Below are 72,089 nucleotides of genomic sequence, written 5' to 3'. Positions count from 1 at the left end.
ATGTAGAATATCAATACCTACTTAGTGTGTATGTTTCCGAGGAAGTTTCTAAGGTACAGATTTAGTTTTGGAACAGTTATAAAAAAAGGTATTTTTTGTTAACTGTGACAATTTTCAAATTAAAACTTAAATAAAAAAATGATAATGGAATAGTTTTTTATTTGGTGTGTAATTTGAGTTATAGAATAAAGAAAAAAGTAACATAAATAATATTAGCCTTTTTAAATATTTTAAATACGTCTAAAATACTCATTTAGTAAAGTATTCCTTGTAACATTGAAACCAACATCAGGGTTTACAGTAATTTCAGGTATATCTCCCATAGCAATTAAGTAATCCAAATTCTCCTGATTTATCACCCCTTGTTCTGGTGGTGGCTCAGGCTCATTCATATTACGTGCTAAGTTATTCAAAACAGCTGTTGCCACTATGACAGCCAGAGTTGTTTGCAACTTTAAACGAATCCCAAGTGCTAGAATGGGAAAGCGTCTTTTCCATACTCCAATGGGAAAGCGTCTTTTCCATACTCCAAATAAACGCTCTATTGAGTTTCGGGTCCTTATGTGAGACTCATTATACAATTGTTCCTCTCTGTTTCTTGGTTCATGGATGGGTGTTAGGAAATTATTTGTAAGCATGTATCCACTGTCTCCTAGAAGAAATTATTTTAAAAATTAGTACTAGGTAGTAGAATGGCAGTGAGCTGTAGAATAAAAAGGAACAAGAAATTCAATCATTGTTAAACTGACTTCCATTTTAATGGGTGTCATTAAATCAACAAAAAATAATATGAATAGAGAACAACCTAAAAGCACACAATTGGGAAAATCAATATTTTCCATTCTTGCATGTATTCTGCTATTCCTATACACAAAATGGTACTATCATGGGTTGACTGACCCAGGCCATCTAGCCACAATATCTCGAATTTTTAGCTTGGCATCACCTACAACTTGGGTGTTTATGGAAAAATAGCTTTTTCTATTACGATATATCTTTGCATCTTCACCACCTAAAACCATTTCATAGCTTTCACATTTTCACCAGACCTATAATACAGTTTTATTATAAACTTACCTGGAGACTGGATACGTATATGTGTTCCGTCAATACAACCTGCAACCCTAGGAAAGGAAGCTATCTGAAAAAAATTTCATTGGATAGATAATAACTCGTCTTCTCCTACAGGCATAGATATATGTTGCTGGCTTAAAGCAGCAATTGCAAATGTGACTCTTTTAACTATGCGGCATGCTGTTGATGGATGGGTTCCCATGAAGTCAGCTATTGCAGCTAAGTGTGCACCAGTAGCATAATATCGAAGTGCCATTAGCACTTGATTCATGGGATTACCTGAATTATTTCTGAAATAACAAGTTAAATTTAATGTCTATTTTATTTTTCATACCTTGTAGCACTCGCTTAGGTCATGAAAAAATCTTAAACTAAATAACTTACATATCATTTGGATATTCCAAGTCTCCGTCCAGGGTTTCCACCAGACTCAAAACTGTTGGCTTTGTAAGGCGAAATCTCTGGAAAAAGGTTTTATTATCCAACTCTTGATAATAATTTTCCCTTATGCTATATCGCCTAGGAAATCCATTTTCTATAAAATCTAAAATTTCCAGATCATCTTCCATCATGCATCAATCAGGCTCGAAATACCTACCTAGTCGAAACTCAAAACTCAACCGCCAAATTTTCAAAAGTTAAACACAAATTGGGGTTAGAATAAAGTTAAGTGTAAAGATTCCCAGGCTTAAATAATGCCTAGATTAAAACTACAGTTATGGCGGGTGCAATGGAATTTTTGATTTAAGTTTGGTTTTGTCTTAAGTAAACTTAAAATTAGGTTGGTGCAATCGGGCCTAAGAGAATTAAAATTTCGCATAAACACCAGAAAGCAGAGTGACAAAGAGTACATAGAAAACTATCACTATGACATTAGAGGTTTTCGGAATTAATAATCCTAGATTAGATAGATCCCGTCAGCTGATTACAGATTACTTCTTAACTTGAGATCAGCTGTGTGACGTTTACGAACGCTTGGATCCAACTTGGATCAATCATCAGATAAACTAACTTTTAAATTGTGGCTTCTAAAAAGTGTTAAAAGCTTTGTCCGGTCTTGTTTAAGCAAGTTCAGCCAAGTGGTTTTCTTTCAATTCATTTTTTTCGGTTTTCTTCAAAAAGTAAACATGGATTAAATGTTACTGCTTTTTATTCAAGACCAAATTTTTAACGATGAAGATGATGACGACGATCAAATGGTTTTGCTAACTGAGGGCCTTTTAGTTTCAAAGGAGAAAAGGCTTCGGATTTCTAATTATTATGAGGAAACCATACCAAAATACATGGACGACGCCGACGGCAGGGCACTCACGTATAACAATTGATTTTTTACTGTTGATATCTCATTATTTTAGATTTCAAAGCTCATTTCCGCATAAAAAGGTCAATTGTAGAAGTTTTATTGTGTAGTTTGGAGCCTCATTTTACTAGGCAACCTGGGAGGCCCCAGTTACCATTAAAGAAACAATTGTTACTTTCTATCTGGTATTTAAGTAACCAGGATGTTTTTAGGTGAGTTGAAGTTTTTAATTTTTAAGTACTAATGAAAAGTAGTTCGGAAAAAAATAATCGGATATCTAAATGGAATCTTATGGAGCAAATCAATAACAAAGCGAAGAAAATTCAATATATATGAAACCATGATAAAGAGCAACCTCCTGTATGGAGCAGAAACATGGAGAATAACTGAGAGATACAAGAAGAGGATAGAGGCCGTATAAATGGATGTCATTCGAAGATCAATGGGAATTTCAAGACAACAACGAATGAGAAATAATACCATAAAACAACAAATGGGTATAGAAGGTACGATAACAGGATATAGAGAAAAAGCAGCTGATCTGGTACGGACATGTAGAGCGAATGAAGGACACTAGATGGCCCAAGAAAATAATCAATTGGCAACCAAAGGGCAGAAGAAAACAGGGAAGGCCAAAACTGGAATGGCAAAAAAGCGTACACAAAGCGATGAGTGAAAGAAACCGGTCAACAGAGGATTGTACGAATAGAACAGGCTGGAAATTGGGTATCGGACAACGTAGAAAAACGTTCTAAACCGACTAATATATATATGAAAAGTAGTTATTTTAGTACTGAACCATTGTTTTTCAATTCTTTGACAACAAAGCAACAAAGTTTTTAAAGCAAAATAAAAACACTAAATCACCACAATACACCAAAACACTTTTACTTTTACACTGGACGCGCGTTTCGCTAACCATGTTAGCATCATCAGCAGATGATTATAAACTGCAGATAATTGCAGTTTATAATCATCTGCTGATGATGCTAACATGGTTAGCGAAACGTGCGTCCAGTGTAAAAGTAAAAGCGTTTTGGTGTATTGTGGTGATTTAGTGTTTTTATTTTGCTGTTTAACACCAAAGGTTCCAACCCTCAACTGTAAAGTTTTTAAAATTGATTTTGTAGGTCTATTTCTGATCGTTTCGATGTATCAAAAAGCACAGCATATGAATGTATTGGCAGATTCTTAAATGCAGTAATGGCTATAGCTAATGAATTTATCAAGTGGCCTAGTCATGCAGAAGCCCAAAGAACTAGTTTATATTTCAGGGAGCAGAATGGGTTTCCTGACATAATTGGCTGCATTGACGGCAGTCATATTCCCATTGCAAAACATAAAAATAAGCCTGACTCATACATAAACAGAAAGGGCTACCACTCTATAATTTTACAAGGAATATGTAATGAAAAATATGAATTTATAGATGTTTCTTGTGGTGGGTTAATAAAATATGTCTATATACATCTTTTCTTAAATAAACCTAATTTTATTTATCAAAATAAGATGTTTTAATTATCCAGACTATTGTAGGTTTAAAACATTAAAAAAACAACTGTTCGTTTGAAACCAATTATGTAATTATTTCTCTAGGTTGGCCAGGGAGTATGCATGACGCCAGAGTCTTGAGGAAGTCAGACTTTGGGATAAAAATGACAGAAAATCCTGCAGCATTATTTTATGGAAATTTCCATCTACTAGGGGATTCAGCTTATCCTCTTAATAATTATATTTTAACACCATTTAGGGATAATGGGCACCTAAGTGCAAGGCAAAAAAATTTTAATAAAAAGTTATCCTCTATCAGAATAATCATGGAACATGTTTATGGTATGTTAAAACCAAGGTTTAGAATTGTAAAGTATGTTAACAGGTACTTAACAGTGGACATACCCAAGCTTACTTTGGTGGGCTGTATACTTCATGTTTGTATGAAGCAGAATGACAATGTAGAATTGGAAGATAATTTAGAACCGACAGTCATTGAAGAAGACAATTATTATGAGGAAGAACAGGATCATGTAAGAGAAGCAGAAATAAATTACATTTCTACTATTTTGTAATTAATTTTTTTTTGTTGTACTAAATTACTATAATGTATATTATTATATCTTGCATTTTTAAAATACACTTGGTCATTTTCTTGGCAATTTAATGTTCACAAATAATGGTGTGTGCTTTGTTGAATTTCTGTTTAAAAGTGACTGTTTATAAAAGTAAAGGTTGTACACCATATTACTGTGAATAATGTTTTTGATAAAAATACAGGTGCACTTATTAATATGTTTTATTTTACAGCAACATTGCAAATACTTCTTAATATAAAAATATATATATACTGTTAAATAATATGCTGTTATTTATTCTTCACTCAGAATCCCAAATAGACACAGACGCCCCCACAGCGTATAATTTTTTTATATAAATAATTAGTATTTTTTAGTTTGACTTATTAACATAATCTCTGAAAATATCCAGAAACTGCTGTTGTTTTTCCATTCTCTCTCCATGGCGAGACTCCGTCTCTGCTCTCAATTCTTTAAACTATAGAGGTTGTCCTACAAGTTTTCTAGAATTTTCAAGTTTTACCTTTTTTTAGGGGTTTCAGATATATTTCCTTCTTCACTATCTGAAGTATCCTGACTACCAGGACTTTTAATAAATCTCAAGGTATTTGATGCAATACTCATTGGGCTATTTTCTGGTTCTCGACCAAATATTTCATTCATACTTGTAAAATATGGCCAAGTGATTTTCCCTCGACCAGTTTTACTTTTATTGTCAAGAATGGATTTATAACTCTTTTTTAGATTTTTTATTTTGCTCTCCACTTGTTGTCCACATCTAACCAACGTGATGTAGCTAAAAACAATATGAGTATTTATTATAAATTCTCTATTTCATTAGTAATTTTTACCGTTAAAATCAGTTGTATCAGATAGAATTGATGAATTTTCATAAAGAGATCCTTCTGCTGAGATTTCCATTTCAATAAAATCTGGTACATCATCTGTTTCCTCATTTAACACTGATACTGAAAATCATAGTCAAATTGTAATATACCTGCATATATGATTCTGGAAAAAAAGTATTGAACTTCACAGAATTAAGTAAAACTGGAAATGGTACAATACTCAAGTGTTTACAGTAGTAGAAAAAAATTGAATAAGACTTTACCTGTGCTGTTACTTTGTTTGTTACCAAAAAAGCTACAACTAGCTTTTAGTGCTAGATTACTGTCCTGAGTGCGTTGACCTTTGTCTCTTTGACCAATGCTGCTAGTTTTTGGATCATCGGCTTCCCCATTTAATAGAAGCTGATAGGCTAAGAGCCTATTCTTCCTTTCAATCTCTTTTTGCAAGTAGATATTAGCCAACTGATAATCTAAAAAAGATTTGGATAATTACCTACCACCTAAAATACATAGAACTACCAAAAACACATTATTTTTAAACCCTTTGTTAAGAAAAGTTTTATGCTTACCTCCATTTATTATTTTTTCATAATCTTCTAGCTATATTGTATTCCTCTCCATCTTCATCCTGAAGAGATATTTTCATTTTTTTCTGCTTTATTGCTAACCGAAATTACTCTATTATCTTTGTCGAAAACAATGTCGGTACTAATACGAGTACTAATCCTAATATAGGAAAGAACCAGAAAGAACTATAGAAAACAATCAAAGATAGCCGCTAAAAATAACAAAATTTTCGAGGTTAGATTAAACAGCTGTTTTAGGATTTTTCTTTTACCCACCTAAAGTGGTAGGGTAGGAATAATAATAATAATAATAATAATCTTTATTTCTCTACTACTCTTTTTCCATTTCTACTACTCTTCTTAGAGTAGTAGAAATGGGCTACCATCCTGCAATCACACGCCGATGGTAGTTGCAACACACGGTTTCAAAGTAGAAACCTGCCAAAAAAAAAAAATCTTTATTTCTCAAGTCATACAAAAAATTTTACATTCCTTATATTAACTAATATAGTAGCAACCTAATTAATACAAATACATATTTACAAACTGCCAGACATAATTTGTTTAATAAATACACCGTTTCAGTTCTGCAGTGACTGCATATTTTCAATTCTAGGACAGCATAAATAAAGTAGTTAATTAATATTAAAAAAAGCAACGGTGTATATTTTCATTTGTTGTTACAGATTTTTAAATTTACGTCATTTAAAAAATAATAAATATATTCGTCATAAAGAATATTTATATTTAAAATCAATACAAAATAATCAAATTCCAACTCAAGAAATAAACTGAAAGACCCCAGAAGTCCGAAAACTTGTAGAGATTTGTTCTATCAAAGTAGCTGTGTGAAATAGTTAAATGTTTGAATTAAATAAATATATGTGCTTGAATCATAAATAAAAAATCTAATACTAGTTAATAGGTCAAATTAAAAACTACATATGAATTTACAAGTCAAATAAATTAAAAAAAAAACGATTGCATTGCATACAACTAAAATGAGATAACAATTTGAGATATTAATAAATAATATAATCTTTCAACACAAAATAATCAACTTAATATCGTCCCATTGCTGCCAAAAGTCACGAACTTACTTTTTATTACTTCCGAGAAAAATGCGTCTAAAGATGAATTGCATTGCATAAAGATGTTATAGTTAGTAACTATTCTGTATTAAAATAAAACATAAATAGACAGAAATCGTAGTTAATGACTTTTGCAATCGATTCTCCGCTTCAAAACATAGTTAGTGATTGAATTTGGTTGTTCGGAAAAATGTTAGTTAGTGACTTTTGGCAGCAGTAGGACGATATTATACCATATATACATAAAATATAAATAAAACTGTTCTTTAGTACCAATGTACTTTTTATAGTACAAGTGTTAGAATAATAGAAAAAAAAACATAAAAAAATGTAGTCTTTAGTACAAGTGTACTTTTTATAGTACAAGTGTTAGAATAATAGAAAAAAAACATAAAAAAATGGAGAGAAAAAAAAAAAATACACGAGGTGTTAAAATCTCAGGCAGCGGGCATTTCAATAATTTCACGTTCAATTAATCTATGTGCCATATTTCGAGGATTTGTCATTATCCAATATTTCAGTCGTTTTTTAAAAATATGGAAAGTGAGAGAGGTCTTAAGAAACTGGGGCAGTTGTCTATATATATAAGGCGCTAGATACCAATAAGACCTCTGGATATGTGCTTTGGAGACTTTTATAATTGAAGTTTGCATATATTGCTTGTATCTATTGTTATATTCATGATCAATAGAGTAAAGAATTTCTTTATTTTTGTATTGATGATTTAAATTTTTTTCTAGATAAATCTGTCTTATATCAGGGAGATTACTCATTTTGTAGAGTTCATCACTAGGATAAAGATAGCTTTTGTTAAACATTATTTTTAAGAATAGCTTTTGTACTCTTTCCATGGGTTTTATATAGGATGAATATGCACCGCCCCAGCCAGCAATACCATACTGTATATGAGACTCAACAAGGGCATGATATATTACTTTTATTTGGTCAATAGTTAAGATTTTTCGTATCTGTCTAAATTTATATAAAATTTGTCTCAATTTTTTAACGAGGTAATTTATGTGGCAGTCCCATTTCAAATAGCGATCAATATTAACTCCCAAATATGTTATGCGTTTCGTTTATTTGTAGTTGTGAATCTTCTAGATTGAGAGTCAAATTTCTAAAATAAGGGATATTGCTGTTAGTGAAGCTAAAAGGTATGTATTTTGTCTTATCAAAATTTATAGTCAAACCATTTTTTGATATTTTGTATATCATTTTCTGCTACTTGCTTACACTCTCCCTCATATAAAATAGCGGTATCGTCTGCGAATGACGATATAAGGCCATTACTTTTTAGTTCTAATAGTCCGTTAATGTATATAGTAAACAGTACTGGACCAAGCACTGTTCCCTGTAGTATTCCAAACGTAACAGTTTTTTCATCACTACAATTTCCCTCAATGATGACTTTTTGTGTTTTTTCGATCAAATAAGATTTTATGAGACTCAACGCTATACCACGAATACCAAAGTCCTCAAGACAATGCATTAATATGCGATGATCAACCGTGTCGAATGCTTAAAGGAAGGGATCACATCATATGATTAAAATCCGATCCCTTTTTATGCATTCCGAACGATTATATCTGAAATTGTCTCCGAAAACCCCTATTATATCATATTCGGTAGAATATTTAGGTATAGAATGGACATAGCAGAAGAAATAGATCCACAGATGCCCTTTGCGACATTTAGAGACCACTTCGAAAACGGCTTGCACCCTTCATACGATGAGACATATTATTTAATGAGTACATCCGGCATGTCACACGATCACTTAAAATCGCCTGTATTTAAGTTGAGCGAACTAAGAGCGTTTGCACAAACACCGGCAAAGCCGGAGCCGTTGCCGGAGCGTCGGCACCGTGTCGGTGATGTCTTTCATACGTTCCGGCAATTATCGGCACCGGTACAGTTTATAATTCAGTAGATATTTTTTCACCGCAAAGGAAAGATGTTTGTTACTAAATCAAATAGAAGATATCTCTTTGGTTTATTGTACCTTAGGAGGAAATATAAAAAAAAAGAATCCCAGACGATTTTGGATACATCCCTTGTTGACTGTTAAAAATGCTTTTTATTCGACATAATATGTTTTATTATATTACATACTCAACACCTGGTAGTAACAATCTTAAAGATAACACTATCTTAAACATAGCGCATTTTTTTTTAAATCATTGCAAGGTTCATCTGCGGGTGGAAAGTGCTGATTATTTTGATAGAGATTACCTTGTTGATGCGTATTAGGTTGAGTAAGTAGAAAGGGGTTATGTGGAAGTAGTACTGAAGGGGATGATGAAGAAAGAGTATTAGAAGTATTAGAATGTAGGAAGGAATGCTGTTGGTGTGATGCTGAAGATGAAGCTGAAGTTGGACCTGAGAAATACGTCGTTAATGGAGGCTGTGATGTTTTGCGTTTTTGAATTTCTTGCATTAACTTTAGTACACCCATCCGAAACTCCAACTTTTCACCATCTGCCATTTTTCGTACCGCAGGAGTAATAGAAACAAAAAATGCTTCATCCTCATCAGGTGGATTTTCTAATACTTGCAATAGTCGTCTATCAATATCCTCTCGGTGTCGTGATCTTTTAGGGGCATTGCATCTTTCCCTCGATGGTTCCTTACTTCTTCCTGCAACATTGTTACTGGCTGGTACTTCGATTTGATCATTTCTTATTTCTGCTTCTTCGGATTCACTTTCATGTGATTGCTGAACGACTTGAGATTAATCTAAACTTAACTGTGTCTCGTCAGATTGTACCACTTTTAGTAAGAATGTTAAATTATCGTGATATATATATTTTCTTTTGTTCTGGCATCACCACTTCTTTTCTTCAAAGATTTCCTAAAAGAGTCGCGTAGATTCTGCCATTTTCCTGTAATTCTTTCACCTGAAATAAAAAAAAATATATTACGGCAACACCACACAACAGCGAGATTATTATAAATAAACACGAATTTTTAAATACTATAATCATATTTTTCATTTTTAATCATATTTTTCCTATTTTAGGTATCTCGCATCTAGAACAACCTTTACAGAACTCCATTATAACTATCGCTTAGGAATAAGTACAATATGTAAAATTGTGCGTTTGGTATGCAAGTTTTTATGGAATCTATTAATAGATGAGTTTCTTCCACATACAACAGAAGATAAATGGCGAAAAATAGCAGACTGATTTAACAAAACCGCTCAATTTCCCAACTGTTTAGGTGCAATTGATGGGAAACAAATTAGAGTCAACAATTTTCCTCGTAGTGGCTCAATGAACCTCAATTACAAAGGTTACTTTTCTATTGTTCTCATGGCAATTGTAGATGCTGACTATAAATTTACGTATGTCGATATAGGAGCCTATGGTAAAGATTGGGACTCATCTGTTTTCCAGCACACGACTTTTTTTAAAATGATGGTTAATAGACAGTTACAAATTCCACAGCCCTCTCCCTTACATTCGGCCGGTATTAAAAATTTTCCATTTGTATTTGTGGCAGATGAAGCATTTGGACTACCAGAATACGTAATGCGCCCTTATGCAGGGCATAATCTACCAGAAAAAAAGAGAATTTTTAATTATCGCTTAACACTCGCAAGAAGATACGTCGAATGCGCTTTTGGAATATTAGCTAACAAGTGGAGAATTCTTCACAGAGCCTTGAATGTAAGGAAAGAGTTTGCTAAAGATATTGTCAAAGCATGCATAATTCTTCATAATTTGGTGCGAATAAAGGATGCACAAATATTGAAAATGTACATCACTCAGCAGAAACTACAAACCTTTAATAAAACGTTGTGCAATCGACCTAAAAGGATTGCAACTGCATTGAGGGATGATTTAGCAGACTATTTTATGGCAGAGGGAGCATTACCTTGACAAATAAATAAATTTTATTTATTAGAATATTTTTATAACTATATAGAGTTCTACGGGTTGTCCCCAAAAAATGTATACTACATTAAAAGTTGTTTTTGTAATGGAACACGTTCTATATTATTTGATTTTTGGATTCTAGAAAAAAAATATCTGGGAAAATCTTTCTGTAGAATATATAACCTTAAGAGTATTTTAAAAAGACATGAATTATCTAATGAATATCGGAATATTATATATTATCCCTAACCAAGGTTCAATATTAATTTTGTCTTATTCTGTATAGTTTCTTGATAGCATAGCCTTTTGGGTTGCATAGCCTGTACAGCCTTTTGTTATAGCTTTTTCGGTTTAATCTGATTTAAAGTACAATAGTTATTTTAACATAAACTATTTCTTGCCGTATAACTGCTATTTTATAAAATCTTCAGCTTTCAAAAAATATTTTTGTTTTAAATATTACACATTAATACTGCAAGAACCCATCACTTTTTATTTATAGTTATTTTAACTATATATTAGGCTATACCGGGTAAATTCCAATTTAGGCAGCTTTCATTGAAATTTAAATATTGTTCTTTATTTTTAGAAAATGTTAAATATGTCAAAAACCTTAGATACTGTGCTTTTCTCTCATTTGTCTTTTTTTTTGGGGACACCCTGTAGAACTCTATATTTAAAAAAAAATTCTCTAACTTAATCTACATATATGCTCAGAAAATTTCAATTCAATACAAACTGTCGTTCTACTTGGAGCCTCCGAGTCGTTTTAGATGCGCTACCCTGTATTTGTTAAATAATGTATTTTTTAACTAGTGTAATATATGTATTTCTCTTACCGATTTGTTGTTGACCTTTGATGTCCTTTTCTAAAAAATCTACTTCCAAGAAGGCATACACTTCCTTCCAAGCGGTTTGTTTCTAAACCCTATCTTTAAAGGAATCTAGTGTTTTATCCCACAAACAAGGTTTACTTTCTACTAGTTCGATTAAAGTAATAATATACTTAAATACCCGTTAACTCATTTTTAAAACAATCAAATAAAATTCCAATCGTATTAAATAAAATAGCTGTTTGAACATACAATATTCACCATTAAGTGCTAATTGTCAAAGTCAAATAATAACAAACAAAAACGCATCGGCCGAATCTATGCACCACCGACACATCGGACTAAAATATATTTATTGTATTAAATGGGGGTTAAATACATTTTTAAATACAATTTGCCTTAATACACAACTTTAGTTACTGAAATAAAACCCAAAAATAATTAAATTAAATAAATTAAATTTTAGTGACTAGGTGCTGACACTATTGCAGTAGCTAACTAGCCGCTTTAACTAAAATTTTACGAAAGCATAAAAACTGTTAACTCAGTTAGTTTCTATTTGACAAGTAGGTGACAAAATCATTTATTTGATATGGAAACTGTCCGCCATATTGAATTTTATGTTTTCTGTCATTTGTGCACCATCTTAGCATTTTTCGACAAAAGAGGTTGTGAACAAATTTGTAGAGAATTAAATTCTACACCTAAGATTTGTTCTCCCCCCGCCCCCCCCCTATTTCCACACAACCGACAAGTGTCTCTTCTGCCGCGCTACAATGTGTCTCTTCTGCCGCGCTTTCACGGTCATGAGCTATGCATCGTAAAAAAACATTTTTATACAGAATTTGTCGAGAATTAAGTCCTCTACAAACTTTTTGGTAGAAAAATGCTAAGAGCTAAGAGCTCAAATTGCAAAAACTTTGGAATAAAGATGGCGGACTTTTCCCATACGAAATAGATGGGATGGCTGTGATTTTATCATCTACTTGTCAAATAGAAACTAACTGCGCCAAAAGTTCCGATTCTTTTTTTGTTGAAAAAATTTAAAGTAATTGGGCTAAACACTGAAATCGATAAATCGGAGATCGGTCCGGCATCCGTTTTGTCGAGATCCAAGACCAATGCATTTGCCGGCTCATGATGCCGGGCCTACTGATTTACCGGATCGGGGTATATGTAAAAGAGCTAACTTATTTATATTGCAATCGGCGACGACACCGGCAGCGGCACCGTCCCGGTAAAATGTTTTGTTGTATTATATTTTATTTGCCGGCAAATTCTGCCGGACAAAATAATTTACCGGATCGGAGTACATGTGAAGGAGCTAATTTATTTATATTGCAATCGTGCCAGCTCCGCCACCGGCACCGATTTTGCAGGCGTGTGTGAAAGCGCTCTAAGGGAAAGTTAACGAAATGACGTCTCAAACGTCAATAGCGGACGAACCTAGGCAATATAGAAACGAAGGCAACAGTACAACAGCGGCCCAAGATACCAAGATAACTATCGTCCCGTGGACAGAACTAGAGGAGGAGGTAGGGGAGGTTTTTCTAGGAATAACCAATCATTTCGCGGCTCATTCGACTATGGTAATCAGTCGAGAAGCAGAAATTTTGAAAGAAATTCAGGCAGGGCACCTGACATGCGATATCCCAACGGAAACAGGAGTAACAGTAAAGAAACAGAGAAAAACAACAGAGACAAATTACGTCACGGGGAGGGGATACTAGAAATGATCTACCAAATACAAGGTGCAGCGATGGTAGACCACGTTGCAACTCCTGTAACAGATGTGGACATTACACATGTAACGAAAACCAAGGATCGGAAAGAAGAGTTTCATTTTCAAGATCAGCTTCCTCAAACGAGCTCAGGCGAGATGGTCCTATACAGGGTTCTACAAATTCGAGACACGAGCATTGGTATCTCGGTAACCGTAATAGATACGAACATGGTTAACTTAGGGCAAATTTGCGCTTTGGGATGTTCACCAAGATACCATCAAAAAAGTTTTAAAAATTTCAAGGATTGCTGAGTTTTTTGGAAAAAACGGATTTTTTTGGAAATTAATTTTATTTTTTCCTATCGTTACTTTTAAGAAAATCAAAAAACTTATTGCACATTCTCATAGCCATTTTATTAGGGCTATCTGATAGTATTTCTAGATTTTCAAATTAGTTGATAATTTGTGAGATACAGAGGCCAACTTAATTTATTTCAATACAGACCTGCATTTTTTATTTCCGGTTTTGAAAGAACTCGGTCTCCTGAGTACAATGATATGCCACACTTTATACTTTTTTTTGTTTTGGGTTAACAACAACAAAACTATTTAATTATTATCTAAAATAATTTCAAGTCCGACTCTGATTTTTTAAATTATTTAATCTGATTATCTTCATCGCAAAAATATTGATCAGCCCTAATTAACATTGAATAAGGAAAATTGAGCCAATTGGTAATGCCTTAAATAAACTAATGTCTTAGTGCTCACACACACACACAATTCTGTTGTGAAATCTTTTGTTGATGATTATGTCTCCCCAGTCTTTGCAGTTCTGGGGAGATTTCCAGGTGTACAGTCGTCTTTTGGGTAGTTTAAACCACGTTTTGGCTATGGTGAGATTGTTTTCTTGACAGAACTGAACAAATCGTGTGCCCGGTCGTTCCTTGCACCTAATCCATAAGAGCCTACTATGTCGTTTGTTGCTTCTTTCCTTACCTTGGCGTTCCAGTCGCCAAGATATATATATTAATGTAGTTGTTTTTTGTATGTTCTTTAACTAGTTCCATGTTGTTATAAAATGCCTCCAAATCGACGTCTGGAATTTCAGCTGTTGGTGACGTTGGCACTTGTATTAGACTTATGTCGAAGGATCAACAGTATCTGGTTGTTTACTGGTAAACAAATTTTTATATATTGTCTCATATTTTTTGAAATTAAAATGCCCACACCATTCCGAGCATGTTCGCCTCCTGAATAAAAGAAGCGGTTACCATTTGTGGTGTCGACATGTTCTTCTTCCTTCCATCTGACCTCACTCATTCCCAACATATCTCACTTCATCTTCTCCATTTTATGTTCAGCATTTGCCAGTTTGCCTGCTCTAAATAATGTTTTCACATCCATTCTTAAGTTTCCACCCGGGGATTATTAGCACCCCTTGACAATAGAACGCCTGCCGGGGACTAGGGGCCAAATTGTCATTTTGTGCTGTCATATTTATTTTCCTGGGAAAATCGCAGTGGTTTCCCGTTGCCTTCTCTATCCTTATGCCGTTGATTACTGTTAGTAATTCCTCCGCCTTTCAGCTCGATTTCTCAACCTCAGGATAAGAGTGCCCTTTCCTCCACTTGTTCATCCGCCCGTAGCCGTTGACAAGATGGAGGTGGATTCTTTCCGGCGATCGTTCATTCGTCAGAGCCTCGTCGGTTATCTAGCAGTGTGTACCGGGTAACGTTAGTTACCGCACGAGCAGGTGAGGTTGACATTTGGGCTGGCATTATAAACTTTCGCCCCTTACAATACTATATACTAATATTAAAAATTTAACCTAGAATAATCCAAAATAGTCAGTTCTTTTTTCTTTAATCCAACACAACTAATCTTGAATCTTGTTCAACTTGTCACTGGTGTTTATCGCAGAATGATATATGATATTTTAGATCTAAACGAAGTAGATATGTTTTCATTAGAAATCCTACATAAACTCACTTTTTTCTCAATTGAAGTGGTGCAGCTCCACTTTTTTTCGAAAATGGGATTTTTAATGAATTACCCTTTAAAAAAGTTGTCCGATCGTTTCCTGCAACAATCAATCCTCTCAATAAAACAGTACATAAATGTTTACATTAGTTAGAGCTGCTTTTCTATGGCAGCTCTAACAGAAGCAGCAAGAACCGCGCAGCCTTTTTTCGATTTCCCACAAATTTATTAAAATGGAGCTGCCTGGTTATTGCAGCCACCCCTTCAATTGGCTCCATTATCTCCGACCACATTTCGGGCTGGTTTTTTTATATTTGTGAATATTTTCCAAAAAAAAATTCAAACGTATCACTGAAATTCGCATGTTTTTCGTAAAGTCGCACTTTTTACATTCACTTTTTAGGTCGGTTGAGATGTTCCTTCTAATGACACAGTTTTCAGTGGGATATTCACCGTATACTTTGATTACCAGGGCTTCAAGATGTTGGAAAGTTTCTTCAGTTACAGTTGTATATGCGGTTTTTATCTTGGTGAAACATTGCGGAAAGCAGCACATCCAAAATGTCTGGTTCGGATCCGTATTGTCGTCTCTAAAAGACGTACCTACATGTACATTCTCGTCCATATGATCTTTGTACAGATTGTACAGTCCATTGTTTAAAGTTTCGTTTTGACGTACTGTACGTACAAACTTTCCAAAAAAAATTCAAACGTATCACTGAAATTCGCATGTTTTTCGTAAAGTCGCACTTTTTACATTCACTTTTTAGGTAGGTTAAAATGTTTCTTCTAATGACACAGTTTTCAGTGGGGTACTCACCGTATACTTTGTTGCCAGGGCTTCAAGATGCTGGAAAATTTCTTCAGTTACAGTTGTATATGCAGTTTATATCTTGGTGAAACATTGCGGAAAGCAGCACATCCAAAATGTCTGGTTCGGATCCGTGTTGTCGTCTCTAAAAGACGTACCTGCATGTAACATTCTCGTACATGTGATCTTTGTACAAATATTTGTCCATTGTTTAAAGTTTCGTTTTGTAGTACTATACGCACAAACTCAACAACTAGCTGAATGCAACTGATAGATATTCAACATCTTTTCCTTCTTACCTGTTACTTACATTGCTGACAAAAAGCGTACATTATATTGGCACCAATGAGGTGAGGGCTCAGTGGGTCTTAATTATAGGGGTAAAAAAGCCCATAGCCAATAATGTTTATACCTTAGTTTATTATAAGCCTAATTATTGGCCTCAAAGGCCAAAATAAATGAAGATTTTTTAAATCAATATATAGTATAATTAAATATATTGACTCTCAAAGAAATTCCGACCTCAATTTTCTTTATTTATTTTAACTTATACAAGGTGTCAGTACAATAATTTTTAATGAATATATTAATATATATTGTAGCATTAGAAGTTATAAAAAAAAGATGGAATGTTTTTTTTATAAGAATTTTCTTTTGGAAAAAATATTAAAACAACTAACACTATGCGACAGAGCTGTTTGCCGGTGAGCAACAGGTCGTAAGCTAGTGAAAATTAAATTGTGATACTTACGTCTTTATAAGATACTGCGCGCCACTCAGTTTTCCATTTATTTTCGAAAACTTCTAAGTTGAAAACTGAGAAATCAACTCAGAATATAGGTATTATTTATTTTAGGAATTACACAAATGAAACGCTGAGAAACTAATAACTAAGTATAATTAATTAATAATTAGATGTAAAATAGAATTAAAGCAGACTATGAAAATAGTTGTTGGTAAATTGTATGTATCAAAATAAATCACTCTTATTAATGGTAGTTTAAATCTGCACGCTTCTGAATAATATTTTACTAATTATTCCGCATAAAGTCTGGCGATCTTGGTACCAAAATGTAGGGACTTTTTATATTCAAAAAAAACGTACTACAGTGAAAGCTCTCATAAACGGACACTGACGGTTCCAGTAATTTTTTCCTCTTATGGGAGATGTCCACTTAAAGGATAGGACTAAGAAATAATATGTAATATAAAAATACAAATAAATATGTGTGTACTAATGATTGTATATACATATATAACATGTACATACATTACGACGTCCTATGACTCAATATGATTTATATAATAGTAATAAGGAAAAAAAAGATAATACGATAAAGTTTTTAAAGAATTTAATTTATATAAATGTTAAAGTTACGTATACATAAGCATACTATGTTAAAGATATACAAAGTATATAATATTTAAAATACATATTATTTGGGTTTTTGAAAAAAGTCTAAAATGTGTGTCTTGCGGAATTTTTTGGAATGTTTTGGCTTCTATGTTTCACAAACCACTCAAAACATTTTTTGTCTATAATAAAACCTTTTTCCGAAAATCCGAAAATCTTTTTTTTCATTTGTATTAATTCCAGATTGCTATTTAGTTCTTATATCTTCCTTACTTTTGGCTAGCTAAACCAAACCAAACCAAACCAAAACAAAAAAAAAGTTCTGCAATTAACATTTGATGGAAAACTGAAAATCATGGTTGTCCTTGCCAGTTTGGTACCACCAATATACCTTCTGCCTGGTCATTTTTAACCTTTTTTTTAAGACCTTAGCTACCAGAGAGAATGGAGGAAAAGATAAAATGAGAGGTCTTCCATGAAATTGTAAATTACGAACAAAGCTTCTGAATCAGGTTTCCGTGAAACGAATCTAGCACATTTTGTATTTTCTTTAGTAGCGAAAAGGTCAATTTCCGGAACGAAAAAGTTTGTACAAACCTGATCGTAAAACTTAGAGCATAATTCAAATTCCGTGCATATACTATACCCTATTCTGGATTCTTGACCCGCAATTAAATTTTGTTTTGTATTAATGTAAGATGCATATATAAAAATATGATTAGTTTCACAATAATTGTGTAATCGAATTGAGATTTTTGTACTTAACTCGTCCCATACGGTTTATAAAACTGACCGCGCTGTCGTATTGCCTATTCTTAAAAGAACGTTAAGATTATTTTTATGATTGGTAAAAAATTTCAAACAATTAAAAGCCCCTAATAACTCTAAATAATTTATGTGTTTATCCGGGTCTGTACTATCCCAGAAACCATTATCGCCCCATCCAACCTTTGAGGCATCCGAATAAATCTCTAACTGATAATCAATATCACTAATGGAAAAACTACTGATTTTTAAGTTTTAACCACCAATTCAATTCGTCAATAACTTTTTTCCCAATTTTCATTTGTTTCGAGTAATTACCTTGCGAGTCCAATAGTGCTAGAAATTTTACTCTTTCTAAAATCTTAGTGTGCATCCAACCGTACTTAACAGCAGGACATACTGCAACTAACATACCTAAGACTTTAGCAAATGCCAAAATAGAACAAAACGTTTTCCTAAGAAGGTTTTTACACGCTGTTAAAATTTTATTAACTCTATCACCAGGCCAAGTCATTTCCATTTTAACTGTGTCAAAAATAAAACCTAAATATTGACATTTCCGTGATGGAATGAGTATACATTTTTCCCAATTTATTATAAAACCTAATTAACAAAGAGTTTCTAGCGTTTTTGCAACATACTGCCGACAAATTCGCTCACTACTGCTGATTACTAAAATGTCATCCAAATAAATAACTGATACCTTCTCTTCTAAGATGTGCAACCACCGGTTTCAGGAACTTTGTAAAAATGAATGGTGTTATACTTAGGCCCATGGGCAAACAATTAAACTCAAAACTCGAAAATAGGCGTCCCTCAAATCAATCTTAGCCATATAAGCACCTTGGCATAATAAATTTTTAACACTCCTGTAGTCTTCTAACTGAAAATTGGGAGATGTTAAAAATGTATTTAACTTTTTAAATTTAATATAAATTGATTTTTACCGTCGGGCTTTGAAATCAGAAGAAAAATCGATAAAAATTCACCTTCACAGTTATTACAAGGAGAGATGGCTCCAAATTGTAATAGCTCCTGATTTTTTTTACCTACTATGTATTTATCAGTTTGGGTAATATTACTTTTAGGAACAAAGTCCTACCTAGGCATATTACCAAAACGAATTTTGCAACCTTTAATCTAGTTAAGAACAACTGAATTTGCCTTAACAATAGATTCCCAGTTGCCAACAAATTTATATACTCTACCAGCATACTGTACCTCTATTTCCTGGGACGACCCGTGTACACATTCCTGGTTCTGACAGCGTGTCTGTATTTGCTGCCCTCCTCCTTCTTCCGTTTCTTCCCCCCTGACGCTTCCAGTTTAAAGTCCCATTTCCTTGATTTTAACTCCTAACCTGCCTTCCCGAGCGCTGAGGTATTGGTCTTTTTAATCCCAGGCCTGCTCTCTGCATTTCCTTCGAAGCCTTCACTGATTGGAAAAAATGTTCTCCATAAAGTAACATATCTTCTGGGCATGTCTCACTGAACTTTCTTGCTGCTGGATCCAGAAAATTCGTCAATAAATATCGCCTATGGATTGATATTTTATAGTGAACAATCCGCCAATACTTTTGATGAGTCCACTAAGCTTTGTAGAATTTCACTGGTACCATTCGCTTCTTGCTGAAGTTTACTTTCAATTGGCTTGACTAAGGCACTAATTCCTGCCCCAATCTATAAGTGAGCATATTTTAGTTGCGATCTGAGAGATTTCGGTTTTTGACAAAATCGACAGAGGGGTGCCGAGGAATTTTTTCGAAAAATTTTGGAAAATTTTGAAAAATCAATTTTGTTTCGTAATATGTTGTAGCGCTGAATGTGTACTTTAAAAAACCGCATCGTTTTTGAGATTGACACTTTTTGTTCCAGAGATATATGGTGTTAAATGTTTCGGAAAATAGAAAAAAATATTTCTTTTGTAGATTTTCTCAAATAACTCGAAATCTGTTAGAGATATCGGAAAATGGCTTTCGGCAAACAATTCTACATAAAATGAACTATAAGTGAGCATATTTTAGTTGCAATCTGAGAGATTTCGGTTTTCGACAAAATCTACAGGACGGTGCCGAGGAATTTTTTCGAAAAATTTTGGAAAATTTTCGAAAATCGATTTTGCTTATTTCGTAATATGTTGTAGCGTTAAGGTCCGATTAAATTTATATCTCCAAAACTAAAGTTCCAAGAAATGTCGTAATATATCTACAAATTTATTTACCCACTAGTGGATATAAAAAGCATTTTTGGTAAACTCTGTCTCAAATAGTTTCTGAAAAATAAAATTAATTTTTTTAAAAAGGTCCGATTAAATTAATATCTCCGAAACTAAAATAATAGTACGTCAGTTTTAAATATATATCTGAATATTCGCCTAAAGTTTGACATTTAAATAAATTCCATACGTTCAATGCACGCTCGTAATCTCCTTGTTTGATGGCTTCTTTTCTAAGTTCGTTATAGAAACCATCAATGGGTGGAAGCTTGGTATCGATTATTACAGTTGAGGGTTGGAACCTTTCGTGTTACACAGCAAAATAAAAACACTAAATCACCACAATACACCAAAACACTTTTACTTTTACACTGGACGCGCGTTTCGCTAACCATGTTAGCATCATCAGCAGATGATTATAAACTCACAAGGTTAAGATACACGTTATAAATTATTGTAGAATATATTTGTATTGTATATTTTTTTGTATTATTGTATATTTTTTTGTATTGTATATTATTTGTATTGTTATATTGTAGAATATACTGGGTGCTTCATAAAGTAAAAAAAATAAGGAAGGTTAGAATAAGGTTAGGTTAAAATATATAAAAAAACTGTTTATTGCAGAAATTAACTACAAAAAAAAAAATAAAAATAAATTTACAGGTAAAATATATAAAAAAAATGTTTATTGCAGAAATTGTATTTCTCTGATTATAGTTCCCTACGCCACTGGAGAAATCCAGGCTGAGTAGGATTATTTATAGTTTCGAACATTAATTATAATACAAAATATTGAAAATACTACTTGGAATTATTAAAAATAGTTTGATTTGGATGTGGTGCCAGAAATATTAAAAGCATTTTACATATTTTTACTGCTATAATGAAAAAATGTACATTTTATGACCACATAACAAAAGATTTTTACCTGTGAAATGTAATTCCAGCCACTTTTTTCTCGCTTCGGTTTTCCAGCCATACGCTGAACATCTCACCATACTAAGCAACACAGTCTATAAATTTAAAACAAAACAGTCGTCACAAAAAACATAAAAATTCGCTCGGTGTCACCTCGAAATCTTGTCACCAAAGACCAAAGTATGACCGCCGATCGAATTTTGGCCTCACAAACCGATCAAGGGAGAATATGCGTGTTACCCGTCCCCTCTCTTTCCTTGTCTAATAAGGTTTATTATTATTACGATGTTTTTCAAATACGTTTAAAATAAAATATACGGAGGGTACCCCTTAAATTCCTGTCCCGATATTGAAGGATGGCTATAGAATTTCACTGCATTTCCTACATAAGTCTATCCTTGGTTTGTAGGAGGTTTGACTAAACAAGGATGAACTTATGTCTTGAAACCATTCGACTCGATTTTCTGTCCTTCAATGCTGGGACGTAAATCCCATTGCTCTTATGGGGAGGCCGTAGTATATTTTATTTAAACGTATTTGTTGTTTTTATTCTCTTATCTATGGTTACTTTATAATTTTTAGATTTATGCGTTTTTAGCGCCACTGTGGTCATTTGGTCAACCTTTATTCTTCCCAGTTTGGGACCACTTTTTCAATAAAAGTCCCATAAGAGTTGTTTCTCCTTACCTCTACACTTCATAACGGTAACTAAAATTGTAACACGGAAATTATATAAGATATCACGGCATATAAATCACACGGCAGGCTAACTCAGCCCAGATCCCATTGTTTAAAATTTCTATAAAATTTGACCTTGAAAACACCATTATGGGTGCCGAGTCAGGGCCGGATTAAAATGTATCAAAAATTTCCCAGAAAGTAAACTATTGATAGACAGGGTCGTATTAAAAAAATGCTGTAACTGACTGAAACTGAATTTTATTTACACAATACTTTTATCTAAACAATTGAATCGTTAGCCGCACATATTCCTCGAAAAATAAAAATGAAAAAATCAATTAAACATTTAACTTTGAGAATAGACAATTAAAATTAAAAAACATGCCAGGAGTTACAAGAATTAAAGAGATACCCAATGAAATATCTATTGAACAATCTAAAGAGGCTACGTACAAATTATGTCCATCAATGGACATAGCAAATTTTGTTAATATTCAAATTGCACAAATTAACAAATCAGCTAAAGGAAGAAAAGTAACTGATGAATTTAAATATAAATGTTTGGCTATATACTTTTCCGGGCCAAAAATATACAAGACGCTCTTGACAAATCTATTTTGCCTTCCACGTCCAGAGACCTAGAGACACTAAGATAATGAATATATGACATCGATATCAAACCTGGCTTAGAAAATCTCAGTGTATTTTGAGACTCTGAAAAAGAAAAGTTGAAAGTTTCGATGAACCGGATGAACTTAATCGATATTGTGTTCTATGTATTGATGATATGAATATCAAGTGCAATTTATTTTATAATAGTGGTCGTGATAATATTGTAGGTTTTGAGGACCAGAAGGGGAACAGAGAGTTTAAACCAGCTCGGGTGTCTAATTTTGTTATGGTAACAGGTATCTTTACCAATGGGAAGCAGTGCCTAGCTTATTTTATAAGGAGAGTATTTTGAGGACCAGAAGGGGAACAGAGAGTTTAAACCAGCTCGGGTGTCTAATTTTGTTATGGTAACAGGTATCTTTACCAATGGGAAGCAGTGCCTAGCTTATTTTATAAGCTTTTATTTAATTTGCTTTGTATGTATGTTTGTTCGGGGCAAATTTTGTAAGCTAAATTAGAAGCATTTCCTTTCATTGTAGGAAATTGACATTTTGCATGTAGGTTCAGTCCCGAAGACAATACATTTTCTTGCTGTCAAATAGCTGAAGACAGCTGTCAAAAAAATTTCAAAGTTGTCTGATTTTGATAAAAATCTATATATAGGATGTTGTTATGGTAAGAGGTATCTTTACCAATGGGAAGCAGTCCCTGGCTTATTTTACACGCTTTTATTTAATTTGCTTTGTATGTATGTTTGTTCGGGGCAAATTTTGTAAGCTAAATTAGAAGCACTTCCTTTCATTGTAGGAAATTGACATTTTGCATGTAGGTTCAGTCCCGAAGACAATACATTTTCTTGCTGTCAAATAGCTGTCGACAGCTGTCAAAAAAATTTCAAAGTTGTCTGATTTTGATAAAAATCTATATATAGGATGGCCATGAGTTAAAATGAAAGAAAAAAAATTGAGCTGTCAAATTTGACAGCTGTCAAAAAAATTATAAAGTTGTCCGATTTTGATAAAAATCGATATATTGGATGCTCCCTACCCCATAGTCGGTTTTCATTTTATTTGTCTTACGTTTGAACTGTCAAGTTTGACAGCTGTCGTTTTTTTAAGTTCTCCTTTTTTAATGATCATCATCATATATTGGTTTAGAACGTCTTGCGACGTTGTCCGATGCCTAACTTCCACGTCTTCCGATCGTTCCATTGCCCCTCGCTTAGATTTCTGGCACTCATTGCTCTTGTGACACCCTCCTTCCGAGTCTTCTTAGGTCTTCCACGTTTTCTTCGATGTTGGGGTATCCATTGCATAATTTGTTTTGGAAGTCGTGTGTCATCCATCCTCTGGACATGTCCGTATCACATAAGTTGTTGGCGTTCGATGTCGGTTGCCAAATTAGGATTTAATGAAAATCCAAAAAAAGTTTGTCGCGAGATTTGAGTGTACAGTTGCACTCATAAAAATCTGATACGACAACTTTATCTTGTAATTCTTGTAATTCCAGTATCTTATAAATCTATTCTTATTCCCATCCAGGATAAATTCATCCAGTTTAGAAGAACATTTAAAAAACTTTGTATCCGAATATTACACACGGGTACTGAAAATTGCCAAAATGATCTGGCAAACATTTTATTAAAAACGGCAGACCTTATTATAAAAAACAACGAGACCTCTGTTCTTTTCCCTCTGAATTGTCATGAGCTATCCATAAAAATTAAAAATAGATACGGATAATCAGAAAAACAGTAATTTAGAAATGAATCGTGTTTGTCTTTGTCATTGCAGGATACCTAATAATAAAAATTACTTTGAATGCCGTAGGCAATGGTTGAGTATTAAAACTAAAAGAATTTCGGGCTTCCATTGTACTACTAAAATACAAAAACCAAATATATCACACACAATAAACAAAAATAAAAAAACAAAATATATATCACTCAAGAAAAGAACGAAATTTTTAAAATGGCGAAAAAAAATCGGCAAATAATTTAAGAATATTTCATAAGAAATTTTAAAATAAACAGAATGAAAATACCTGATTGAGAGCTGCTTAGTTATACTTATTTATAATGCTGGAAGTACACACTCGCCGAGGCGACACGAGACGCGACAAAGGACGGCCCTAACCAATAACAATGCACAAACCGTTCATTTTTTGTCGGGCCTCGGGTCGCCTCGGCGAGTGTGTACATCCAGAATAATACTCGGTTTGAAGTAAAAAATAATTCTAAGTATCTAGAACATTTAAATTGAGCGTAATGTACAAAATGTATACTTTTTATACACTAAAAAAGAGGCAATATTCAAAAACAGCTTCCTTGATGTTTATACATGTATAATAGGCGAATATCAAAGAAAAAAAAAATAGTCGGACATATTAAAATAAAGAAAAAATAAACAAAATTATGAAAGAGCACTGACCGACAAAAACAAAAGTAAAAGATTTTGGCAAAATATTTATCTGTTGTTCTCTCGTTCGGTTAACTCTTGATACCTCGCGTACATCATTTTCTTTACACAGTCTTTATAGGATTCGCCAGCCACAGCAGTATAGCCTGCCAGTTTGTTACCTAGACCTACCGAACTCCCGTACTGTTCAGCCTAAGAAAAAAACCCATTAAATCATTTTTATTTCTAATAATAAATGATTTTTAGAAAGATTGATAAATAATAATTTACCTGTATGATTGTTGTTCTTCTCTGGTTGGACTTTCCCAAACCCTGTCCCTCAGTCCATCCCATTTTCTGCAACAGTCTATTCCCTACATTCTCCGAGCCTATTGGCTCCATCACAGACGTCGGTGTCGCAGGAACTTCGGTATTTAAAGCTTTCAGATACTTTTCCTTCAGTTTACTGGGCTGGGGCTCGTCAGGGTCGCCATATTTCATGCGCCTCTCCTTCGCCCTGTCCCTATAGACAGTTTTCCCAGAAGCGTCTGCCTTTTTTTTCCTTCTCGCCTCGAGGTTTTGCTTGTGCAAAGTGGACATTTTGGCGTGTTTCGTTAGGGCCTCGGCCGATCCTAACTGCCGTTTGCATAGGTTGCAGATAAGTTTGTTAAAATCCAGCAGAGATTCTTCGTCGTCTTCACCTGAAGACTCGCCGCCTCGCCGTAGGCCGCTACTAAAGGGGGCTTCGGAGCATCCACGGTTTCGGGATTTCGTTTTTGAACATGGGGGCACTCGTAGGTATAACGGCGGACTTCTTTTCCAGCACTGAAAAGCCAATATCGGCGCTAGCGCTGCTCAGGAACATGGCATTTTCAGACGCACTCTTCATGGAGGAATTGTCTTTTTTCTGATTGAGGGTTTTCGCCCACCGCTCCATGTCCTTGGCTATTTTCTTCGCTACCTTGACCTTGTCCTGTTTCTCGGGTTTGACGTTTTTCTTCTGGTCGTCTTGCGCTGCGTTGACGCTGGCATTAGAAGACGGTTGTGGGGAGTTATTTACACTGTCGTAAGACGGGGCCAAAGAGTAAGTGAACTTGTCGTGATCCCAAAATAGAGATTTCTGGATGACGCTATTCCAGTAATAAGTTGAGTTAGGGTCGTAATAGAGGCCCGTAGCCGGATCATATTGGTACCCAGTTGATTTGTCGTAAACGTAAGTTGAAATATCTGGTACCGCTAGAGGGAGGAAAAAATCCGGTTAAAACATTTAGGTACAAAAATAAAGGAGTAAAATTGAACTCACGGTATCTTTTTCCATCTGTGCCAGTTGGTATTTGCACATGGGTGTTATCAAAGTACGTTTTGCTGGCGTTCATTTGCTGTATGGCCGATTGGGCAACGGCAGCCGCGGCGTTGGCAGCGTCCATTTGATTCTCGTTGTGCAGAGTGATGGAATTCCCCGCGCTTATTTGTTGAGTAAAGTATAACCTATAGTATTCTATATAATGTAAGTATTCATCTGGAGATTTAGCGTAACGCCGTGAAGCGTACCTCCGCTAAACTTTCCACGTCCGCCATATCATAGGTTTGGGGAATGGACGCGTTCGGGAAAGCCATATGGTCAGCTTGAGAATAAGCTTTCCTTGTATCACCCATGTTGTATTTACAATACGACAGAATAACTATATAAAAAATATTTCGAAATTAGAGCTGTTAAAGTTCCAGATTTTAAGTTAAAATTACCAGTTTTGCCGTCGATAATCAGAGGAGATTTAGGGCCATTAAGAGCTCCATAAATAGCCAGAGCGTCAATGGTACTTTCGGTTCCTAAATAGCAAATACCTCTTGATGTAGAAGTTAAAGGATCCCTGCCAATACTTACTGCAGAAATTGATTTTACCAGTTCTGGAATAACACTGTTTAAAACAGACATTACAGAATCTTCTGTAGTTAAGGCGTCTAAGTTTCTAAGCAGAATTGCTACAAAAATAACCAAAAATAAAAATATTGCTAACACTATTATGCTTATAATTAGCTATACTTTTAGTTGTGTAATTACAAGTCTCGTCGCTACCGCTGCCGCCGTCTTCGGACTCGGTTCTAGACGCGTGGCATTTGAAACAGTTGTCTCTTCTTTTAAAATTCTGAGCTCCACACTAAAAACGTCTTATAGCAGAAACTGTAATATTAACGTGATATTTGGAAACAAACCTTAATACAAAACCAGTCTGCAGATGCCTTATGGGGGGGAGCTTTCTCTGTAGGATTACTGTCTTTGGGAATGCTGTACTGCATGATAGCGCGGTAATGATCTTGCAACATCAATATGCCCTGAAAAAACATCAGAAATTTTAAGAGCACAGCTATGTAATTCAGCCAACCCCTCTTATGAAAGAGACCTTTTTTCCGTCGCCTAAAAGTTTAACACATAAACAAAGAGAAAACAACAGAACTTATTCAAGGTGAGAAACTGACTTTAATTTCATTGTTAAGAAGGCTGATAGCTAGATGGTCTGCTTCATTGGAAGGCAGATAAATTACTGATATAGAAAAGATATGCATACTTATCAATTGACATTGTAATTAAACAATAGGCTGCGCTGAAAGTTAAGATACCTGTTTCATCTCCATCCAACGAACTGCTTCATTGAGCGTTGCAAACTCGACAAAGGCGAAACCGCGTGACGCACCTAAACAGCACAATAGATACGAATGGCATTATGCAACCTTTCAATGCGATTTTATTCACAAAACTGTGCCTAAAGACAACCGAAAATTTAAAGCTAAATTAGCTATTATACCTGTATCTTTTTTCCTGATTAATCTTATGTCCTTGGCCATTAAACCCCCCTGTATGATATCTTGGCGAATCTAAAAGAAAGGCAAACATTATTTACATTTATTTAAAACAAAAAAGCTTTGTGCAGCCTTACATCATTTTCTGTAATATGTTGGGCAAGTCCTCTAATCATAATGGTGTTATTAGGAGGTTGGCTTTTGTATCCGATGATTTCAGATCCGCTGGCCCCAATGACAGCACCGTTTGGACTTCTCTCACTGTCAAAAGTATAATACTACTTAATACACAATGTTTACAAGAAACTTTAGAACCATTCCAAATAACCTGTACCTATCACTGTCCCTATCATCTTCACCACGATATCTGTCTTTGTCACGACCTTTTCTATCATCCCTCTCCCATCTTGAGTCATTACTTCTTGATCTTCTTCTAAACCTGTGATATAGTCCCGATTACTGTCGTAATCAGAATAATTTCTGGCAATATGATGGACTGCAAAAGATAATTTATTTATTTTGTATAATTTAAAGAACCAAAGGCTCGTATAAAAATAAACTTACATTTTTTACTGTGATTATTATATCCATTGTGTCTTCTGTGATAGTGGGGGGATTTTGACTTGGAACGTGAATTATTCTTACAAGGCTCTGGAGAAATACTCATATTTCTACATGGCGGTGAATAACGTAAACGCTCCATATTATAGAAATAATTCGAAAGCTAAACCTAGTATGCTAGTAGAATTAGTATCCTCAAATATTCGTGCTCATTTACAAAGATGGCGATGAGCCTACAAGTTCGGTTGGATGTGTGATTTAATTCCTACCTTCTAATTTAAGCACCGAATAATTACTATTTTTAATTTTATCAAGTTACACCAAGTATTGCTTTTTAAAATAATTTTACAGCATAGTCTACAGTAAATATCTCAAACAATAAATACAGCACAAAAGCGATTTACCATTAGTTAAACATTGGCCACAGAATACAGAAATCATAGATGAGATGGATGAGATGACAGAAATTAACCACAGACCACGGAGACAATTAATTTTGTCATATATTTACCCAAAGAATATATACCTATATCATATATTCTAATGTATATGATCTAGACTTTTCAATTTTTGCTGTATTATTAATTATGGAGGTGCCCATTCCTAATAAATTATATTCCAAATCAAATCTATGGATCAAATCTGACCAAATCAGAGAAATAGAAGGGATAGAGAATGAGCTTCAACATGCGCGGAAGGTCTAATCAAGTTGGGCGCCATATTCCAGGTCTCCGTGTCATTTTGTATATAGGTGGTAATCTATAAGTAATCAAATATCAATTTGCTGTTTTCAACCATACGGGGGGCAATTTAAATTTAGTGAAATTCTATCATTTATTATGGTTAGTTAACATTAATATGATTTATTTAATTATCAGTTTCAAAACTGCGTACAATATTGGTATATAATACACTAAATATACGAATATTCTGACAAAAGACGCTACGGACAGATGACCTTTTCGTCGTTAAACACTCGAAATGCCATTAAATAAGTATTTAAATTATTTCATGTTTACTTGTACGAATTACGCGTTTCAATTTAAAATTTTTGCAAATTTGGTAAAAATTGTTCTAAACAACTTTTTGTTCAAGTTGTATATTCATAAAAAACATTTGGTGCATAATTATTTTTGATGATTACCTTGTATTTTTAATATAAACCGGTAAGTTTGTAAAACACATTATCGTTTGTCTTAATACTACAAAAAATAATTTATTTTTTGCACAAAAGAAGCTTGTCGATCCTTATTTGTCCATACCAAAATTCTGTATGTACAACATACATATACCTAATTTATTATTAAGAAAATTAGATTATATGATCTCAGAATTTTAAGAAATTTTTTTTAAGATAAAATAGTTTCTTCTCAACTGTAATATTGTCAACTTTGGCCTGTATTTTATCTATTTAAAAACATGGGATTGACAATCCCCTGATTAAGTTTCATTGCATCAAATACCTTTGATATAAATCCTGGCTCACAATTTAAGGCCATTGCAAAATGCTTTTGACCTTCATCATAGATTTTACAACAATAAACGTGTAATATTGAAACAAAGTAACATTGTAAGCTTCATGACTAATAATCTCATTTAACAATTATGAATATTATATGATATTTCTCAGTGATTTGTGGCACAGATACAAATTAATATATGCCCCATAACAGTTTTTAAATAAGAAACTTCTGCCCACAGATTTAATTTTCTTATTGGCAAATACCCTTTCTTCCTATATAAATCTTGCCATTTTTTCAGTTCAATGTTCCTTGTTTTTACAGTTGTAGGAATACTAAAAATGTTGACTATAGAACTCGATACTATGTTTGAAAAAGCCTTCATACCTGTAACTGTGCATAAATCTAATTAACTGAATTCTTCTCCTCTTGACACTCTGAACACTGCTACTGCTAATGTTAGAAATATTTAGCACAAAACTACAACTACCTACAACAAACTTTACAATAGAAATGTTAAATTTTCGCTGTTCGATTAAAATACCCTATCTTATGTTTTCTTTTCCTCCAAATAATCTCCTTGTCAAGTAAGGACCAATCTGTTTGCCTGAGTGATACAATATTTGACATATTTCTGGTACACTTGAACTTGTGCTTTCATGGACACTATAAGAGTGCACTGTTTTACAGAAGCACGAACATTGATTCCAAGTATTTTCTTCATGTAATAAAAACATCCTCTTCAAATGGACACATCACACTTGGTTTTTGACCATTCCCAATTACAATCACGATTTTTACAAATCGCCTTTACGAAAACTAAAAATAAACAGTTTTGGATCATCTGTAAACACGATTATGTTGTATAAACTTACACATGAAAACTAATCATTTTTCCCGGCGTATTAGCTTTCTTAGAATGACTCTGACTATATACAACAAGCCTTTTTGGATTAGTGTTTAGAATAATTGAGATAATAATAAATTTTAACTAGATAACAACACAAACGAAAAAAAAACAAAACAAACAGATGTCAATTAAAGAGGGGAAGTGACAGCGAGACCTGGAAGATGTCTGCCATCTTGCTGTCGACAAAAATTTGGATGCGCACTCATCGAAGCTCATTCTCCCACTTATATCTCTGACTAAAAAGCATATTCGCCAGTGAAAAATTTTTGAGGCCAAAATTTGATCGGCGGCCATACTTTGGTGACAAGATTTCGAGGTGACACCAAGCAAATTTTTATGTTTTTTTGTGAATACTGTTTTGTTTTAAATTTATAAACTGTGTTGTTTAGTATGGTGAAATGTTCAGCGTATGACTGCAAAGGCCGAGAAAAAAGTGGCTGGAATTACATTTCACAGGTAAAAATCGACACACAACTCTTGTTGTGTGGTCATAAAATGTACATTTTTTCCATTATAGCAGTAAAAATATGAAAAATGCTTTTAATATGTCTTGTACCCAGAGTTGGAAAAAATCACGATTTTTTTAAAAAAATCAAAAAAGTCAGATTTTTTTTATTTAAATCAGATTTTTTTGATTTAAATCAGATTTTTTTGATTTTAATTCAAAACAATATTTAAATCGGATTTCCAAATGACTAGGACTTGTTTCTAATTAGAGTCCTATACTAAATGGCTAAATCTATACCCCGATACCGATAATATTAACTATTCTACGGGGCGTTGTGATTTTTCCACATCAGTCACCAATATATTCCGCAAAAAAAGTCGTTCGCTTCAGATCAAAAGGCTTTTTTTTCAAACGTCTGAAAAGTATTAATTTTTGTCATTTTAACGCCTAGGCATAAAAATACAAAAATATATTATTAAATTGATATTAAGTCTAAAATTCAACGAGTGTACAAATTGTTGCTAGATTACTGTTTATATTATTTGTAATGTTTGAAATTGATTAAAAAAAATATTTGTAATGTTTATAAAAAATAGTATGTTCTATTTGGAGTAAAAATGTACTTTTTGTGCCTCCCTGTAACGTCGGAATAGCTTTACGATGGTCCTTCAAAGGTATAGCATCGTCAAAAAAAGTGTATTTTTTACTCCTAATAAAACAATACACTATTGTTCCCAAATATTCTTAAGTAGAGAATGAAATTGGTATGTATTATCTAAAGTCAAAGTATAAAGTACTTACTGCAGATCAAAACGTCGCGTCTCGTCTCGGTAGGAATTTGGAAACATACAACCGTTTCAAAAAAAATATAAAACAACATATTTTCTGACAACGACTATAGATTCTCGGGAATGAAGATATAGTCTCTATATTAGAAGAACCTAATTCTGCACTAGACTTTGCGAATGATATGTATTAGAACAGCGAATTTTTGTCACTTATACATACATTTTAAAATAAATCCCTGGCGTTTAACGGTCTAATGGATTCACGATTTATTATCTGTTATACCTGTTATAGAAATATGTTTTATAGTTGTCTAGGACATATTTTTGTAACTTTTACAGTTATGTTTTGATTTATAATAAAGTTTCAATATTTTTTTTAATTTAAATGACATGATTAAAATTAAAAAAATCACTTGATTTAAATCAATTGATTTAAATCATGCCAACCCTGTTTGTAGCACATCCTAACCAAGCCATTTTTAATAGTTCCAAGTAGTATTTTCAATATCATGTATTTTAATTAATGTTTGAAACTAAAGGGAAATTAAACCAACTTTCGTTGCACGTCATCAATGACACCATACGTCGACTAATGGAGTTTTTTTTTTATTTTTTTTAGATAGGCATTTTTGAAATAACAAAATTTATTTGAATTTTTACTAGTTGAAGGGGGCGGCAAAATAAATGGTGCCTAGGGTACCAAATCACCTTAACGCGGCCCTGTCCAAGACTTTCTCTTGTCGATCCGGTATAAATCTATTATCTTAGCTTTAAATAAATTAGAATAAAATAAACTATGTTAAAAACTTTCATGTATACTATTGAAATGAAGATAATATATCTAAGCTAAATGTAATCTATTACAGTTGTAGTAAAATGAGTAACTAATTGTCGAAAATCCAGATCCAACCCTGATGCAACATTTTTTTGAAACGTCTGCTTATGCGGTTTGAAATTTTGAGGCAAAATCCGGCAATACCGCTCAGAAGAAATGTACCCACCCATACACACCCAACTTTTTTCTCTTTTTAATACATTTGTTTTGTCATTAAGCTGTCTACATCACTGTCTTACACGTTAAAATCCAACCCGCAGAGTTTGCCTGTCCCGATCTGTATGTAGAGAGGCGTGCATAATTTAAAATTATTTTCAAATGTACAGGGTGTGTTAGAATTAAGATCCATACCGAAGTTATATGGTATTTTATTTCATTTTTGAATTCTTGAACATAAAATAAGACATTTATTATAGTTGTTTAATATGTTTAAATGCTCTGGTTTTTGAGATATTTAAAGATATTTAAATATGCATGCTATAATAAAAAAGTTTGTCAACACCCTGTAGATTACTTTTCAGAGTTAATTCTTGTGCTTACTTTGAAGCCAGAGAAATACACTTTATTAAAAAATGTTATTGCTTCGTTAAATGTATACAGGGGTATCAAAAATTGCTGGTCTATTTTAAATATTTATTTTACATAAAAATTTCTATTTCAAATACAACACTATACACGTCCGGTAATGTTGAATCTAGGCATAGGAATTACATGCATTGGAATGAAACGACTATAAAAAGTCTAAGCTTAAACAGAGATGGATAACAACTTCCCCGTTTCCAGTTCCACTACGATTGACGAGTTAGACAAACTCCAATAAGACAACAAATTTTGCAAATGCCACCGCCTCCCATCCACTCATGATACTCATCCACCTGCCTTTTATCCCCATTATTTTATTTCCCTTCCCGCGCCCCCGCAAGGCCAAATCACGCAGTCCATCACAGTGTTGCCAGGTCTACCGAGTTCCGTGTAAACTACCGAACCGATCTACCGATTTAAATAAAAATCTATCGATATGATCCACTGCATCTTCAGTCTTTACAATACAAGCACTTTTAAAAATTTGACATATTTGGACTAAAAATTAAGCGACCACCGCGTTAGAATCTGTCTACTTGCAGAGTTACAGAGATATTCCCACAAATCCTTATTACTCCTCATCAGACGCGGTATTGGTGACATGCCCGAAGATGATATCTTTAGAAAATATTTTGTTTCATTCATCTGTTAAAGTTGAACCCGCATTTCCCCCCAAAAAATGTAAACAAATAAGAAACAAACTAAATACGGACAAATATTTTAGTGCTTTACCTGTCTAAGTTGCTACAGCTTTCCCATTGAAATGAAATTAATTTTAGATATCACTGATCAAAATTTGTACAAAAGTAAAAAGTGACTGCTATCCCTACTTCTTATAGTTTTATATGTTTATATAAATATTATTTAATTTAATATACCGGGTGCGTCTGAAAAGCGGCTCACCACTATAACTTTGTTATTTTTTGAGATAAAATATTTGGTATGTTAGTATATGACAAAAATTAGGATTGATTGACGTAGGTATTCAATTGTTTTTGGTCACTTCCTGTTTCACCGGAAATGACTACAAAATTTGAATTTTTATTGGCACCCTCGGAATTTTTTTTAATTTATTCGATAGAAAATAACATTCTTAATAGAATGACATACCTATCATATGTCAACTTTTGACATCTCACTTAATTAAAAATCAATCTAGAGTACCATGGCTATGTTAAAAACACTAATTCTTAATCAAGGGGCCTTGGAAAAACTAGATTTGATCGTCTAATGTTTTTAGTGTCTTGTCCTGGCTAGTTAGAAAACGCTCAAATCGTATTTTTAATCATATCTCAATTATTTCAAATGGAACGAGGGTGGCTCATTAGCATATTTGGAAAAAGCATTTCTTTACGAATAATTTGATACCACATACTTATTCGTATTAAGGTATTTTGAGTAAAATTTTCGTTACAAACCATTCTATTCAAAATGTCATTTGCTATCGAATAAAGAAAAAAAAATACCGAGGGTGCCATTTAAAAATCAAAAGTTGTAGTCATTTCCGGTGAAATAGGAAGTGACCAAACACAATTGAATACGTCAATCAATCCTAATTTATGTCATATACTAACATACCAAATCTCGTTTTTTTAACTGAAAAAATAAAAAAGTTATAGGGGTGAGCTACTTTTGAGACGCACCCGGTATATTTTTTAATATTAGATAATACCTCTAGCTATTTCTAATTCTTGTTATATTTATTTTATTTCTGTTTTATTTGAGTGCTCTGTTATTACAACACATAGGAATGCTAATTTTGGACTTAAATATTATATTTTATTTTGTGTTTCTGTACTTTTGATTTTTGTTTAAGATCTACGGAGAATTTTGTTCTCGTATAGAATTATAACCTAACAACCCGGCAACCCTGTTCGGCTACTCCTTAGAAAGTTTTTTTGGGCCCATTTCTTTTGACACCGCCGCCGCCTACCGACGCGTCGATGCCGAGGCGACTGCGACTGTTCGGAAGGTCATGCGTTGGACAGTGTTGCCATTTCATAGAATTGCACTTGCTATCAATTAAGGCGAGCGGCCACTGCGAGCGAAACTAAACTAAGCGAAGATGTTTGTTTTCATATTCTTAGCTTAGTTTAGTTACACTCGCAGTGGCCGCTCGTCTTAAAGGTAATTAAATGGGAACTCCACTGGAAACGATTTTCGCTCAGTAGTCAGCTAAGTTTTCGTATTGTATCCCTGCTATCATAGAACTAATCGCTGCCTAAAATTCGCTGGAACCTGTCACGAACTAAAACGAGCGAAACTAAACTACCATTCGAATCTTCGTTCATATATTTTCGTTTGTTTCGGTCAAGTAGCCGCTGACGCATTAAAAAGTATGTAAGCTGATTTTTACAAATCTTATCTTCGCTTAGTTTAGTTTCGCTCGCAGTGGCCGCCCGCCTTTAGTGATGTAAACTTTAGTCTTTAGTTACTTTTATGGACTCGTAACTACTAGTTACTTTTGGTAATAGGACTTGTTACTTTGGACTCGTTACTTTAGTTACTCGTTACTTTGGTACTTAGTATCGTTACTTTATAATCGTTGTTCTGTGTACAGGTTGGAAGACTTGGGCTTGACGTGGAACTTCGTTACTTATTGTGCGCCGCGATCTTCGTTGCATGCTCGGTTTAACCTATAAGGGGTTTCTACTTTCTTCTAGTGTAAGGGCTTAATAGGATAATTTCAATACTCGGTATTCAAGTACTGAATAATATGTTTTTAATAATATGTATAATATTTTTATAATGATGTTAAATAAAAATATGTACTATTAATAAAATTAAAAATAAAAGAAAACAAACCAAACAAAGAAAATATGTGTATAATAAATATAAAGTATTTTTTTATTCTCTCTCTCTCTCTCTCTCTCTCTCTCTCTCTCTCTCTCTCATTTTGTTACATTATATACTACATATGTATACTCTCATTGTTACATTAATAAATAGGCAAACATTAAAGAGTAAAAATTTAAAAAATGTATATATTTTTGTTAAAATGTAAAAATATTAAAAAAATGTATATTCCTCTGTGGCGGATTCATCTCTTCAAAAAAGTTTGGATTAACACAGCCCCAGTGTTTACTAAAAATTACTATTTTTATTTTGTAGATTTTTTTAGTGTAAGTGGCGAAATATCTATTCTCTTTTGAAGAAGAAAAATATTTGCTCTGCTTTTTCAGATGTTAACATTTTTTGTGACTAACGTGAATCCGTTTTTAATTAATATCTAAGACATGTTAATCTAAATAAACGATTCTATCCTATAAATAAAAAGCGACAACAAACGGCAAAGGGATAGACCGCCTCCGGGTCGGCATGAGCCCATCCCCATAATAATTGTAATAAAAATATCACACATTTGCCATCCAAAACATCGGCCGGCGTCAAGTCAACATTTTAAACATAAGCATATTGATAACAACTAGACCTACGTCGAAGTAAGGAATATTTCAGTATCGAGTTTCGAGTTCTCGGTTCGTGCATTTCCAGGGATTACGATTACTTGCGGCGCAAAAGTAACGAATTAGCTTAGTAACGAGTAACGAGTCCTAAATTCAAATAGTAAGCGTTACTTCGTGTCCTCGTAAAGTAACTGTTACTTTGTAACGATTACTTAGAATTTTTACATCACTACTATCAATTGCTATTTCAGAAGTGATTTCAACATTTTGCATGTTACTTTTCGTTTTAGATAGAAGTTATGTGCCCAGAGAAAACATTCTTAAAATTCTTTTGTACTTTATTTAATATTTTATTAAGTAGGCAAAATAAGATTTAAGATTTGGGATTTGGGATAAGCCAACATAATTCTATTTAATAGAATGGCAACACTGTCTATCGTCTTTACTGTCCCCACTAACTGGATCTCCCACTCTGGCTCTAGCTCATTCCTCTTCTCCATATTCCATGTTCATTTTCACATTCTCACATAGCCTTTTGCCTTAGAAGTATTTAATAGTTATTTTTTAAAAAATGTATTCTCGTGAGCAAAAAATAAATATTGTGATATGGTACAGCAAAGCTGAAAGTGCCGAGGAAGTTGTTGGGCAATTTATATTTGCGTACCCGGGTCAACAGGTCCCATCGCGCCAAACGATTTTTAATATTTTTAATCGTTTTAAGCAATCTGGCTGCATTAAACCAGTGTGGTAAATGCTACCACGAGGATCAAGAACCCCGTCCTATTCCTGAAGAAAGAGTCGAGAGGGATCAAAATGTATGTGCCTTTGTAGAAGCAAGTGAGCCATGCTCCAGCAGCCAAATTTCACAAGAAATTGACGTTCCGGACCGCACAGTTCGGTATGTTTTGAAAAAACATGGTTACAAATCGTACAAAATTAAAACTACCCAAGAAATTTTCCCACGTGACTGTATCGCACGAATGGAGTTTTGTGAGACCATGAGGCAGAAAATTGATGAAAACGAACAATTTTTAAAAAACATTTTATTTACAGACGAATCATCATTTTCTCTTCATGGTCATCACAATCCTTCAGCCGTTAGATATTGGTCACGGGAAAATAAACATCTGACTGTGCCATTACGTACCCAATATCCCCAAAAAATTAATATGTGGGCCGGTATTTTGGGCGACCATATTGTTGGGCCTTTTGTGATCGATGGGTATTTAAATGCTGCAAAATACTTGCAGATGCTGCAGAATCAAATTATACCAGCTGTGCGGACCCTTAATGTCAATTTTGATGAAATTTGGTTTCAGCAGGATGGCTGTCCTGCTCACAAAATGTAAAGACCAGTTCAGGAATTCCTGACAAGGACTTTTCCTGAACGGCTTATTTGTGGCAGAGGCAACATACCATGGCCGGCAAGATCACCGGATTTGACCCCTCTGGACTTTTTTTTCTAGGGTCACTTAAAGCAACAAATTTATAGGTATCCACATGAGAAACCTGCAAATTTATTTGAATTAAGCGCCAAAATATTTGATAGTACTAACTCCATAACACCGGAAGTACTATCGAATGTTAGGACGGAGTTTTATAATCGGCTCGGGTACTGCGAAGCCCAACAGGGAAATGTTTTTGAACATTTGTTTAAATAAATTTTGTTCATAGTTATTTTTAATTTTGTTTATAGTTTATTTATTATAAGAAATCCTTTTTATTTATTTTTAAAAATGTTTATGAGTTGTGAATTATGAACTTTTTTTTAGAATACTTGTTTTTTATTTCAATTTTAGGCTTAAGGCTGATAAAAATTCAACTAAGTTTAAAGCACTGTTGCATTAAATACAACAGGGAGTAACATGATCGTAAAACATATTATTAACTGAAAAATGCGATTAATAATCACCACACCGTATTGTATTGTATTGTATTTGACTAAGAGTGGATCCCATAGGGGACCCTCCACTGAGGCCGCGAGGGCCTATTGTGGCTCAGTTTCTACAAGCTCTAATTTACAGCCTCTTAATATAGGCCGTTATGTCTGAGGGCGATATGTCTCCTAGGTCTGATAGGTCTAGCATGGGTTTGCCAAACATCTCAAACCTGGTCCTGCTCCCAGCGGGGCAGGTACACATAACGTGCTTCATTGTTTCATCATCTTCCATACAGAGTCGGCATTCGGCGTCTTCCACCAGTCCCGTCCTCTGTAGGTGAGATCTCAGGCCGTGTACACTGCAGTGAGCACACGCGTTCCATTCCTACCGGCCTTTAGGAGTTCTCCTGTTCTATGTTTGGATGGCCCTGCTAGGATTTTCTTGGCATGCTCCATTCCGGGACTGTCATTCCAGTCTCGGAATGTCTCACCCCTAACCCACTCACAGAGCCTGTCTCTTGCGAGATTTTTTAGGAACGCTAAGTGTCGGTTCTGGGCCCACGAATGGCGAGCTCTGCACTAATTTTGGGCGAGGGAATCAGCACGTTCATTTCCTCTAGGCCGACATGTCCCGGTATCCATATTAGCGACACTTTGTTCCTATCTCCCAGTATATTGAGTAGTTTCTTACAATGAAGAATCGTCATAGACGTGCTTTTCGTTGCCTCAAGTGCTTTCAGCGCAGCTTGACTATCCGAAAATATGCATATTATTTTCCCGGTGTATTGCTGTTCTACCAGCAGTTGCACACAGGCTTCAATAGCATATAGCTCAGCTTGGAAGATCGTGGTGTGTTTTCCAAGACTGTGGTAGATCTGTCTTTGGACTGCTGCAGTAAATTCCTGCGCCAGATCCTTTTTCATTTTTGGATCCGTCCGTGTACCAACACATTTCCGCATGTAATAAGCCGTTTCCCGGCTTATCCCACTCGTCCCTGTTCGGAAACAGGACGTTGTAGGTGCGCACCACATCGACATCTGACTGATACTGATTCTATTTTCTATTCTATTCTATTACTAGTAGTCCCACACAAACGTCTTAAAGCCCCGCCCCCTCTCGCAGAGGCTCGCTCGTCGTATCACTTCCCCTAAACGATGGTAGGGAAAAGACTCTTTATCCATCTCTGTTGTACTGCAGTATATTTTGCAGCCTTAACATCTTTTTTTATCGCATTGAAAACCTCCTATTGCTAATGTTTTTTTGCCAGCGCGGTATAGGGTGCAACAAATTCGAGGTACGAGCATTGGTATCTCGGTAACCGTAATAGATACGAACATGGTTAAATTGGGGCAAAGTTGCGCTGTGGGATGTTCACCAAGATGCCATCAAAAAAGTTTTAAAAATTTCAAGGATTGCTGAGTTTTTTGGAAAAAACTGATATTTTTGAAAATCAATTTTATTTTTTCCTGTCGATACTTTTTAGAAAATCAAAAAACTAATTGCACATTTTCATGGCCACTTTATTAGGGCTATCTGACAGTATTTTTAGATTTACAAATCAGTTGATAATTTCTGAGATACAGAGGCCAACTTAGTTTTTTTAAATACGGACTGGCATTTTTTATTTCAGATTTTAAAAGTACTCGCTCTCCTGAGTACAATGATATGCCACACTTAATATTATTTTTTTGGAAATTTGGACACAATTTGTTTAAACTAATTTCAAGTCCGGCTCTGTTTTTTTTCAATATTTAATATATTCATCGTTACAATATTAATAAGCTTTAATACTTAACAGTGACGTGGGTTGAATACGGAAAATCTAATGCAATAAAATAAGAAATAATATAAATAAAATGTAATATAAACTATCAAATCATTTCCCCGGAAGATGGATTGGAAATGGTAGAGCAGTATAATGGCCAGCGAGGTACCTGGGTCGTCTGATGATGTCAAGTAATTCGACAGGTCCAAATTTTACAAAAAAGTGAAATCAACACATCTCGGCAGTTACAATAAAGAGTACAAATCGCATTCGAAAGTATAAGAAGATCTATTCAAAAGCTATAAATAAAATTGAATGAAAAATAAATTTGTGCAGTAGGGAGGGTGGTAACTGGGTTTTTTCGAGCATGTAGACTATGTAAAGTATTAGAAACTAGTTTATAGAAATTAATTAATTCATAATAACTACGATTAATATTATGCAAATTATTAGATGGTACACTGAGAATTTGAAATTCACAATAAGAAAAGTTAAAAATAATATCTTTCAATTGGCCCAATTTTCCTTATTCAATGTTAATTAGCACTGATCAATATTGTTGCGATGAATATAATCAGATTAAATAATTTAAAAAACAGAGTCGGACTTGAAATTTTTTTAAATAATGATTAAAAAGTTTTGTTGCTGTTAAGGTACTCAAAACAAAAAAAAAGTATAAAATGTGGCATATCATTGTACTCAGGAGACTGAGTTCTTTCAAAGTCTGAAATAAAAAATGCAAGTCCGTATTTAAAAAAATTAAGTTGGCCTCTGTATCTCACAAATTATCAGCTAATTTGAAAATCTAAAAATACTATCAGATAGCCCTAATAAAGTCGCTATGAGAATGTGTAATTACTTTTTTCATTTTCTAAAAAGTCACGACAGGAAAAAATAAAATTAGTTTCCAAAAAACTCAGCAATCCTTGAAATTTTTAAAACTTTTTGATGGCATCTTGGTGAACAGCCCAAGGCGCAACTTTGCCCTAATTTAACCATCTTCGTATCTATTACGGTTTCCGAGATACCAATGCTCGTACCTCGAATTTGTAGCACCCTGTATATTTTTTTTAAATTAATCGAAGGAAATTCAAATGCTCTTTTGTAGTAGTTCTTTGATTTATATTACGACGACTTGTAGATATACTGGATTTTCTATAAAAGAACCAATTAAGGCAAATACATTTTCTTCACTTCCAGCGACAGGTTTCTGTCTGATAGGTTTTTCATATGTATACCACACTATCAGCTCTGCGAAATAGGAAAAGTAGTTTTTTAAAGGAATGCTTGCCAAGAAAATTCCTATTTGTGCATACTTTGATCATAAACCTTTCAGGCCAAAAAGCAATTGTCCTCACAAAATAAAATCACTAGTAGCATATCCATTCTCTTCGCCAGCAGATACTGCTTGATTTTTCTTGATAAAATAATAAATACTTACTTATTACCCATATTGTACGCAAATTAAATAAAAAATAACCTGTTAGAAATTTAAATAAAGTCCATAATGTCAATTTTGAAAATAGCTACTGTGTCATATATAAAAAATCAAATTTTCTGTTGATAATTCTTAATTATTAAGTTTAAAAAAATTATACTTAAACCATTAAATTCTACGTAAAAAGGTGCTTTGGAAATGTTTTCATAAAAATACATTTTCCATAGCAAAAAAGTTACAGCGATTTGTTAAAAATGCATATTTTTGAAAAACACCCCGTAACTCCGAAACGGTAACAGATATCGATATGCGGTTTTCACCATCATATTTTTGACAAAAATTGAGCTCCAGACACCGATATTAATTTTTGTCTATCTCCTATAGAAAATGGTGTTTCCATTTAAAAGCGTCGAATTTGACCCACCCTGTACAGGGTGGACCATTTTGGTTGTAAGTTTCTTTAGGGTATCTAGGAAACCGTAAAAAATATTCAAATTTTGATACTGCAGTTTCGGGTCCTTTAAAACAAAGATTAAAGGAAAAAGTTTAGGTAAATAAAGTACGAAGGGTTCCGTACCATTCATTATGACACTATATTATTATAAACTTTTTTTCCGATTTAGCTGAAATTTTGAATGCGCGTATAAGTAATTTAAAAAAAATTAAGAAACACATTACTAAAAATTGTATGAATCAGTAATAAATATGTGAAAAGTAAAAATAAATATGTAAAAATATGTAAAAAGTAAATAAAAAACGATTAAAAAAAACGCCTTGACTAGGATTCGAACCTGCCTTACTACAGCTCCAACGTCATAGCAGCGTAAAGTCCTAACGCTTTAAATACGCGGCCACCAAGGACTTGAGAGATTCTATGTAAAATTCTTACTTAAAAGATAATGTTTAGTGAAAGTACTTTTTTATTTATAAACATTTATTTAATTATGTTTTTAATATTTGTTCTTATAGCGGCAACATAGATACATTATCTGTGAAAATTTCAACTGTCTAGCTATAACGGTTTATAAGATAGACCTTTGTGACAGACGGATGGGCGGGCAGCGAAGTCTTAGTAATAGGGTTCCCGTTTTACCCTTTGGGTACGGAACCCTAAAAATGAGTAAATTTGAAAAATTTGAGAAATATAATATGTTAGAATGTTATATTGAGTCTAACAAACATAAGAAAATGGCAGCTGTTTTATATTTTGAGCGGTATTTTGAGCGCGAGCAACCACACCCAGCCATGTTTAAAAGGTCAGAAGATAGTTTAATCCTAGCCACTTAGATCACCTGATATCACTCCCTTGGACTTCTTTCTCTGGGGTTCTGAAAAAACGAAATTTATTGAAATGCAAATAGAACATTAGAAGAGTTACAAGATAGTGTTGTTGTGGTTTTGCAAAGTGTAACCAACTGCTACCTTCCCGTTTGGGAGGTGGGTTCAAATTGTACCTATATAAAACACAAAATGTTAGTTCAATGTAATTACACAATAAAACACAGATTAACAAGACAGACGTTTATTCAGAGTAGGGTAGCTCATCATTTGAAACAATACAATTTAAAATGGTTTATGTAATTATAAGAATAATATAGGGAAATTAAAATGACTATATTATAAATTAAATATTTGCAACAATTGGTAATACTGGTTACCAGATAGTGTAACCTAGACTAAAAGATTACCTACTCTACTAAAATTTAATACGAAAGAAAAACGGGGTACCCACTATATAAATGATCCTTATAATTACTAAATAAATGATATTTAATTAAAACTAATCAGAAGCAACAAAAAAATAGGTACAATGTTTATTAAGGACGCAGGAACGAGAGGGAGCTAATAAAGAGTTTGGTACTTAGATTTATTCGTAAGAGTCCCAAAAATCCCCTACGCTAGGATCTGCCGCACAAACAAAAGGCCCAACCACTTGGCTTCCCCTTAGCTTATCAGTTGGTTTGAACGTCTAATGTTTGAACAGGAACCTCTCTAGCCAGTCGTGAAAACCCTCGTGTAACCAAATCGGTGCGTAAAAGAAAACCCAAACCAAGGTGCCTAATTTAAAATTAACCCAATAAAAATATGTCCCACGTGATAATTAATAATCCAAAATTGACTTACCCAAACTGTGGGCGATTTCCTTGGAAATAATACAAAAGATGCAACGCTATTAGTTTTGTCTCAGTCCAGCCGTAGCTGTATGATATAACTAATATCAATTAACCGTAGAGAATTATTAACCGTTCCCAAAATCAAAATGAAAGGATTTTTCAACTCAATACGTGACTTCACTGCCAGCGTGCCGAAAAGAGAAGAAAGGAAATCACCAGACAGGTGGGCGCTTGAAATTTTAATCTCGAAACCCCCTCCTGACAAAAAATTAGCTATAAAATCCCTTGGTACTTCCGCAACCAGTTAAGTACCAATGTTGCTAGGATTAATCCGATAATAAAAGAAAATTAATAATAAATCAAACAATAATAATAAGTTAAATGCAATTACAATTAGATACACTTTATAATGGTTTAAGATCATTAATAAATAAAAGTATTAAAATAAGTTAAATGCTAAAATTAAATATTTAGAGACTAAATATGAATGAGGTGAAATATGATTTAAGAAAACTTCAAGAAGCTGGAACAACGTTACACGCGTTGACGATTTGACGTTTGCCTTAACCAAAAATTAATTAATCATAACAAAAATCACAATCAGATTATTTATTAATAATAATTATTGAAGGTATTATTGTTATTAAAAAGGTATGTACATCGTTTCTTATAATATAATTAATATAATATGATTTCCCTTTGTAGCAACCAAACAACTAACAAAATGCAATGAATATTTCCACTTGAACAGAAGTAAACAAAATACCAAAAGTGAGTATATAAAGTGGTTATTATTAATATTACTTTAATTAACGTTATTTTAGATAAATAAGAAGTCTTTACACGATGCATTTGCCCTTCCATAACCTGTAGAATAATACCTCAAGATCGAGTCAAAGATATTATTTACAAAATATTACATTTGGCTAAAAATACAACAATATGAAGTTAAATTGTGATTTAAAGTTAACGCACATTTACTTTAGTTGTAAATAGAAAATGAATAAATAATCAATATGTATTAAGAAATGTATTGTTATATTTTATTAACGTGTCATCAAGGTTATAAATAAACGCGGCGGCGTGCAGAGACGCTGCCAACTCCGTCTAGATAATAATGGGCAGCAGTTTGAACATTTAATGTAGTCTTTGTGTTTTTATTTTTTATATTAACTGAGAAGCCCCATTGAAGTAACCTGTTGAGTTTGTGTCATAGAGAAAGTAATAAAAAGAAAGAAAAAAATATTATCTCTTGGTTTGTATTAAAATAATATGTTTTTTTGTTTCTCTCACACTTATTTATTATTTGCTTCGTATTTTTCGAATTTATTTAATTGTTAATACTGCCGCGTCCTTTTCCAATTTGAAGTTCAATAAAACACAAGTTTACTTAATCGGTAATGAGTTGCATAGAGGCCACTAGCTTTTAATTTTAACAGCCGGGTGGGCGGGGTTCAAAGGTCTTAATAAAAGTGCGCCACGAGATTATACTCTATGAACTCGACATAAAAGATGTTACTATTAAGTAGACTTCAACACTAACCTCGAACTGTTGAGTGTAACTGCCATGAACTTCAAATGTTACTATAATTATTTAAACTTAAGTGACTCTAACTTAACTATGAGACCAGACTGCAAATAATACTACTAAAAATATTTAAGCAAAATATTGAAATATCAAAAATGTTAAATGTATAAAGAAAATGATGAAATGTATATGAAATGAAGTAACGTTTAAATCGATAAGAATAAATGAAAAATGAAAATGGTCTAAGCTATCTATTCGTACTAAAACTAAGACGTCATCCCCCTTAACTTAAACTAAGTATGCTCTAAGGGCGGAATACAAATAGCAAATCGAAACCTAACTAATATCTAAACAGTTTTACTCTACTCGATGTGATATACTTGAAAACTTCTCGGGCTGCTCAACGGCGTATAGCTACAGGGTTGTACAGCAGCTCGGTGTACAGCAGTTCGGTGTCACTGGAGCCCACAATTGACAGCAGACGTGAGTAGATAAGCAACCTATGTCCGAGCTCAAAATCCCATGCTTTTTCTTATGAAGGTCCATTCTGTCTTTTTGTACCCAAAGTGGTGGGGGTAAATTCTGAGACTCATATTGCGCAGGTGCTATCAGTCAAACGTCAAATGTCAAACGTCAAGCCTGTCAAATATCAAACCTATCTTACGTCATACGTTGGGTGGAGGGCGCGGGGGCTATGGCGCCAAACACCAAACACCTAGAGGGGGCCTAAGTCAAAATGTCTCAAAGGTATAGATCACATAATGAACGACGTTCGTATACAAGTCAAATACCATATATATATATACATACCACACCATTCACCATATGCCATATACCTAACACCTAGTCCTGCGCCCTCGTGGGGCCCCACATATAGGTATTTGTTAAGATTAAATTAAATGTTTATATAAAAAAAAAATTATATTTTAAATATACTAGCGCATCCATCATTTTGTCAAGATTGTTTAATAATTTAATAAAAATGTTAGCACATTCATCATTTTAACAAGACTTAATAATTTATCAAAAATAAAATAAAATATTAGCGTAGATGAAAAATATTATTTACTTACCACGATAGCTGTCTGTCTACATCGGCTGTTTAGGAGAAGGATACGACAACAGCTGCGAATATCAACTTCTACGCGCAAGGTAAGTACCTAAAATATTAACAATTTATTATTATTAACTAATAAGCGCTATTAGCATAAAGTAATTAAAGTTAATGATGCAATTTCCTATAAAAAACAAAGATTAAAGGAAAAAGTTTAGGTAAATAAAGTGCTATCATAGACTTCGGCAAACATCGGTTGTTATCGTAACGTGTGGTACCATTAGCAGCGTGCGCGCAAGTCCCAAATTTCTAGTTAATAGTTTATAGGATAGTTTAGCAAAAATAATAATAAAATATATACGTAATGCTAAATGATTTACTACAAAAACATAACGATTGTGAGGGGTATTGAAAATAAATTAAGAGTATTGAATCAAAACATAGATTAAATGTCAAACATCAAACACCATCTGTCATAAGTGGTATGTCAAAACCGAACATCGCGCAAGATCCAAAGTAAACAGAAAAAATTTAAAATAACGCTAAATGCTAAACTATAAAAACATAATATAATCTAAAACCCTACGTTATAAGTATATGAATGATAGAGCTCTTAACCCTATGTTATAAGTAAACAAAGTGCTGTCAAACGTCAAACATTAATAGTTTTTATAAGCGCGCCAAAAGCAACAGGGTGTGGCAGAACTATCAGTTTTCGCGCAGGTCCAAAGGTATACGAAACATTTAAAGATATGTACATAACAACTGAGGCATTGATATTCCGATGGAAAGAAAATAATTTAAGAGCATTAAACCAAAAGCTATAGGGTTTAATAAAAAAACAAAACTAAGATTAAATGTAAACGTCAAACATCGTCTGCCAAATATTGGTAGCTCTCGCGCCAAAATCAACAGGTATGGTAGTTCTTATGCGCAAGCTCCAAAATAAACAGAAAAATTTTAAAATAACGCTAAACTACAAAAACAGTAGTATTGAACCAAACCCATACACTTACACCAACACATACACTTACACCCTTCTTCTTCTTCAATATCACATTTAAGCTCTTTTCACTAAACGCACGATGAAAATACACAATAAATTTCTTGATCTACCAACGCCGTTTAAAGTTAGAAACACACTGAAACACAATGGTTGGTAGTATGACGCCATAATTGATAGGATTGTGACGAACGCCAGTACAGAGAAACAATAAAATTAATATACGAGGTGTAGCTAATTTAGTTGCTTTTATAAAGATGAACTAGTACTTTCATAATAAAGTTAATATACAGGGTGATTGCGGTATATACATGATGAGTCTTAAATAAGTGAGAATATATGGTGGTATTACGGGGGAATAAAATTAATTTAAAGGTATTGAACGAAAAAGACGAAGATAAAAAAAACCTAACCTAAACATCCTACCAAAGGTACATATACGAATTTACTGAAAAATTACTTAAACAAATCAAACGTAAAACTTAAAATATGTACTCACTAGGGTTTACTGCTATTATTATCCACATATTTGCACAACACAGTAATTTTTTAACACCATAACTGTTGGAAACAAACTAAAAAGGCTGAATGAGTGTGTTAACTGATAGCACTTCTTGATTAAAGCTATGTTTGTTGACGTTTTTTAAGTTTTTTATTGTATGATTACAAGTATTTTGTTACAAAACAATGCTGAGCGTCACCTTCTTGCTCAAGGTTTTTCAATGACAACTATGACATATATTTTACTAGAGCGGGGCAAGAAAAATAGAGCTGAGTTACATTCATGTAAAAATACAAATCGATACTTAATATAATATGATAATAATTAATAATACAAAATAACAAATAAGCATTAAACATATCGCCGCCCTTGACAAGACAAAGTCTTTCAAACAATAAGTGATATGAACTGGCTACAGATGAACAATTATTATGTAAGAGTAACAATTAATAACATCATTCAGTAGGAAGCGGACATATTTTCGCGATTGGGCGTTTAATCTTGCCACTAGCGCACTGAACGGAAACTACTCGAACTACACCATCACTTCCAGGAAAGCATTCGAGTACCCGTCCCAGCTTCCACATAAGAGGCGGTTGATTATCCTCTTTGATTATAACCAACATCCCTTCCTTGATGTTACTAGGAGTTGAGGTCTTCCATTTAGATCTAACTTGGAGCTCGTTCAAATAATCAGTCGACCATCTGCTCCAAAAATGCTGAATCATTTGCTGGATTAGTTGACGACTTTTCAGGAGATTTTCTGGCGCCTCCCGCAAGTCCCTGCTAGGAATTGATGACCCTGGTCTTCCAATAATGAAATGGAATGGAGTAAGGGGATTCAGGTCAAAGGGATCAGATGACAAAGGATACAAAGGGCGGGAGTTGAGGACAGATTCTATCTGTATCATGACTGTTGTTAATTCCTCAAAATTGAGAATTGTTTTACCAACTACACGCCTAAGGTGAGCTTTCATTGACTTAACGCCAGCCTCCCAGATGCCACCGAAATGAGGTGAAGCAGGTGGAATAAATTTCCATTGTATTCCTAAATTTGATGCCTTTGTCTATTATGGTGTTGCTATGTTCTTTAAAGAGTGTCTTAAGATCAGAGTATGCACCTACGAAATTGGTACCATTATCTGAGAGAATTACAGAGGGTTTACCTCTTCTAGCAATGAATCTATTAAGAGCATTTATGAAAGCTTCAGTGGTTAAACTAGACACTAATTCGATATGTATAGCCTTAGTTAAGAGACATACAAAAATTGCTGCATAACTCTTAATTTCTTTATATGGTCGCGTTTTTCTATCTCGAGTTGTAAAAGGGCCAGCATAATCCACACCTGTATTCTCAAACGGAAAAGAAGCTATTAGTCGTTCCTTTGGCAATGAGGCCATAACATAAGGATAAACCTTTGGTTTAACCTTAAAACAGGTGACACAGTTATGGACTACTTGTTTTACTAAATTTCTGCCATCTATTGGCCAATATTGTTCTCGTAAGGAGGATAAAAGATGCTGTTGTCCACAGTGCATTAACCTTACATGTTCATTTCTGGCAATTAATTTCGTTAAATGATGACCTTTTGGTAAGATAATCTGATGAATTCTATTTAGGGGTAAATTAGAATTTTCAAGTCTACCTCCTACACGCAATAGACCATTATTGTCAATAAAGGGTTTTAAAGAAAGAATTTTACTATTTTTATCTAGACCGATATTCTTATTTAAACATTGCATTTCTTTTGAGAAAGATTCACTCTGAGATATCTTAATTAATCTATGCAAGGCATATTTTAATTCATCAGGACTTAAGTTAGAAAAATTTCTTCTATCTATTGAAGCTTTAGAATTAGTAACAAATCTAAAACAGAATGCCACAATCCTTTGTAGCTTTGTTAAGCTAGAGAATTTTAAGAAATATTCAAAATTATTTTCATGTTTTGAGTGCAGCGTGATTGTTTGTTTACGAATTTCGGGTATTTCTGTGTTGAGGGTAGGTTCTGAACTATCAATAAAATGAGAAATGTCCTTTTGCATTAACCATGGAGGTCCACACCACCATAAGCTAGAATCTAAGATAAGTTTTGGAGTCACTCCACGGGATATTAAATCTGCGGGATTATCAGAAGATTTAACATAGTGCCAAGTAGAGACATTAGATAATGATTGTATTTCAGCTACCCTGTTGGAAACATAAGTTTTCCATCGTTGTGGAACGGATCTTATCCATGCAAGAGTTATAGTTGAATCAGAATATAAAAATATATTAGAAGGAGTAAGAGTTAAGGCTTCGGTTGTTTTGTGCAGTAATTGCGCTAACAAAAGAGCTGCGCTTAACTCTAAACGAGGTAGAGATAAGAATTTTATTGGAGCAACACGAGATTTTGCGCAAAGGAGTCTTACTTGTATCTGATCAGACTTTACTGAGCGGACATAAATACAAGCACCATAAGCTCTTTCGGACGCGTCGGCAAAACCATGTATCTCAATAAAATCGTAATTAGGTAAAATAACATGACGAGGTATTCTTAGCAAGTTTAATTCATGAAGATCGTTAATAAAATGTAACCATAAGGTATGTAAATCGGATGGCAACGATTCATCCCAAGAGATAGCCGATTGCCATAAAATCTGAAGGAGGATTTTGGCTTTGATTACTACAGGAGATAGTAGGCCAAGAGGATCAAAAATTTGGGACGTAATTGATAGTATCGAACGTTTGGTTACAGTTAAGTTGTTATCTAAGTGTTGGATAGAATATTTAAGAATATCTGAATTAGAATCCCAAACAATGCCTAAAGTTTTGTTATTCGTAGATTCTTTGTCAAGAAATATGTCATGATTATTTTCTAAATCATCTTTTGATAGAAGACAACGAGTATTAGTTGTCCATTTTCTTAAATTAAATCAACACTACTTAGGATTGAAGTTATATCGTCTTTAAGCGATTGAAGAGTGGAAAGAGAGTCGTGTCCGGTTAGCAAGTCGTCAACATAAAAATCGTGTTCAATAGCATTACTAGCTAAAGGATTTGTAGCTTGATAGTCAATGGACAATTGCTTCAGGCACCTTGTCGCTAAATATGAGGCCGACCCAGTGCCGTAAGTTACGGTATTTAGTTCAAAACAAGATATCTCATCACTTGGGTCATTTCTCCAAAAGATTCTATGATATTTTTTGTCATCCTGGTGCAATAAAATCTGCCTATACATTTTTTCAATATCTGCAGCAATCACATAAGTGTGCTGTCTGAATCTTAAGATGATAGAAAAAAGATCATCCTGTATATTTGGACCTGTGTATTGAACATCATTTAGCGAGAGTCCAGAATCACTTTTACTTGATCCATCAAATACAACACGCAGTTTAGTTGTGGCACTTGATGTTTTGATAACACAATGGTGCGGAAGATAGAATGAATTTGCTTCATTATTTATGTCTGAAGATATTTTTTGCATGTGGCCAAGATTTTCATATTCCAGTATAAATTTTTTATAATCTACCGCAAGTTCAGAATTTCTAACAAGTTTTCTTTCCACGCTATTAAATCTTTTTAATGCCGTAGTACTAGAATCGCCAAGATTAGAGAGATTTTCTCGAAAAGGTATTTTAACAATAAACTTGCCACTTGAATCTCTGGTTGTAGTGCTTTGAAAATGAGTTTCAACCAGCTGTTCTTCAGGCGTAAATCTATCGCAAGAAGCGATCTCCTCTTGCTCCCAGAATCTTGCTACCTGTTTTTCCAAACGCGAGGATTCCAGATTAAAATAGCTTAATGTTTTGGAAACATTTTTTTGGAGGTAGTTCTTAGGGATAATATTACAATTTCCAGTTATTACCCAACCCAAATGAGTTTTCTGCAGTGATGGACAATTTAAACCTAACGATAATTGTCCAATGCACAACAGATTCCAAAAAATGGTAGCTCCAAGCAAGATGTCGATATTTCCAACTTTATTAAAACTAGGATCTGCCAATCTGATGTGACTAGGGATATTAAGATGAGAGTAATCAAAAGAAACCATGGGCAAGGGTTCAGTTATAGATTTCAAAACTAAACAAGATAAATTAGTTTTAAAACTATTATGGATGGATCGAATAGTTATATTAGTTTTAAACTTTATGGAGGATGCCTGACTGCTTAAGCCCATTATCATGGTTTTTGATTCATATAAAGGTACCCCTAATTTATGACAAAGTTGTTCAGTCACGAAATTTGATTGGGAACCAGAGTCTAACAGGACTCTACAGGTATGAAAAACACCGTTCACGTCAGGAACCTCAACCAAAGCAGTAGCTAGAAGAACTTGTTTTAAGTTGGTGTTTTTAGATGTCTGATATGAGGATAATGCAGATGATGTTTCAAGATTACTAACCTCAGACGTGCTAGGATTTGAAGAATTTATAGGAGGTTCAGAGGATGAAATCTTGTCGAGTCTTTCAATATGAAGCAATGTATGATGTTTGCGATTGCATTTTCTACAACCTGTAGATCGACAATCTTTAACTAAATGGTTAGTTCGTAAGCAATTTAAACAAAACTTATGTTTATAAGCCTCATTTATTCTCTCCTGAATTGAGAGTTTTAAATAATCAGGGCAATTATAAATATTATGGGAATTCTGACAAAAGATACATTTGAAGTTGGTGGATGAAAAGTAAGAATTGCTTTGAGCTGTATTTTTAATTGGTTTCTGAACCCTTTTAGCTATTTTAGTTATAGAGTGCGGATCTCTATCTGGAGTAGTTATGCTCAAAGATTCTAAGATACTGCAGCGATTTTTCAAAAAGGCCATTAAGTTTTCATATGTTGGAAGAGTGTCTTGAGCTTGGTATTGTTCCCATTCTGTTTTAGTGTGTGAATCGAATTTCTGACTTACAATATATATCAACAACGAATCCCAATGATCCACACCTTGTCCCAAAGCCTTTAAACAACGTATGTTTTTATTAACTGTATCCGAAAGATTTCTTAACTCGAAATGAGATCCATTGCGTATAGGGGGTAAGTCAACAATTTGTTTAATGTGATTATTTATGATAATTTTCTTGTTTTCAAACCTGTCACGTAAAATTTGCCAAGCTATAGGATAATTTAAAATCGTAACTTCTAAAGACTCTATGATGTCTGATGCCTCATGTTTCAAACAAGATTTTAAGTAGTAAAATTTTTGAATTGTTGTTAAGGCAGGATTAGAGTCAATTAAAGATTTAAATGTGTCATTAAAACTAACCCATTCATTGTATTTTCCTGTAAATATTGGTAAATTTAAATTAGGAAGCTTGATATTAAATTGTGTATCCTGAACCAAAGGTGCATTGCTAATAGCTTGATTTAACTCTTGAGAGGGATTATAGCTGTTTAAATAAGATTTAACAAGAGAAATTATATCATAATACTTATCTTCAAATGCTTCACGCTCAGATAAACTTTTTGTTAATATGTCTTCCTCATAAGATGGTACATCAACATCTGAAGATACATTTTAAAAGAATAAGCATCACTTTCATCTTGAATGCGATTAAAATTATCTAATAAATCCGTGGCATTACTTAGCCTGTCATTAATTTGATTAAATTTATATTCGTCAATAGGATCACTTTTGATTTTTTGATAAAAGTTAATTAATCGAGTTAGACTACCTTTTAAATTTGCTCTCGCTCTAGTTAAGTCAGCAATATATATAAATTTTGATGATTTAAAATGATACAAATAGAATTAGGATTAGATAAGCTAAGCTAGGATAGGATAATAGGATGGACTTACGATTAGCTTCTTCTCAGGTTCAAGCCTCTATTGTATATAGGATAAACTTCTGAATGATAGGGTAGGCTTCTAACTTTGTAGGCCTTGTCTGACTTCTAGGTTATACTGTCTTTTTCTGTGATTTTCAGGACTTACTTCATCCGGCTCGAAGGACCAATGATAACTGATAGCACTTCTTGAATAAAGCTATGTCTGTTGACGTTTTTTTAAGTTTTTTATTGTATGATTACAAGTATTTTGTTACAAAACAATGCTGAGCGTCACCTTCTTGCTCAAGGTTTTTCAATGACAACTATGACATATATTTTACTAGAGCGGGGCAAGAAAAATAGAGCTGAGTTACATTTATGTAAAAATACAAATCGATACTTAATATAATATGATAATAATTAATAATACAAAATAACAAATAAGTATTAAACAGAGTGCTTAAAATTATTGTTTTTCTATAAACGGTTGTTGCTGATAAGGTCGTAACAAATACAGGTTTTGGAGTCTAAAAAAGAATATTTATATAATAAACAATATAAAATTATTATACAGGGTGTAGCTAATTTAGTTAGTTGCTTTTATAATAATATACAGAGTGTAACTTAAATTATAAAAACAATCTTAAGCCCCAGCGCCACATCAAGGCATAGCTACATTGCTGGGGACACATTCGCACAACCTTTCACTCCAAACAAATTACTATGAGTAGGCAGCACGAGCACTAATCTAAAAATTAATCCAGACGGCTCTTTAATTCGCCAGTAGGTACGAACAGAAAATCTAGGTGGTTATTTCACCAAAAATTAGTATATAGGCAGCACCAGCACTAATCTAGAACTTAATCCAGAAGGCTGTTTAATTCGCCAATAGGTACGAATACTAAATCTAGGTGGTTCATTATTTTACCCAAAATGAGTATATAGGCAGTACCAACACAAATCTAAAGTTTCGACTCTTTAATTCACCTAAATTATACATTCATAGTGTTTAACTAATAATTTGTTTTTAATTATACTCATGCACACGCCATTGAGGGTGTGCCAGTTGTAGTGTAATGAAAATTTTGGAATCGATTTCCAGTGACTTCGTCTACTGGCTTGAAATTTTTTGACAGATGAATTTGACAGATAAAATTTCTGACAGATTAATGTTTCAGCCAATAGAATTACTGGAAATCTATTCAAGGTCATTACGCCGTTACGCCGATACGCCGTTTTTAGGATAGTGTGGCTGCACCCTCACACACACAGACATGTAACGTTTTTAGTTCGTTACATGTCTTTTTTATATATAATATATGATGTCTGGCCTATCATCACCGGATTCCGTATCGTTCAGGCCTGATGATTTATTTGGTACGCTTGAACGATATTTTTACGTTCCCTCAGTCGCCAACCCTGCTATCGTTTCACTGTTCTGTGGAGGCGCGCGCTGTCAAGTTCCTTTCAAGACGCTTCTCCGTACTTAACCTCACTTTTTGTCTAGCCTCAGGACAGACTGTCACCTTCAGAGCCCTGCTTTTAGAAATGGTGATTATTTAAATCTTGCTGTATAATCTTAATCAGCTGCCATTTCGAAGCTACAGGTAAAGATGAGATATTATCCTTTTAGATTCGATATTATTACTGCATATCTTTAGGGTAGAGTTACGGATGTCCCAACTTGTATTTGTATTTGGCTGGCACGTTGGCGTCCCTTTGCTTTTGTCCTCCAGAATGTCATTTGGAAGAAAGGACAGATTATTTATTATTTATTGAGCCCTCAGAAGTATTTCGAGGTAGGTTCATTTTGTTTATTAGACGGTGTTTGATTTTAAACAAGAGTTTCGTGTTCTTAGGGTCTTACGGACGGACATTGTTTTACGGACAAGTGTCCAAGGTATGGACTATTTTTCAAGGTCCTAGTAGTGTTTTCCTGTGCCACTATCTTATGGACGGATGTCCCATGGACAAGTGTCCCCAGTAGGGATTGATTTGTCTTTACACATAGAGTGCCCCAGCGTGGATGTGGCTTGAGCCCCGTGCTGCTTCACCCCCATTTCTAAGCCTGAGTCGATCGCCGACAGACAGTACAGAGATGCTAGACCTCCTCGCGCTGCTACTGTTCTACATTGTTGAAGCAGGGTTACATAAAAAGAACAGATAAGTGTAGATTTCATTTTGTTCTAGTTTTCATGTTTTGGATTTTCTATATTTTCAGTCTTAAACAGTAACGTATATTTTAAATAATATCGTACAGACTATTATTAGTGGTTAGATTATTAAGAACATTTATGTCGATTCAGTAGTTACAATGTGATTTAGATTTTAGGTTTCATTATATTACATCTTGTAATAGTATTACTTTCTATAGATTATTATTGCGCTATATTAACAGATGAATAACGAGACATAGATTCTAGAATCTACAGGTTGCAACATATCAGATTTAATACCGCATAAAATTTAACAATTTAAATAAAGTAATGCAACTTTTCTTATATTTTCTATAACGTTACACGCATTGTATTTTTTCATAGTCTTTTCATAGAACATATTTAATATTATTTACATACATAGTTTTACTCAACAAATAACCACTATAATAATTATTAAAATTGTACAATGCTATTTACCATCAGAATTCATCATGAATAATTATATCATTAGTTTTAAGTATTATCATATTATACAACTGTGTTTTCTTTTCTCTGTACCTGGCGCCCAATATCTATATATATCTTTTGTTTATTATTGATTAATCTTTCTCTCTAGTGAAATACCTTATCCACGACTGCTCTCCGATGAAAAGCTGCTGTTCGCAGTGGTAGTTGCTTAAAAAACGCTACACTTAATTTGGCACCCATAAGCGTGGGGCCTCGAGAAAAATAAACAACCTTTAATTTGACACTTTATTGTTTTAGTTTGACAGTCAGACTGTTTTATTTTTTACTCGTAATGTATTTCACTGGAGTCTGACAATTTTTCTTATTAATTTTCTTACATTAATTTTTGTAGTTTAATCTTTTTTGGCATGATACAGAGGAGGAAAAAGTTGTTGTTTTCTTGGTACGATTTAAGACTGAAGTTTTTATTCTCTTTCTTATTTTTGATATTTCTATTTATTATTATTTGGGTCTATGGAATTTGGACAATTTCATATAACGGAGATGTGTCAGCTGTGTGTTTTGATATTTATGATATTTTGATATATTTTTGAACCTGGTATACAGGGCGGTCAAGATTTAATGCTTGGACCTGAACTTTCTTTGGGTTTAAATTTTTTTTAATAGTTGTTTAAATTTTTTTCTTGGTAGATAAACTTGAAAGTTTATCTATTGTTGGGACTTCCTTATACAGGGTGGTCAATACTTTTTTGTGACTTTGAAATTTTTTAAATTTCAAGGTTTTTGACATTTGATAAAGTTTGAAACTTTATATTTACAGACATTTTGGTTTGTATTTTTCCCTATACAGGGTGGACAAGCATTAAATTTTCGACTTTGATTTTTTTATATCTCTAGGTGTTTGAAATTTGATATAAATTTTAAACGTTATTCTTAGCTGAGATTACTATTTGATAATTTTACTATACTGTGTGGTCACAACTTGATCATTTTGATTTTGTTTGTGTTGATTAATTGATTGCAACTAATTTTACAAGTTTTTGTGATTATTGATAACTGTTAGGGCGAGCTGCTAAACTTACATTTAGGGTTATTTTTTTGTATAGAAGTACGTTAGAGTTAATCTCATCTCGTTTATTGTTTAGTTTACCTTCAGGTTTCTATGCCAATGTTTTTTATGCCAATATTTTTATTTAGTATCGCATTCACTATGTTTCACCATCTGAACCTTCAGTGTTGTCAGTTCTATCGACAGTTGTTAGACTGTCCTGTTTGGTACTTTAGGTACATTTTGAGTTTTTTTGTCATGACAGTTATACTAGGACTGTTATGTTGATACAGGAAGTGTATCCTTGAGTTTTTTGAGTGTATGGCGAGGGTGACTTGTCATATTTGATACGTGAGGTATTGTTTTGTTTTCTTTTGACAGCCGTGTCAAAGGAATGTTTGGTACTTGTTCTGTTATGATAGTTGCCGAATAACTTTTCATACAGACATTTACCGTTTAGTGATTTAATGTCAGGAGGACATTAAATTTTTTGCAGTGTTGCAGACGACATATGCGGGAGCACTTGTCGTATTTATGGTTTACAGTTAGCAGGATGCTTCTGTGAACATTTTGGTTGTTAATGATTTTTTTTGGAGAAGTCCAAGATCATTAACGTATTGTCATCATTTGATATGATGATTGTTTTTGAGTTATTTGAGCGATTTAGCGCTTGTGACTCAAGTTTATGGAGGATTGACGTTTGACATTTCTGTTCTCGGATTCTGTTGCCTGGTTTTAATAGTTTTTACTAGATCTGATAGCCAATGCAGTGTTTCCGAAGAATATATCTGTGTCAAAATGCGTCAATAGTTTGAGTTTAGTTGGAGTTCTAGTTTTCTCGTTATTTGGAGAGATATTTTTTTGATGACACTTGTGTCATGTTCAGATCTTTTTGTATTGTGAGATATTTTTGTCTTGGTGACATCTATATCATTTTTAGTTTTTTTAGTGAATTTTGGCAGTGTCTGTATGGTATGTGCAGATGCATTGAGTTTTTTAGCGGCGGGCATAGCGAGATGATGATTGCTCTGTTTTATTAGTTTTTCTGGTTTTTTAGTCCAGGTGTATTGTTTCGCGAGCAATTACACCACTTTTTTGGTTTAGAATAACTATCAGTGAGATAGTTATTAGTTTGGTTTTGCCCGATGAGTTGTCATGGAGACAATTTCATCATTTTAGTCCCTTATGTATAGTTTGGTTTAGCTCGTTAGTTTTACTTAGCCCTACAGGTTACTTGCGTTTGGCAATTGTGATTTTTTTGAGTCTGGCTTTGAGCAGTGTCGTGTTTGACATTTTTGTGATTTTTGACTTTACAGTTTTCTGTAAGTCTTTGAGTTTGTTTGATTGTCATTTTTAGATGTATTTTTTTTTGTTTCGATCTATGGCTATTACCTAGCCTATGGTCGTGGTTTGTGGCCTTGTGGCCTGTATCCGCTCTATTATGGTGGGCGAGTTGAGTAAAAGCTACTGGTTGGTTGCTGTATACTCAACAGTAAAGAATAGCCATGTACGGGTTCCTCGTGACGGTAAGAGTCCGTCAAATGCCACCGTAGTATGTGGTAAGTCTCAAAACATCGAGAGTGTCGGAAATTATTTCCGAACACCTTATCCACATACTACGTATATGGTATTGCGTGTGTGGTGTTGTATGGGTGATGTTACGTATGTGGTACTACGTGAATAGTATTACGTATGTGGTATTACCTGTATAGTATTACTTTATCGTAATACCTATTTAATAGGTTTTACTTCGGTAAGTAAAACTTATATTTATTCATTTTATTAAATTGATTTGATTATTATTTTGATTTTGATTCGAGATACCTGTTAGGGTTCCGTCGCATTTGCTTGACAGGGCGTTGACCTTCCGTCTACTACCCTAGGCGATGCGTATTTTGTTTTTTTTCTCTCTGAGCTAAGGCTCAGAAGGTTTTTAGTTGTATTTTTTTATGTAGAGTCATTTTGGAGTATCGTTATAGATATGCTCTATTTATCCCATTTTATTTGATGTACACTACAGTGCATCCCCTCATGCTGACAGATGTAGGGTATTTTTTCATATTCATTTCATTTTTATCTTTCTTTACAGTTCTGTCTCTTGGTGATTATCTCTGGTTTTTGTTGTTGTTGGTTCCAGTCACTGCGTTGGAGAGAAGGGTTGAGCTAGTGCAAATTTTGTTGAGGTGTTTATGCTCGGTTAGCCTTCTTCAGCCTCTGTTGCTTTAGTCTGTAATTCCTTGTCTGACGTTGTTAGTATGATACATTCCGTTTGAGAGAAGGCTTGAGCTGGAACAGTATATTTGTCTGGTTGTCTTGGTCTTGTAGTACCGACCGTCAACCTTTAACTGCTCTAGTTCCATATAATTCCTTGTCTGGCGTTGTTAGTATTGTTCATTCCGTCCGAGAGAAGGTTTGTACTTGCACAGTAAATTTGATTGGTTGTTTTGGTTTTAGGTTACCGGCCGTTATATACCTCTATCTGCTCTAGTATTGTAGTGTTCCTTCTCTGGCGTAGTTGGTCTGACATGAACTAGAATGTTGGTTTCAGAAACTATCACCAAGGTTATAAACCGAGACGTATCGATACCATGAATGGATCGACGTTCTCTTTAATTATTGTTGAGTCGCGTTGTTTTAAAACATAGCGTATTTTGGAGTCTACACTTGTCTAGCCTGAGTTATCGATAATTTACACCTATATCGGTATAAAACACCTAACTATAGCAGTATTTATTAATCTTGCGTACCATACTAGCAGATGTACCTCCGTATTTTTTATTTTTTTTTATTTTAGCGAACAGTGGCTCGAGTATCTCTGTACTTTACGGCGTATCCAGTGACCACTGACTTTAGTAATTTTAAACCTTTGGTTTTTTTATCTCCTGCGTCATATATTCTTTACCGGTATTTGTCGTTTTTTTTGATTTGCCGTTTCCTTTTTGAGAACCTGATCAATTTTCAAATGGGTTTCGTCTATTCTGAAATTTACGATGTGGTTTTCTTTTGATTTTTTTTACCATCTCCAGATTTGTGAAAAAGAAAGTGTACCTTACAGGTCCATTTCTTTTCTTTTCGGAGGAGGGCAGTGTAACGTTTTTAGTTCGTTACATGTCTTTTTTGTATATAATATATGATGTCTGGCCTATCATCACCGGATTCCGTATCGTTCAGGCCTGATGATTTATTTGGTACGCTTGAACGATATTTTTACGTTCCCTAGTCGCCAACCCTGCTATCGTTTCACTGTTCTGTGGAGGCGCGCGCTGTCAAGTTCCTTTCAAGACGCTTCTCCGTACTTAACCTCACTTTTTGTCTAGCCTCAGGACAGACTGTCACCTTCAGAGCCCTGCTTTTAGAAATGGTGATTATTTAAATCTTGCTGTATAATCTTAATCAGCTGCCATTTCGAAGCTACAGGTAAAGCTGAGTTATTTTCCTTTTAGATTCGATATTATTAGTGAATATTTTTAGGGTAGAGTTACGGATGTCCCAACTTGTATTTGTATTTGGCTGGCACGTTGGCGTCCCTTTGCTTTTGTCCTCCAGAATGTCATTTGGAAGAAAGGACAGATTGTTTATTATTTATTGAGCCCTCGGAAGTATTTCGAGGTAGGTTCATTTTGTTTATTAGACGGTGTTTGATTTTAAACAAGAGTTTCGTGTTCTTAGGGTCTTACGGACGGACATTGTCTTACGGACAAGTGTCCAAGGTATGGACTATTTTTCAAGGTCCTAGTAGTGTTCTCTTGTGCCACTATCTTATGGACGGATGTCCCATGGACAAGTGTCCCCAGTAGGATTGATTTGTCTTACACATAGAGTGCCCCAGCGTGGATGTGGCTTGAGCCCCGTGCTGCTTCACCCCCATTTCTAAGCCTGGATCGCCGACAGACAGTACAGAGATCTAGACCTCCTCGCGCTGCTACTGTTTGAAGCAGGGTTACATAAAAGAACAGCTAAGTGTATATTTAAGTTCTAGTTTTGCATTTAACATCTAAAATGTTTTCAGTCTTAAACAGTAACGTACATTTTAAACAATAGCGTACAGACTATATTTAGTGGTTAGATTATTAAGGATATTTATGTCGATGCAGTAGTAAAAGTGTGATTTAGATTTTAGATTTCATAATATCACGCATTGTAATAGTATTACTTTCTATAGACATTATTATTACGCTATACTAACAGATGAATAACGAGATAGATTCTAGAATCTACAGGTTGCAACACATCTGATTTAACACCGTATAAATTTAACAATTTAAATAAAGTAATGCTACTTTTCCTATATTTTCTATAACGTTACACGCATTGTATTTTTTCATAGTCTTTTCATAGAACATATTTAATATTATTTACATACATAGTTTTACTCAACAAATAACCACTATAATAATTATATTAATTGTACAATGCTATTTACCATCAGAATTCATCACGAATAAATATAGTCATTAGTTTTAAGTATTATGAAGTATTATACAACTGTGTTTTCTTTCTCTGTACATGCCTGGCGCCCAATATCTATATATCTTTTGTTTATTATTATTGATTAATTTTCTCTCTAGTGAAATACCTTATCCACGACTGCTCTCCGATGAAAAGCTGCCGTTCGCAGTGGTAGTTGTTTAAAAAACGCCACAGACATACATATAAAATAAACTGAGTATCCATTATGGAGCAATGTCCATGAGGCAAAGTCTGAACTGACCCCTTAATTAGATGTCTCTTATCGTCATGGGGACTTAACCCAATTTTAGATTGTTTACAGTATAGAGATCATGCTTACTAGATCGTATTAATGTCTGTGAAATTATCTTTTCAATACAACTCTCTAAACAATCAATATTATCTTCAAAAGCAATTTTTTTATTAATAACAGCTTTTTTAACTCCCTTAATATTTTTAGTTACTCCTATGTTTTTCAAATAATTTTCAATTTCCAGCTTTTCTTCACTTTTACTTTTTAGCTCAAATTCTTTTTGTTCTAGCTCCATAGGTGTATAATATAATTTCGCTGCATACATTTTGGATCGAAGGCCAACAAAATGAGTCATAATACGTCCGTTATTTTCATCCTTCATCATACCGAGAGCTTTTTTATTTGCTTTCGGAATACTATAAATATTATCTGGAGAGTAGTCGCTGGTGTCAAAGTACAGCGAACAATCTCATTTCATTACGTCATAGACGTCTTGATTTTTAATTTCATAAATCAGTGAATCGGTGTCAGTATACAGAACGGTACAACCAGAAAAAGACCTTTTCATATAGCAATTATTAATGGAAATCGTAAATTGTGGTTTTCGTTAAATCCAAAATACACATTCCCACATAAATTGGTTTATTAAAATATATTTCAGATTTAGATAATTCAATTATTATGTTTTCATTAATTATGGTACTGCTTTTAAATTCAGGCCGCGAAATTAACGATTCCGCCCCATATCGACCTTCCCACATAGTTACTAATTTAATAGATGAATGCTTCCGGATATTTTCCATGGTTTTCCCAAACACAGCGTTGTTCATCAATTTAAACAAATTCTTTTCAAAATCATTTTTCGAAGCTTGCCTGAGCCGAGTGTTTAAATCAAAATAGGATTTTAACCAGGGAGACTGATTAAATTCTAAAACACGATGAATTTTTATTACTCTGACTCCTAAAGCTAAAGCTTGTTGTAAATTTTTATAGTGAACAACATATTCTTTTTATTATTTAAAGTAGCTAATAATTTAGAATTTTTAGACCCTTTAGGTATATCGTGTTTAGGACAAGGGGGTAGATCAGAAAAGAAATCATGTAGTTCGTTAGGAATCTGTAAATCAACTTCTAATATATTGCCTTTATTTGACTCATTGGTGATATTCTGTATATTTAAATTTGAAATTTCATTTTCGTTAAGCCATTTAAAACCGCCATATGGAAGATATTGTGACATGGCCCATCCATATTGATTATTAATATCGAAATACATAAGATAGGTTTCTTCTTTAGAGGGATCGTACGATGGAATGTACTTATTATTCGCTTCGGCGTATCTTTTCGAGCATTGACTTAAACCACCCCGAATTCCTTTTTCTATAAATAGAATTTGGTCAATATCAGTTAGAAGTTCAAGTTTTAGATGATCAGACTTCCACATTTGAAATAACATACATTGCCATGCATACCCAGGGAGAGTATACGAATGAGCGGGATCCAAAGTGTAACTTTTATGGGATCTAGTTCTAAAAACTGTTCAAAGATATCAGCCAGTAAAATAATGTCTATTTTCATATACAGTTCAGAATAATCACGCATACTTTGACATTTAAAAATATTCCAAACTTTTTGAGCATGTGCATAATCTTTATTGTTGATATATGAATCATTTACCCCCACGGGTGTCTCCACCTTGTCGTGGTGGGGGGGCTTAAGTGTTTCAATGATTCTAAGAGCCTTTATTATAAAGGTCATAGGAGAGAAGCATACAAAGAGAGACACAACAAAACAAGAATGGAGGATAAAACTAAGGAAACACTACCCCAGGTGGGTACCGGTAAAACCGGAGAATCCCACTCCTTGGAAAAGGACAGTCCCACGGATTCTGGGGGGGACAACCATCCATTTGTTGTTTATACCATAGAAGACCTACCAGAGCATTCTAAAGAAAATCCTTTTGAAAGAAGAGATTCTATAAAGCGAACACCACCGAGATGCAGGACATTTTCCCTTCCGGGTGAAATTACATTTCAGGATGTGCAAAAGAACCTAACACCTTGGAGCCAATCAAGTAAAAGAAAAAGAGTTGAACAAAACCCTGAAGAAGACAGAAATCTTAAAACTAGAGGTTATAATTTTAAGAAAACTATAAACTGTATTATAAGGGAGACAAACAAATTAAATAAGATAATTGGGGATATGTATAAACCCAAACAAGGAATAAAAGATATTGCTTCCCAATTATACCTTTATACGGAACAGTTGCAAAGTAAAAACCTAATGGAATGGTTAGACGACGCAATTCTAAATGAAGAAAAGTCAGAAAAAACATTATCGATGGCTACTGAAATAGAAACTTTAAAGAAAAACCTGTATCAAAGAGAACAACAAATTTCAGAACTCACAAGGAAAAGAACAACAAAAAATGCGAAAATTGTAAACAAGTGGAAGAAAAATTAATAGAACAAGAAAAATTACTAGGACAAAGAAAATATGAAGACTACGTAGCCATTACTGAAGAAACCTGGAACCGGAAAGTCTTCTCAAAAGTAAAAGCAATCGACGGTAAAATATATGATGCCCCGCCTAACACAGATGTCATATTATCATGCAGTGCTAATTTAAATTCAAAATGGAAAACGGTAGACGAAGCCATAAAGAGATTCGATGGTATACAAGGTATCCTTGCTCAAAATAAATCGGAAGGCGAGGTCGCCTTAATGACATGTAGCAGGGGATTTCCAAATGAGCAAGGAATTATGAAATATATAACTAGAGGCATACACTACCCTATTATTATAGGCCAGCATCCTAGAGAACAAGAAGGTCTATCTTATGAACCGTTATAGCTAGACAGTTGAAATTTTCACAGATAATGTATCTATGTTGCCGCTATAAGAACAAATACTAAAAACATAATTAAATAAATTCTTATAAATAAAAAAGTACTTTCACTAAACATTATCTTTTAAGTAAGAATTTTACATAGAATCTTTCAAGTCCTCGGTGGCCGCGTGTTTAAAGCGTTAGGACTTTACGCTGCTATGACGTTGGAGCCGTAGTAAGGCAGGTTCGAATCCTAGTCAAGGCGTTTTTTTTAATCGTTTTTTATTTACTTTTTACATATTTTTACATATTTATTTTTACTTTTCACATATTTATTACTGATTCATACAATTTTTAGTAATGTGTTTCTTAATTTTTTTAAATTACTTATACGCGCATTCAAAATTTCAGCTAAATCGGAAAAAAAGTTTATAATAATATAGTGTCATAATGAATGGTACGGAACCCTTCGTACTTTATTTACCTAAACTTTTTCCTTTAATCTTTGTTTTAAAGGACCCGAAACTGCAGTATCAAAATTTGAATATTTTTTACGGTTTCCTAGATACCCTAAAGAAACTTACAACCAAAATGGTTTGGTTTGGTTTGGTACAGGGTGGGTCAAATTCGACGCTTTTAAATGGAAACACCTTTTTCCATAGGAGATAGACGAAAACTAATATCGGTATCTGGAGCTCAATTTTTGTCAAAAATATGATGGTGAAAACCACATATCGATATCTGTTACCGTTTCGGAGTTACGGGGTGTTTTTCAAAAATATGCATTTTTAACAAATCGCTGTAACTTTTTTGCTATGAAAATTTTGTATTTTTATGAAAACATTTCCAAAGCACCTTTTTACGTAAAATTTAATGGTTTAAGTATAATTTTTTTAAACTTAATAATTAAGAATTATCAACAGAAAATTTGATTTTTTATATGGGCCACCCTGTATATTTTTAATTTATTGAAAAGAATTTAAAATTACCTTACCAAAAATATAACACTTATACACTTGAACTTGATAACACTTGATATTTTGCTCGATGCCTCTTCGAGATGTAGAGTATATAACAATTCGGCCGCTTTAAATAAGTAGGCTTTGAACGCCACCGGCTGTAATGCAAAAAATTCTGGCTGTGAGCATCAATTAAAACGAAAATAATATTTACTATGAGAGATGCAGAATTTTATAACAATTTAAAATATATTTAACCAACATCAACACATTTAAATTATATCTAATAACAATCAAAATAAATAGCAAACCAAGACATGAGATTTTGCTACAGGTGTTCGACATATTGACCGTCTTCTGTTATGGACAGACGGAGCAGTTTTGGAACATTTCTCGCGGAATTCATTAACTCAGTGGGGGTGAAAGATACCCTCTCATAACTTCTAAGTATTTCTAATTCTTGTCTAGATTATACGGAATAATCTTCTTAAGGTGCCGTGCAGATTCCTGCGTAGGCGTTCATCTTTTTCTTCCTCATCAGATTGTTCTATTAACTACAGCGACTTGGAGTGCTTGGAAGTCCTGTATGCCTGTCCAATGACGAATATTTCTCAACCAGGATAGCTTCCTTCGGCCTATTATTTGCCCCCTTCTATTTTGCCCTGGAGAATCAGACGCTGAAAGTGATAGCGTTCTCCACGTAGTATGTGTCCCAAATAGGCTATTTTCCTCTTCTTGATTATTTCGAGTTCACGTTGCTCCAGACCAGCTCCTCTAAGAATGTCTTCATTCCTCACACGGTCGACCCAGGGTACTCTTACTTAGCATTTGTCGTAGGGTCCTCATACAGAAGAATAAGGAACCTTTATTCTTCCGCAAATATATCCATAAGATTAGATCCATGGGCACTAAATCATATCATCAATAAGGGGTCCAAAGCCTACTAGTTAAAAGTGGCGAACTTTTAAAAATTCTGTATTTCGAAGGGGATTATAACTAAATATCAAGTGTGCTATATTTTTGAAAGGTTATTTTAAATTCTTTTCAATTAATTAAAAATATAGAGGGTGTCCCAAATAAAAAATCAGTTTGTCTGTTGATAACTCTTAAATTATTAATTTAAAAAAATATATACTTAAACCATTAAATTCTACGTAAAAAGGTGCTTTGGAAATGTTTTCATAGAATTATAAAATTTTCCATAGTAAAAAAGTTACAGCGATTTGTTAAAAATGCACATTTTTGAAAAACACCCCGTAACTCCGAAACGGTAACAGATATTGATGTGCGGTTTTCATCATCGTGTTTTTGATGAAAATTGAGCCCCAGACACCGATACTAGTTTTCGTCTGTCTCCTGTAGAAAAGGGTGTTTCCATTTAAAAGCGTCGAATTTGACCCACCCTGTACAATCGTCGGTATCGGTAAGTTACCGACAGCTATCGGTACGTACGGCCAATGAGCGTCTTATTAATTGTTGTTGTTATAGTTTTAGCGGTCAATAATACAACATATAGCAAATTTGTACCGACGACTATCGGTATCTCTTCCATGAGGTTTACAAGAGCACGTAGTACCGATCCTCGTCGGTACAAATTTGCGATATCCGCCATAGGACCGATCGGTAACTATGACAACAACAATTAACACATTTTTACTATATACAAATACGTATCGAGAACTATCGTAACTTACCGATACCGACGACTGTCGATGCCGTGTACAGAATAGCGCCCCAGGGCGCTATTCTGTACAATCGTCGGTATCGGCAAGTTACCGACAGCTATGGGAACGTACGGCCAATGAGCGTCGTGTTGATTGTTGTTGTCATAGTTACCGATCGGCCCTATGACAGATATCGCAAATTTGTACCGACGACTCTCGGTATCTCTACCGTGAGGTTGACAAAGGCACGGTAGAGATAACGATTTTCTTCGGTACAAATTTGCGATATCTGCCATAGGACCGATCGGTAACTATGACAACAACAATCAACACGACGCTCATTGACCGTACGTACCGATAGCTGTCGGTAACTTGCCGATACCGACGATTGTACAGAATAGCGCCCCAGGATATAGATAGAGAACTATATATCTCGACTAGGTCAACTCACAAAACGGCATAAATAAAAAATGATGTTCTAGAATATTTTCCACAGCCATATTTCATATCCGGTCAATGAACAAACTTAACTCAGAAATTCCGCAATTAAAATGAACGAATTGCACACTGCGATCCACATAAAAAAAATTGGCGCCGGGAGGCACGTATAGCCGCCCATACTAAAATATGTTAATATCTTGAAAACTGCGAGTTTGACTGATTTTGATGTTATTACTAATTTTGTTGCAAATATTATTCCTAATCTTAATTTGAAAACCGCGTCTCGCTAGCTACTGTAATTTTGGAGTTACGATTTTTTTAAATTTTTAACACCCTCCCATACCCCCTTACCAACCCTCCACCCCCACCAAAAACACTAATGGCCAGATTCTCGGGTGCCACAGTATATTTGTGCCAAATTTGGCTAAAATCGGTTCAGCGGTTTTTGAGTTATCGTGTTACAGACGGACAGACGGACAGACGGACAGACAGACAGACAGATAGACACCATGAAAATATTTTCTATTTAGGTCATTTATGACCCAAATAACTCATTTTGAATGAAATTAAAAAAACTTATTTTTTGCCGAACTTAATAGCCTACTATACCTATTAGTATGGTCGGCTAATAAACGATTTAACTACGAAATTTTATCTGATAATTATAAAATTGCAATAACCAAAACAAAGGATAAATAAATCCAAATACATCTGATTTAATCTGACAGTGACAAGTGACGGACAGGTGATGATCAAATATAAAGAGAGGTCGACAAAAATTCTAATGCTGGGCCAGTGACAATATTGCGGAGCTGTAGCTGTATAATATCGCGGTGTATATTGGGTTGCATAATCGTAAAATTTAAATAAAATAATATTTAAAAATAAAATTATAGTAAACATGATGTAAAAATAATAGCTATTTGCGATATTTTATGAGCTAGCACAGTCGATAGCATGAAATTTCACTGTTACAATACATGGATTAATTTGAAAGTAGATATTCGCTTGTTTCCTTTAATGACGGCATGATCTACCAAGAGGAAATCGATATCTTTAAATAAATTGGAATTTTAAAGTTAATAGTGAAAATAAATATATAGTGTTATATATTTTCGAGAAGCCCATGCCAAACTGAATCAGGAAATTTAAAAATATACAGGGGGTTGTATTTAAAAAACATAAGTATAGTTCATATCAAAAGAAATATTTTTTTCAAAAATTATAACCCACAAAATTCTAAAAGTTACTGGTTTGTGGAAGTATGCTTTGGAATTAAATAAGACAATAGAAAATGTCATTAATGACTTATATTTAATTAACAATTATAAATAAACAATCAATGTAATTGGCTGTGACAGTCTGGATTATATGAGATTAGATATGCAACTGGAATACTTAAGTGTTTCTGCTTCGGTTGGTTGGGAGAAAGGCCTCACCCTCTTCGCTGCACTCGTCCGCTGGTGGGTAGCGTGATTGTCCGGCTAACGTTGGAGAGCTTGTGAGACTCCACCAGTCTCAGTGCGTGAGCTCCTTATGGGGAGGGTCAATTCTCGTATCTTCCTAGAAGATAACAAACAGCAGTATTCTACTCAACACAATTGATAAGTACCCAGTTTTGTGGTGGTGTTCTAAATTACCAATTGAACTGTCTGTTGGTTGCCAATGAAGGTACAATAAAAATACTTATGATTAAACAACATATTAGTGATTCAAATAAACAATAATCAATATCTAAATCCAACTAGTACTTATTATAATAAAAATTATAATTAAAATTTAAAAAAGAAAATAGGCAATGACAGTTTAAATTAGTTATAATTGAAAAGATTGTCCAAATTATTTAAAGAATATAAAGAATATAAATATAGAATTATAAAAAAAATATAAAAGAAAAATATTTTGCTCTCTCTCTCAGAAAATTCCAGACCACCACAATCACTTCGGTACGACTTGAAAAAAAATATATATTGTTACAGTAAATTATTTGATTTAATTTGTAGACACGTGTAAAAAGAATAAAAAATATATATAAGATTAAAAAACTAGAAATATATGAAAATTTAAATTAGAACAAAAGTTAATACTAAAATGCGATATTAAAAGATAAATTAAAAAACTAGATAGAAAGATAAAGGTAAATAGAAAGATAGGATAAGATACGAAAAACGATAAATGCGGCAATTCGACAGATAAAAACTAAAAGAAAAGATATGTCACTCCAGGAACAAAGATAATGCATCCGCCAAATAAGATAAAGATAAGGTAAGGTAAATTTGGCAGATACGAGGTAAAGATACGTTCCCTAGAGTGACCCAAAAACAACAAAAACAAAAATCTATCTGTCGAATGGCCTGCCAATAGACACCACCACTACAGGGTCCAGATAAAACAAGAGTTGCCTTCTGGCAAGCAAGGATTCGTTAAAGGTGACATAAGTCGTATAATATAAATATTATAAAAAATCCTTACTTACCAGAGTCCCTCCTGGTTCGTCTCTGAGAGTACTCCTGCAGTGATTGATTCTATTCATGGCCCCGGAGATTGATAAATCACCTCTGCGGGTTCCTGTTCGACAGCTTGCGTCTCAGTACATAAATAAGAAAGATAAAAATAATTAGTTCTAAATAAAAGTTAAAGGTATTAGAAAAAATTTTACAAAACTACCATACACGTGCTACTAAGATAAGAAGATAAAGAAATGATGATAAAAAAATGAACTGTGAGATAAAAAGATAAAATAGAAAAAGGAATTTAAAGTTACAAGCTAATTAAATAATTAAATCAAATAATTAAATCATATTAGATAGTAAGAAATGTTTAAAAAAAATAAAACTAATAAATAATTTCCAAGTCGTACCTCGTGCCGGTGTCTGGAAAAAAAACTAGGTGTTTAAGCAAAGAAGATCGAGATGAGAGAGAGAGTGATTTTCGGCAAAACAAGTCCCTTTATAGAATTCTCCCATTCATTTAGACATGCGTTAAGTACCAAATGTCAATATAAAAATTTATAATTAATAGTAAAAATAATACATACGATAAAATTTCCTACATACCTTCAAAAAAAATGTGTGTAACAATTGCATCTTAATTATTTAACACTAAACAAAATATTAATAATAAACCTTCGTTTTCATTAAAAATAAACAAATTATTATCGGTAACCCATAGGCAACCAGAAAATATATAAAATATTTAAACAATTTAAACTAACAACCATCGTTAGTGATGTGTACCACTATCGAGGTTCCGCAAAAAATCGATAATATATAAAAAAACGGATAAACGATATAAAAGGAAAAATGCAACGAAAATATTTTCATTACAAAATATACAATGTCAAAAAGTTTATAGACACGTATCTTTGTCGATCTATAGTTTTTATAAAGTGGATAAATCGTCGATGTCAGAATTCTCGCTATCGCTGGAATCGTCAAGTTGAATGCGCTCACGCTCCATTGCATCATCGTCATCGTGTTCATCAGTTACCGTATCGGGACCTGTAAAACGATCATGAATCAGTTCGAAATTAGTGCTATTGTTTTATCTATTATTAATTATTACTCACAGAAAAAAAAACATTATTACCTGTGTCATCGGTTTCAGCAATTTTATTGATATCACTGATTGAAGTTGGTTACTGATCACCCTCAAACCATAACAACTCCAGCTTATTATCAATTTCTTTCATTGTTTTTTTTTTTCATTTTTTTTTTGTTCATTGTTTTGTTTTCATTGTTTTAAAACCATACAGTTCACAAAAAAAAATTCTCCAGATTATCAAAAAGTTCACTTTTATCGATATCTGGATACTTATGCATGGTAGCAAATATATTAATCAACTGTGGAGAGTTTTGAAGAATAGTAAATGGCCGCTTCTTGCCT

The 72,089-nt window shown here is 33.8% G+C and overlaps 3 protein-coding genes and 1 pseudogene across 3 annotated transcripts; 1 reads left to right on the top strand and 3 right to left on the bottom strand.

The window, feature by feature from the left end:
• Positions 1–230: 230 nt before the first annotated feature.
• On the bottom strand, positions 231–1,643 carry LOC115875605 (annotated as a pseudogene).
• Positions 1,644–10,265: 8,622 nt separating this feature from the next.
• LOC115875596 (protein ALP1-like) lies at positions 10,266–10,835 on the top strand. The gene has a single exon (XM_030891096.1). The coding sequence runs from the start codon at positions 10,266–10,268 to the stop codon at positions 10,833–10,835; it is 570 nt and encodes a 189-aa protein (XP_030746956.1).
• Positions 10,836–25,015: 14,180 nt separating this feature from the next.
• Positions 25,016–28,368, bottom strand: LOC115875581 (RNA-binding protein 5-like; the record flags this gene model as incomplete). The annotated part of the gene is given in 13 exon segments (XM_030891089.1): positions 25,016–25,338; positions 25,417–25,844; positions 25,847–25,894; positions 25,897–26,361; positions 26,429–26,675; positions 26,677–26,807; positions 26,869–27,105; positions 27,167–27,281; positions 27,337–27,456; positions 27,742–27,815; positions 27,927–27,996; positions 28,059–28,182; positions 28,256–28,368. Coding segments are annotated over 13 exon segments (2,316 nt in total), but the record flags the coding sequence as incomplete, so codon positions are not given.
• A 20,805-nt stretch (positions 28,369–49,173) lies between these two features.
• LOC115875571 lies at positions 49,174–62,636 on the bottom strand. The gene is made up of 3 exons (XM_030891082.1): positions 62,573–62,636; positions 51,116–53,671; positions 49,174–51,056 (listed from the first exon to the last, which is right to left on the bottom strand). The coding sequence occupies exons 1-3, from the start codon at positions 62,634–62,636 to the stop codon at positions 49,174–49,176; spliced, it is 4,503 nt and encodes a 1,500-aa protein (XP_030746942.1).
• Between the last annotated feature and the right edge of the window lie 9,453 nt (positions 62,637–72,089).

Source organism: Sitophilus oryzae, unplaced genomic scaffold, assembly GCF_002938485.1.
Source record: "Sitophilus oryzae breed Bouriz unplaced genomic scaffold, Soryzae_2.0 scaffold_1058_pilon_pilon, whole genome shotgun sequence".
Taxonomy (NCBI): Eukaryota; Metazoa; Arthropoda; class Insecta; order Coleoptera; family Curculionidae; genus Sitophilus; species Sitophilus oryzae.
Note: the sequence above shows the minus strand (reverse complement) of the source record. Positions and strands in the feature narration are given on the sequence as shown.

Coding starts and splice junctions, on each gene's coding strand:
- LOC115875596 (XM_030891096.1), top strand. CDS start 10,266: ATGGCAATTGTAGATGCTGACTATAAATTTACGTATGTCGATATAGGA.
- LOC115875571 (XM_030891082.1), bottom strand. CDS start 62,636: ATGTATGCAGCGAAATTATATTATACACCTATGGAGCTAGAACAAAAA. Junction 53,672..62,572: donor AAAAGAATTTGAGCTAAAAA/GTAAAAGTGAAG, acceptor ATGTATCTTCAG/ATGTTGATGTACCATCTTAT. Junction 51,057..51,115: donor CGATATAACTTCAATCCTAA/GTAGTGTTGATT, acceptor TTCTATCAAAAG/ATGATTTAGAAAATAATCAT.